Genomic DNA, 72,089 nt, shown 5'->3' on the forward strand with positions numbered 1-72,089 from the left:
TGGGCATGTGTTCTTTGTTCACTATCAATTGTAGCCCTTTGAGCTTCGAGTTAATTGAGATGCTTAAATTTTCTTCGTGCACCTATTTCATATATCATTTTGATTGAAAATTACACGTGACTGGTTTGAATGAGTTGATTAATGGATTGACGGTAGTCTAGAACTTGTTTGAATACTAATCGAGGCGAAATACGGATAATATGTGACATAGGAATTATTTACGCAATCTTTGGAGCCGTTTTGAGCCTTCGAGCCTACCAAATGAAAATGAAATATCCCAGTCTCCCATTTTGAGCCTACTAAAGAATCAAGTGGTGTGTGTCAATGACACACAATAGCCTCCACTTGTATCTATTCTGCAAGCCCACAACAGCTACCTAATGAAGCTTATACATTTATTGTCCTACCTAATTTTGAGAGAAATAAGTTCATGGGTGTTGTAATGATTCAAACACTCATTGAAATGAAAAAGAAAAATTGAAGTGTGCAAAAAAGAGTTGAAAATAGACAAAAAGAAGGAAAAGAGATCAAAGGAATGAATCAAACAAAAGTGGTGAAAAAGGAAAAATTGAAAATGGAGGATATGATTGAGAAGAAAAAAATAAAGTGACGGTGAATGAAATGATAGTGAAAATGATGAAGATTTGATTATTTCTCTCAAATTTTGATTTCCATACCCTTTATTATAGCCGTGACCGTGGCCTAACGTTACAAGCCTACAAGACCTATTAACCTTGTCACATTTATCCAATATACTAGTGGAGAAAAACTGTTCAAGTCAAGCTTATGGATACCTGAGAAATATGGTTAACAGGTATAAACTTTAATCACTTGTCTGCAAGCATCTCATTGTGTGATTTCATCTTTGGAATACTTGTGTTGACTATCTTTCGAGCCAAATAATCACCGATAAAGTCCTATATGATCTGTGAATGTGAAGTTATATTTTAATAAAGTGTGAGTTGAATTGACTTGAGGATTTCTTGATTCTGTAAGGCGAATGGACATTACAACTCTATTTGAGTATTTGATGGGGTAAACGAACATAGACATATCACACACACACGTGACTCTTGGGAAATCGTGAATTACATGAAATTAGATAAGTCGGAAGTCAATATCACTTTTCGTATATCCATGACTATAATATTTTGCGTAATTTTTCTTTGATTATTATCTTTTATCTAATTTTGCTCGGGACTAGCAAAAGTTCAAGTTTGGGAGGTTTTATAAGTGCAAGATTTGCACTTAATTTACATTAAAATCCATTTTGAATTATGCTTGTTCCGAACAGAATTATGCGTTTTTGTTTTGTTTTTGTTGTCATTTCAGGAATGGAGAAAATAATGGGCACGAAACCAAACGGACTAAGAAAACACACGCACAACCGGGAAAGACGGACAAAGAGAGTTCACGAAAACGAAGAACAACGAATCCGGGGACGGAGACGCCACTTCTGATTTGTCATCTCTTCTTCCGCTTCGTTATTTTACTGTGTTGCGATGTCTAAAACGTGTAACATGTCTTGTTTTCGCTTGGATTTCGTGATGAACTAATTTTCTAGTCTAGAGAATGATGTAGCTTTGTTGATACGATGATTTGACACAGTAGTTTATTTGATTGAATTCTGCTCTTGTTTAATTGTGTTATCTGTGTTTATTTCACTGCAATTTACTGGCCATAAACTGTATGTTGTTTGATTAAGTCTATAACTTGGGAGAGGGACTTGGTGGATCATTAGAAACACATCGTTGAATGTTTATAGCGTTCGGAAGGCGTATAACTTTAGCGAGGCTTAGGTAATAACATTGTTTGCATATATCAATGAAACTTAGATTTTAATTAGGAATATTAGAATCGAAGTTTGATTAGTACAGTTTATTCGTCACTTGGGAAAGAGAGAATACAATAATTGAGTGTTCTTAGCCATTAAATAATTGGAATTCAGGAATATAAATTTAACTGGGAATAATTTTATATAAATTTAACTAGGAAGAAAATATTCGTCAATGAAGGCTAAGCCATATCGATAAACAACTGCAAGCCTATTCAAAAGAGCTACATGCAGACCAATGATGACAGAAAGGCTAAACAACATTTTGTTTCCAACACTTATAGAGCATCACACACAAACACCAAGCATTGCATAAACAAAATTTTTCACAACCTTTGTTGAACAAATAGAGTGATCGACCAGTCAGGCTTATCCAATTGTGGGTTCCTAAAGGACAAATCTCATTTGGATCCAAATAGGATTTGGTGCTAGTTAATTTAATTTTGTATGCAAAACAATGAATGAGAGGGGCATAATAATTCAGTTTGGTACTTTTACAGTGGATGTTCAAAGCACATGACTGGTCATGCCAAACTGCTATATGACTTAATCAACTGTGATTGACCCAAGATCACCTTCGGTAACAATACTAAGTGTAAAACTGTGGATAAGAGTAAAATTACTCCTGGAAACATAATAATTAACGATGTATTACTTGTTGAAAATTTGTGTTATAATTTGGTCTGTATTAGTCAACTTTGTGATAGTGGTTACTTAGTTGAATTTTGTGAGAACAACTGCTTAATTAAAAATGCTAATAATTAAAATCTGTTAAACAGAATTAGAAATGATAACACTTATAAAGTTGATTGTAATAGTAATTATCTAATATTACCAACCTGTTTTGCTGCTATTAATATGATATGTAGTGGTTATAACATAAAAGATAGAATCATCTCAATTTTATATATATTAATAATCTGATTAAATTAAACCTAGCTGATGGTTTGACTAGCATAAAATTTATTAAGACTCCTGCGTGTTCAACATGTAAGTTAGGTAAAAACATTTGATCCAGGTTCAAGAATAAAGGTAGCAAACTGAATGATAGATGCTAAGAATTGCTTAATATAGATTTGTTTGGACCTATATCTATAATCAGTTTAAGAGGGATGAGATATACACTTGTAATTGTTGATGATTTTCCTCGATATACTTGAACGAGATTTATTAGTGGTAAAAATCATAGCAGTACCCAACTGATTAAATTTCTTAAGAGTATGCAAAATGAGAAATCAACTTCAGTAGTCAGAATCATAAATGATCGAGGTACTAAGTTCACTAACAAAACTTTGGATGAGTATTTATCAGAACAGAGCATTCTGTATGAGTATTTTGAAGCAAGAATACCTCAACATAATAGAGTTGCTGAAAGAAGGAAAAAGAATCTGACGAAACTACAAAGACAATGTTTGATTATTCTAGTGTTTCATAAAGATTTTGGGCATAAGTAATCAACAACGCATGCTACATACAGAACTGATAAATGATCAACAAAAGGGCTGGTTAAACTCCTTATGAAATATGAAATGAGAGCAAGCCCAACATATCTTATTTTCATGTTTTTGGTTGTAAATGTTACATTCATAATACTGGTAAAACTCATATTTCTGCATTTGATGTCAAATCTGATTTGGAATATTTCTTGGTTATTCAGCAGTTAGTAAGACTTTCCGTGTACTTAATAAGAAAATTTTAAATATGGAAGAAATTGTTCATGTTGTTTTATATGAAATCGAGCTGATCGATGATAAAAATAACCTAGCTGATTTGAGAAATAAGATGAAAGTTATTGATCTAACATATGACAACGAAGAATAAATCAATATAAATAATAGGATTCATCAGTCACCTGAACCAGAGATCTCAGATCAATCAGCTATAAAAAAATGAAGAAAATAGGAACCAGGCATATCTGAACCAAGATGACTTGAATCAAACTGATGACGATCTAGCTGATGAGACTCAAATTGTTAAGAATCTAGCTAATAGGAACATAACTGAGGTGAAACAAACTGATCGTAATCCAATCATTGCTGAAATCAATCCACTTGGACCAAGTTACAAATGGAGTGAGACTCATCCACCCTCACTGCTGACCGGTAATCCTTCCACACCTCTTAGAACTAGACAACAAATGATTAATAAATTCTTGCATGTTGTTTTTATTTCGCAATTGGAAAATAAGAAAATTAATTAACCTTTATTATATAAAAATTAGATTGAAGCTATGAGGGAGGAATTAAATCAGTTTGAGAAAAACAAAGTATGGTACTTTGTACCTAGATCATCACATCAGACAGTCATTGGAATTCGATGAGTTTATAGAAATAGAATTGATGAAATATGTACTGTAATAAGAAACAAAGCAAGAATGGTTGCACAAGATTTCAAACAAGAAGATGAAATTGATTATGATGATACCTTTGCAACAATAGTCAGATTAGAGGCTAGCTATTCAATTTTTTCTTTCTTATCACTACAAGAAAAACGGCCAACGACAACGCACCTACGACAATGGTTTTTTTGAAAAACCATTAATGTATAGTTTTTAACAACGGTTTTAGTTAAACCTGTTGTCGTAGGTGCGTTTTTACAACGGTTTTTACAAAATCGTTGTCTTTTAGGGGGTCAAAAACAACGGTTTTCTAAAAAGAAAACCGTTGTCTTTTAGTGTTTTATAAGGCAAAAGACAACCGTTCTATGAACTGTTGTCTTTTGGCGAGTTTTTTTTCACAATCGACAACGGTTTTGAAAACAGTGGTCGATTAGCGTGTTTTTTTGGACAAACTATAACGGTTTTGGAAAACGGTGTCATATTTAATGTGAGAACCGTAATTTTTGAAATATGTAATTAATAAGTTGTAAGAAAATTTTAGTATGAGATTTTTAATAATTATTAAAGGAAATATACATATGGGAAAATAATTGATTGTTGGAACCTTAATTATCAAGTCAAGGATACCTACAAAAAGGGCATTTATATTTTCAAATTTAGGAGGCATATTTTCGAAATATTGAAGGGATTTTGACAAGATTGGGATATCCTTCACAAATTAAAGAATTAAGGTATAATATTACATAGGAATTTAGAAAATTCCCTTAGATTAAATGCCAATATTTTGTAAGGAGTAGTTGCTTGGTTATTTGGAAGAAAATCATCTCAACTTCGCACCGAAACCGTTGGATCAAGCTACCATATGTTCAAGCCAAATCAAGGGCCATGAGATCAAGAAATCTCACAATATAGGTAGTAGAATTTTCGAATTTTGGGCAAGGATTTGAAGTCAAATATGGAGAGATTTGGAGTAAACTTTGGTATGATTTAAGTTCCATGTTTAGACCCCTCTTCTCCCCTATAAATACCACATCAAAGCCTAGCATTCCCTACACTATATTTTCGAAAAATCCCTTGCTAAAAGTCTCGAAAATTTCAGCAACTTCTCCTAGCCGAAACTCTGCCCGAAAGTCGTCCAAGAATTTAAGCCGAAGTCCCGCCGAGTGAAGAACAAGGAACGATCCACTTCCCGAAGCCGAGCACCTACGTTTTTAGCAAGAAAATATACTGTAAGTGGGCTGTTTTAAAGAATTAATTCCGATTATGCATTCTTCGTTTGTTTTTGAAAATACAGTCGAGTACATGTTCTTTTCTACTCCTTTTCTTGTGTCGAATTGTCATACTGTTTTAAGCACTGTGAGGAGTCGACTGTATATGGGTGGGAATCCCAACCATGACGTACCCTTACGCGGTGGGGGATATTACCGCTATACGGCCTCGCCCCCTTAGAGGAGTAAAAATTAGGGACTGACGTCAGTAAACCATAGAAGGTTAGATAAATCACAGTGGCTGGTAAAGTTTATGCATGTGTTATGAAGTACGTATGAACTCATGATTTATGATTCAAATTTTATGCATGTTGTATTTGTTGTGCTCGATATTCCCCCACTTGCTGAGTATTCCCAAAATACTCACCCCCTTACGACCCTCCCCAGATAAGCCCGAAGAACAGATTGAGGAGGAAGAATCCGAGCAGTTTTGGGGATGGTGAATGCTCGAGAAAGATTTAATATGTTTAAGCTATTTTATTTCAGTCTTACGTTTCCGCATTGTAAACTCAGTCGTTCAGTTATTTCGTTATTGTAAAGACAATTTTATTGAGATTATGATTTATAAACTGGATTCGGTTTAAACTGTGCTACGAAGGCTTGTAGTTTTAAATTGTGTGATTGTAAACGACGCCGGTGTCAACTCCGAGTTTCGGGGCGTGACATTTATGTAACGACCATGGGCTATCCCGATCTTGGGCTCCCTCGGGGGCCTTGTCCCATCTTGGGTTACCACTGGGGCCTTTTCCCTCACGGGCTTTCCCATGCGCCATTACTCATAGAACTCTCCAGCCCAGGAACTGGAGCTTGTGCCTCCCCAGAGTCGAACCCAAGATCTCCTGGACATATAGATACTTGGCACAACTCTGGTACCATTTGAGCTAGTGGTACCAGGATTGCTGCCAAGATCTATATAAGTCCAGGAGGTCTTGGGTTCTAATCCTGGGGAAGGCAAAAGCTCCAGTTCCTGGGCTGGAGAAGTTCTATGAGTAATGGGTAATGGGACAACCGAGAGGGATACAGCCCAATCGGGAACAGCCCATGTGCATTACAAAAATACCAATTGTGATACCCTTGTCCCACATCGAAAAAAACAAAGATTTAAAATGAGTTTATAATGGCTTACAATGGACTTCTATAGCAACTTGGGTTAATCATTTTCGTAAAGCGAGGACGAATACGAAGTAGTTGCTATAGGGGCTCATTGTGCAGTTGGTGTGCTGTCGTTGACCACCAAATTAATTCCTACTCTTTTAAATAAAAACGAGTGTAATGGTGAGCAAGGTCGAATCCACAGGGAACAGTAGATATATTTCTTTTGATAATAAAAATAAAAATGGGGGGATTTGTTTTGATAATTACTAAATAAAATAATCTAAACTAAAATTACCAAGCAAGAAAGAATAATGAATCTAGAATTGAAAATTAATCGACAAGAATAAATTGAAGAAATTAATACGAGAAAAATACTGATTCAAGGGGATTCTACTATTTAATTATCTCACTGTTCATCGGTTAATCAATCATTTATTCATGTTATTCCAAACAATTAACCTTAGAATAATAGGGATAGCCGCTAAAATTCTTGTGTTTTCCTAATTTAATTGACCAAACCCAGCATCCAGCCAAAACTTATTAATAATTAACTGGGCACGATAGCGTTCCATATTAATTAAAAACAGCATTTTAGTTTCGTGAAAACAGTTAATCCTAAAATCTAACAATCGAGATAGCTGCAATTGATAGATCGAGTTTCACCGATTTATTTAGATTAAATATGTTATGATAGCACAACACGCCTAATCTATCGCTACTCATGTACCAATCGTTCATGACAATTACGGATCACTGAATTCATGGTTAGCATTAGAAAATCATACATCAAATTAAATTGTCAGATTAATTGACGTATAACATTCACATAATTAAATCATAAATCAACGAATATTTGGGCAAACAAGAATAATAAATTAAAGTGCAAAACCTCACAGTGATAAAATTAAACAGTAAACTATCCCTTGAATCAGTCTAAGAAAATTAGCCTAACATGGTTTTATTTACAATCTCCATAAAAAATAAATAATAAGTCATAAAGAAAAGGGCAAACTATTTTGTTGAAAAGAAATTCTGGCGCCTCCTTTTTTCCTTCACGTCTGAATGGTGTTGATTGGTGAAAATGGATGTCCCTTTTCTGCCGCCTCCTTTCTCACGTGAATTAGGTTGGAAAGTAAGGGAAATTGGGTCTAGAAAATATCAAAGCCCAAATAATCTAATAATATAAAATCTATCCACTAAGAATAGAGTTTTTTTATGGAAAAACTCTATGTTCTATTTATTCTTTGATATTAAAAATCTCTCATCTCACTAAACAGCCAAGGAATTGTTACAAGGCGTGATCACGCCTTGTCCAAAAACGTCTTCTGAATTTTTCTGCTCCACTTCTTTCACCAAGATCATATCGGCAACTTTAATTGTGATGCAAAATCGCCCTTTTTAGCCCAGATTTATCGCGAGAGCAGAAAACTTCTTCCTACAATAAAATCACACAAAAAAATGTCAATTAAGCACGTTGGAAGTGATAACAACGAGAGATATGACAACGAAAAAATGCAACTCTTATGAACCTATCAAATCTCCCACAACTAAATCATGCTTGTCCTCAAGCATAAAAGAGTTCAATTCATTATCTCAACTCATTATCCTCTTTCTGCTTCATTCACTTGTCCGCAAAATATTTTTTCATGCACCAAAGCAATTTAGTTGTTAAGCATCTAACTACCAACATCATGAGCAATTACTTCCATCCGAATGTGTAGAAATAAAAAATGTATAGAGTCCAAACACTCCTCACAGGATTCGCTCATTTCACTCGTAGGTGTATAGGTATGTATCAAAGAGCTCTCATGTCCAAACACTGAAAATTTTTACCATAAGCTTGCAAATATATCACATCCTCTACCAAATGAATGGATTAAAGTGCACAAACAAGGGCTGTAAATGGGTTGTACCATGGCTATAGGTCAGGTAGGAAATAAGGCACAATGGGTTTACGGAATTGAAGAAATCATACGCACTTTTCACAAAGACAATTGCATCCAAATAATAGCATGCATATTCAATCTCATTATAGAATCCAAGAGCATTTATTATTTTCATTTTTTTTCTTTGCTCTTTGTTTTTTCGCCCCTTTTTTTTTCTTTTCATTCCGCCTTTTCATTTTTTTTCTTTTTTTCTTTTTGACAATGAATCCGAGCATTAATCACTCGATCACAACAGTTTGCACTTTCTTGGCTCAAAGCGATGCTAAATGCGAAAAAATTTGTATGATTCTCCAATTCAGGGTTCAAATAGAGGAATAACCAACAAAAGAGATTTAGCATGGCTTGTAATGTGGTTATTTTCCAACAAATAGGCTCAGGCTCGAACTTGGCTCACTAGGGGTAATTGAATCAGGGTAGGCTCAAAAGAACGGCACTGATGATGCGAAAGAAAACAGTTAGAACCTAATGCCCTTTACTTTGTTTATGCACCTAATCCATCACAAGGTATCAACAAAGACATGTATAACAATGCAAGTTCTAGAAAAATCAACAATGTATGACTAACACACAATCAAAAAAAAAAAAATTGGAGCATGATGTGATGATTTGCTCATAGGCCCAAAGCTCACGAAAAAAAAGGTATGTGTGTTAGACCCCATATACTTGTCATTCAACATATCATCAAGAGCAACTACCCATAAATGTAGCAGGAAGAATGCAAAATCAGTTGCTCACAAAGGAAAAATCAGTTTTTCATTCATAGACTCGCATTAGAGGCATTCAAGATTCAAACGAGAGAGATAACGAATAAACACTAAATACTTTAAGGAACAAACAAATTCACTCTACCATTTTTTTTTATTAAATTTTTTGTTTTTGTTTTTGTTTTTTTTATAAATATGAAAAAAATGAGGAAAGAAAAAAAAAATAAAATAAATAAATAGAAATTGAAACGAGAAATAAGGCTAAATACCCTCCCACACCTATATGTGGCAATGTCCTCAATGACACAAAAATTAGATGCACAACATAGACAGTAAAAGCAAGCAAGGGAAGTGAGAGAACTCCCCTGAAAATTGTTGAGCATCATATAGCAAGGTGTCCTAGTGCTCCGGTGGAGGGAATGGTGGGTCGAAACCCATGTGTTTGTAAAATGCTAGCTGGTTTTGTTCCATACGGTGCAAACGCTGGGTGATCTCATCGAGCTCCACGTCAAATCGTCTGCGGGGGGTGCGGTCGAAGTGGGTGGTGGCTCACGTGAATCCAAAGGCTCCGACGAGTCATCTGATTCATAGTGGGTGTGGCTGGAACCTGCCTCTGCAGTACCTGGTGGACAAAAGGTGAAACCTCCATGGAATTTTTCTATTAGTCCCATATTTTCTAAACAACGCAGATCCAAAGGCTCCATAGAACAAGCTACATGAAGGTTATTATTATTGATATCTATCAAATTCAAGTTAACAGCAAGGGCAGTGATCAAAGACCCAAGAATCAAATGACGTTTGTGCGCAACCACACTAACAAATTGTGAAACTAACCAGTAGCCGAGGTTCACTTTAATTCGGTTTTGCATACACCACAGGAAAAAGAACTCAGCTTTCGTCAACACACCCACAGAAAATTTACGACCCGAAAAAGTAAACGCCAAGAATCGATGAATATATTTCCATGCCGGATTATGTAGATGATAATCTTTGGATTTACTTGGGGCGTAGTCGGTTTGCGTGGAACAAGCCCGATAGAAAACAATGGGATTAAATTGAACGTGGAAATCACATGCACTAGTCAAATATTCATCCGTGTGTGCAAAGTCCTCGGTGATAAAACCGAAAGCAAAATTAAGTTCAGTAATCAAGAAGTGAAAAGTGCGACCCATCAATCGAAAGCGGATTACCCCTGGGCTGGAAAGCGTGAAGTTGTCCGGTTTTTTGAATTCGAATGTTGCATAAAACTCACGCACAAGTTCAATATAGGCAGGGCAAGTGATAGCAACGAGAGATATGACAACAAAAAAATGCAACTCTTATGAACCTATCAAATCTCCCACAACTAAATCATGCTTGTCCTCAAGCATAAAAGAGTTCAATTCATTATCTCAACTCATTATCCTCTTTCTGCTTCATTCACTTGTCCGCAAAATATTTTTCATGCACCAAAGCAATTTAGTTGTTAAGCATCTAACTACCAACATCATGAGCAATTACTTCCATCCGAATGTGTAGAAATAAAAAATGTATAGAGTCCAAACACTCCTCACAGGATTCGCTCATTTCACTCGTAGGTGTATAGGTATGTATCAAAGAGCTCTCATGTCCAAACACTGAAAATTTTTACCATAAGCTTGCAAATATATCACATCCTCTACCAAATGAATGGATTAAAGTGCACAAACAAGGGCTGTAAATGGGTTGTACCGTGGCTATAGGTCAGGTAGGAAATAAGGCACAATGGGTTTACGGAATTGAAGAAATCATACGCACTTTTCACAAAGACAATTGCATCCAAATAATAGCATGCATATTCAATCTCATTATAGAGTCCAAGAGCATTTATTATTTTCATTTTTTTTCTTTGCTCTTTGTTTTTTCGCCCCTTTTTTTTATATTAAAATTTTCGTGTCTTTTTCGTTTTTTTATTTTTATTTTTTTATTAAAAAATTGATAATAATAAAAAAAAACGGGGCAGAAGATGTGTTGAAACAGGGCGTGATCACGCCTTGTCGAAATACATCTTCTGTATTTTGCACCTAAAAAAATGATAACAATACTAAAAAGGGGCAGAAGATGTGTTCAAACAGGGCGTGAGCAGGGTCGAATCCACAGGGAACAGTAGATATATTTCTTTTGATAATAAAAATAAAAATGGGGGGATTTGTTTTGATAATTACTAAATAAAATAAACTAAACTAAAATTACCAAGCAAGAAAGAATAATGAATCTAGAATTGAAAATTAATCGACAAGAATAAATTGAAGAAATTAATACGAGAAAAATACTGATTCAAGGGGATTCTACTATTTAATTATCTCACTGTTCATCGGTTAATCAATCATTTATTCATGTTATTCCAAACAATTAACCTTAGAATAATAGGGATAGCCGCTAAAATTCTTGTGTTTTCCTAATTTAATTGACCAAACCCAGCATCCAGCCAAAACTTATTAATAATTAACTGGGCACGATAGCGTTCCATATTAATTAAAAACAGCATTTTAGTTTCGTGAAAACAGTTAATCCTAAAATCTAACAATCGAGATAGCTGCAACTGATAGATCGAGTTTCACCGATTTATTTAGATTAAATATGTTATGATAGCACAACACGCCTAATCTATCGCTACTCATGTACCAATCGTTCATGACAATTACGGATCACTGAATTCATGGTTAGCATTAGAAAATCATACATCAAATTAAATTTTCAGATTAATTGACGTATAACATTCACATAATTAAATCATAAATCAACGAATATTTGGGCAAACAAGAATAATAAATTAAAGTGCAAAACCTCACAGTGATAAAATTAAACAGTAAACTATCCCTTGAATCAGTCTAAGAAAATTAGCCTAACATGGTTTTATTTACAATCTCCATAAAAAATAAAAAAAATTGGGTTGCCTCCCAAAAGCGCAATTTTTTTAATGTCGTTATGCTCGACATTCTTCGTCCCATCAACTTTCAGAATATCGGGGTTTTTCCAACTCGATTTCTAGTACTTGGGACGCGCTGTCATCTTCATGTAACACCTTCAATCGATGTCCATTCACTTTGAATGTTTTATCACTATCCAAACTCTTGATTTCCACTGCACCATAAGGGAACACATGAGTAACAACAAAAGGACCAATCCATTGAGAACGAAGCTTACATGGTATAAGTTTCAGCCGAGAATTGTACAGTAGTACTTTTTGACCAACGCTAAATTGCTTTCGCAAAATCGCGTTGTCATGGAACAACTTCGTTTTCTCCTTGTAGATTCTCAAATTCTCATATGCCTCCAATCTTATCTCTTCTAACTCTTGTAGTTGCAGTTTTCTCGATGCACTCGCCTCTTCCAATTTCATATTGCAGTTTTTAACTGCCCAATATGCCCTATGTTCAATCTCCACGGGTAAATGACATGATTTCCCAAAAACTAACGTGTAGGGAGACATCCCTATTGGTGTTTTATATGCAGTACGATAAGCCCAAAGTGCATCATATAAACGGAGACTCCAATCTTTCCTTCCCGGATTGACTGTTTTTGATAGGATGGACTTGATCTTTCGATTAGAAACTTCGGCTTGTCCATTTGTTTGTGGATGATAGGCTGTGGCAACTTTATGATGCACCCCATATTTTTTCAACAACGCTTCAATTGTTCGATTGCAAAAATGGGTTCCTTGATCACTGATTAGTGCCCTTGGAATACCAAACCTGCTGAAAATGTTAGATTTGATAAAACCTGCAACAACCTTGGAATCGTTAGTCCTATTGGGTTTCGCTTCCACCCACTTCGAAACATAATCAACTGCCAACAATATGTAAAGATAACCTCCTGATGAAGGGAATGGTCCCATGAAATCCATGCCCCAAATATCAAAAATATCACATACAAGAATTGGGTTTTGGGGCATTTCATTTCTATGGGACAAAGATCCCGTTCTTTGACATTGTTCACAGTTTTTACAAAACAAATAGGCATCCTTAAAAAGTGTTTCCCAATATAAACCACAATCCAAAATTTTCCTAGCAGTCCGTTTCGGTCCAAAATGGCCACCACATGCATAATTATGACAGAAAGTCAAGATCGACTTATGTTCAATTTCAGGTACACACCTCCTAATAACTTGATCAGCACAAAATTTCCATAAATGAGGTTCATCCCACACATAATACTTTGTCTCACAGCGAATTTTCACTTTACGAGATTTGCTAAGATCATTAGGTAAAATTCCGGTAACCAAATAATTAACTATGTCTGCATACCAGGGATTCATACCTTTCACTTGAAATAACTGCTCATCAGGAAAAAATTCGGAAACAGGCAAAACATTATCTTCGTTCACCAACCTACTCAGATGATCAGCTACTGGATTCTCAATTCCCTTCCGATCCTTGATCTCGATGTCGAATTCTTGGAGTAAGAGTATCCACCGTATCAACCGCGGTTTTGACTCCTTTTTTGTCAACAGATATTTCAATGTTGCATGATCAGAAAACACAATTACTTTAGAGCCTAGCAAATATGATCGAAATTTTTCTAAAGCAAAAACAATTGCTAAAAGCTCCTTTTCCGTAGTGGTGTAATTGCATTGCGCAGAGTCCAATGTTCTTGAAGCATAGTATATGACATGACTCTTCTTATCAACTTTCTGGCCTAGAACAGTCCCCACAGCATAATTACTCGCATCACACATGATTTCAAAGGGCAAATTCCAGTCAGGTGGTTGGATAATAGGAGCTATGGTCAACATGTTTTTTAGCTTGTTAAAAGCCTCCTTGCAATCTTCTCCAAACTCGAAAGGTACATCTTTTTGGAGCAACTTGAACATCGGTAGAGCTATCTTTGAGAAATCCTTAATAAACCTGCGGTAAAAACCTGCATGTCCAAGAAAACCTCGAATTCCCTTAACGTTAGTGGGGTAGGGTAAATTTGTGATTAAATCAACCTTTGCTTTATCAACCTCAATACCCCTAGAAGAAACCACATGTCCTAACACAATGCCTTCGGTCACCATAAAATGACATTTTTCATAATTCAAAACCAGATTGGTTTCCATGCACCTTTTCAAAATCTTGGACAAGTGACTCAAACAATTGTCAAATGAATCCCCATAGACAGTGAAATCATCCATAAATACCTCAATACAGTTCTCAATATACTCTGAAAAAATACTAAGCATGCACTTTGAAACGTACCTGGAGCATTACAAAGTCCAAAAGGCATACGTCTGTAGGCAAATGTTCCAAAGGGGCATGTAAAAGTTGTCTTCTCCTGATCCTCCTGAGCAATGACTATCTGGTAATAACTTGAAAATCCATCAAGAAAACAAAAATAAGTTTTTCCAGCTAGTCTTTCCAGTGTTTGATCAATAAATGGCAAAGGAAAATGATCCTTTCTAGTAGCTAAATTAAGCTTTCGAAAGTCAATAACCATACGCCAACCATTTTGCACTCTTGTCGGTACCAACTCATCATTTTGATTTCTTACCACAGTGATACCTGTTTTCTTTGGTACGACATGGATCGGACTCACCCATTTACTATCCGAAATAGGATAGATTATGCCTTCATTTAAAAGCTTGAGAATCTCTTTCATTACCACTTCTTTCATTACCGGATTCAGTTTTCTTTGGAATTCTCTTACCGATTTGGCATCATCCTCTAAACGAATTCTATGCATGCAGATGGAAGGGTTTATGCCTTTGATGTCAGCCAGTGTCCAGCCAATTGCGGTCTTATGTTCTCTGAGAATTGTGGTTAATCTCTCTTCTTGCTCTTCAGTTAACCTTTTCGAGATGATCACAGGCAAAGTTTCATTGTCTCCCAAATAGATATACTTCAAATGATCTGGCAAATCTTTCAATTCCAATTTGGGTGCCTGCAAAACAGAGGGTAGCAATTTCTTGTGAGGGATCAATATTTCAGTTTCTAAATTTGGAACCACAGTTTGTGATTCCTCATCAGTTTCCGAAATTTCCCAAGCTTCAGCTATCTCTCCTTCGACCTCCAACTGTGCCTGCATGTGAAAATTGTCAATCTCATATGTCTCCTCAAAACATTCCTGCACAATTGAATCAACAATATCAATTGAACAAATAGAGTGGTTTTCATTTGGGTATTTCATAGCATCAAAAATACTAAATTTCACAATCTCCCCGTCGAATTCGACGGAAAGAGTACCCTCTTCCACATCAATTTTGGTTCTAGCTGTTTTCATGAAAGGTCTCCCCAATAGAATCGGGGCTGAAATCGCAGTGGAGTCTTCTTCCATTCGCAGTATGTAGAAATCCGCAGGAAATATCAATTCTTTAACCTGCACCAGAACATCCTCAACAACTCCTTCAGGGTAAGCATTAGATCGGTCAGCTAATTGAATCACCACTCTAGTTTCTTTTAAAGGACCCAAATTCAGAGCACAATATATTGAATAGGGCATGACATTAATGGATGCGCCTAAATCTAGCATAGCACGCTCAATTTTCATATTTCCAATAACACAAGGCATTGTAAACATACCTGGATCCTTGCATTTGTTTGGCAATGACTTCTTAATAACCGCGGATACACTTTCCCCCACGCTTACTTTTTCATCACTTTTAAACCTCCTCTTGTTAGTGCACAAATCTTTTAAAAATTTAGCATACCTTGGAATTTGTTTGATGGCATCTATAAGAGGGATATTGATCTCCACCTTTCTAAAGGTTTCCAACACTTCTTTCTCATAGTCCATTTTTTTTTTTATTTTTCCAACCTGGAAGGAAACGGAGGAACAACCGCATTAGAAATAGTAGATGAGAAAGGCTTAGAATTTACCTTTGGTTCTTTCTCAGATTCTCCTTCGATCTCTTCATTTGTGCTCTTTTCTTCAGTATTTTTTGTTGAAGTGTTCTTTTGGTCGATCTCCTTCCCACTCCTTAATACCATGGCACTTGCTTTTTCTTTTGGATTAACCACCGTTTGCGACGGTAATTTTCCAGAATTCTGGGCTTCCAACTTGCTGACTGATGTAGCGATCTGCGTGATCTGGGTTCCTAGATTCTGAATGCTGGCCCTCATTTCCTGTTGAAATTTTTGAGTATTTTCAGCTAAGGCCTTTACAATTTCGTCTAGAGACATACCTGAGTTGGATGTTTGTTCGGGTGCATGTTGTTTGTTCCAATTTTGCTGTGGATATCCTTGTTGGCCTCCTTGATTCTTATAGCTGAAATTTGGGTGGTCCCTCCATCCTGGATTGTAGCTATTAGAAAATGGATCGTATCGACGCTGGGGCTGCCCAGGAAAACCACCAATTGCATTGGCTTGTTGCGTTGTTTCTTCTTGTAGTGAAGGACACATATCTGTAGGATGTCCCACCATAGCACATACACCACAAGCTTTTACCTATTGCACCTGTCCTGCAACCAACTTTTCCAAAAGAGAGGTCAAAGAATCTAATTTTTGGTCGATAGGAGTAACACTTACCTCATTGACTTGTCGTGGAGGGTTGTCTTGCCTAGTACTGAACTGTTGTGCATTGGCAGCCATGTTGGAGATTAAAGCTCGTGCCTCTTGAGGTGTTTTGTTCACCAATGCACCACCACTTGCAGCATCAATCATGTTCCTATCAAAGAGTGAAAGTCCCTCATAAAAATATTGCACTAATAGCTGTTCTGGAATCTGGTGTTGTGGACAACTGGCACACAACTGCTTGAATCTCTCCCAATATTCATACAAAGTTTCCTCATGCAGTTGTCTAATCCCACAAATGTCTTTTCTAATATTTGCTGCTCGTGAAGCGGGAAAGAACTTCTCCAAAAACTGTTGTTTCATATTTTCCCAAGTTGTTATGGACCCAGAAGGTAAATAGTAGAGCCAATCCTTAGCCTTGTCGGCTAGAGAGAATGGAAAAGCTCGCAGTGAAATTTGTTCCTCTGTGATCCCTTGCGGTTTCATGGCTGTGCAAACAATATGAAACTCTTTAAGATGTTTATGGGGATCTTCACCTGCAAGACCACGAAAAGTAGGCAATAAATGAATCAAGCCAGATTTTAATTCAAAAGTAGCATCAGCAGTAGGGAATTGAATGCATAATGGTTGTTGAATAACATTAGGATTAGCTAACTCCCTGAGTGTTCTTTGAGCTTGTCCTGCCATTTCTTCTTGGTCACTTTCACTTCTTTCAATCTCAAGATCAATGTCAGATTCTTTTTCTGTATCGTCTGAGTCCAATGATACGTCCAAATAAGGAGATGATGATGATTGCTTTTCACGTCTTAATCTTGCTTCTTTTCTCAACCTCTTAGCTGTCTTCTCGATTTCTGGATTGTATTCGAGTTCACCTGTACGAGAAGAACGAGGCATAAAAAAAATTGAAAATAATCAAAAGAAATTAACCTTACACCGTTCCCCGGCAACGGCGCCAAAATTTGGTGTGCTGTCGTTGACCACCAAATTAATTCCTACTCTTTTAAATAAAAACGAGTGTAATGGTGAGCAGGGTCGAATCCACAGGGAACAGTAGATATATTTCTTTTGATAATAAAAATAAAAATGGGGGGATTTGTTTTGATAATTACTAAATAAAATAATCTAAACTAAAATTACCAAACAAGAAAGAATAATGAATCTAGAATTGAAAATTAATCGACAAGAATAAATTGAAGAAATTAATACGAGAAAAATACTGATTCAAGGGGATTCTACTATTTAATTATCTCACTGTTCATCGGTTAATCAATCATTTATTCATGTTATTCCAAACAATTAACCTTAGAATAATAGGGATAGCCGCTAAAATTCTTGTGTTTTCCTAATTTAATTGACCAAACCTAGCATCCAGCCAAAACTTATTAATAATTAACTGGGCACGATAGCGTTCCATATTAATTAAAAACAACATTTTAGTTTCGTGAAAACAGTTAATCCTAAAATCTAACAATCGAGATAGCTGCAATTGATAGATCGAGTTTCACCGATTTATTTAGATTAAATATGTTATGATAGCACAACACGCCTAATCTATCGCTACTCATGTACCAATCGTTCATGACAATTACGGATCACTGAATTCATGGTTAGCATTAGAAAATCATACATCAAATTAAATTGTCAGATTAATTGACGTATAACATTCACATAATTAAATCATAAATCAACGAATATTTGGGCAAACAAGAATAATAAATTAAAGTGCAAAACCTCACAGTGATAAAATTAAACAGTAAACTATCCCTTGAATCAGTCTAAGAAAATTAGCCTAACATGGTTTTATTTACAATCTCCATAAAAAATAAATAATAAGTCATAAAGAAAAGGGCAAACTATTTTGTTGAAAAGAAATTCTGGCGCCTCCTTTTTTCCTTCACGTCTGAATGGTGTTGATTGGTGAAAATGAATGTCCCTTTTCTGCCGCCTCCTTTCTCACGTGAATTAGGTTGGAAAGTAAGGGAAATTGGGTCTAGAAAATATCAAAGCCCAAATAATCTAATAATATAAAATCTATCCACTAAGAATAGAGTTTTTTTTATGGAAAAACTCTATGTTCTATTTATTCTTTGATATTAAAAATCTCTCATCTCACTAAACAGCCAAGGAATTGTTACAAGGCGTGATCACGCCTTGTCCAAAAACGTCTTCTGAATTTTTCTGCTCCACTTCTTCCACCAAGATCATATCGGCAACTTTAATTGTGATGCAAAATCGCCCTTTTTAGCCCAGATTTATCGCGAGAGCAGAAAACTTCTTCCTACAATAAAATCACACAAAAAAGTGTCAATTAAGCACGTTGGAAGTGATAACAACGAGAGATATGACAACAAAAAAATGCAACTCTTATGAACCTATCAGCAGTCACGTAGTCGCGTGCCCGGGCTCGGGGCGTGACAGAATGGTATCAGAGCCGGTCACCGGAATGGAACACCGGGAAATAAGTGCTATGCGGGGCAAAGTGCTACGTGCATGGGAGCCACCTCTTGAACCTGCGGGGCAAAGTGCTACATGACGTGAGCCACCTCTTGAACCTGTAGGAGCCACCTCTAGATTCTCGGTGCTGGTGGATCAAGGGGTCAGGGCGTGACGAGGACGTCGCGTTCTGAAGGAGGGGTGATTGTGATACCCTTGTCCCACATCGAAAAAAACAAAGATTTAAAATGAGTTTATAATGGCTTACAATGGACTTCTATAGCAACTTGGGTTAATCATTTTCGTAAAGCGAGGACGAATACGAAGTAGTTGCTTTAGGGGCTCATTGTGCAGTCACGTAGTCGCGTGCCCGGGCTCGGGGCGTGACATTTAACGACGGATTTTCTAAAACCGTCGCTAACTTTAGCGAGGGTTTTATGAAAATCGTCGCTAATATCAAATTAGCGACGGTTTTAGACAAATCGTCGCTAATTATTGCGACGGTTTTAGATCAACCGTTGCTAATGCTAGAGACGGTTTTAAGGAAATTCGTCGCGTTTTTAAAATTAGTGACTGTTTTACAACACCCGTCGCTAAACATGCGACGATTTTTTAAAACTGCCGCTACATTTAGCGAAATTTTGTCTAAAACCGTCGTTACATTTGGCGACGTTTTTATCAAATCAGACGCTTGTTTAAATTTAGCGACTGTTTAACCAAAACAGTCGCAAACGTTCTATAAATAACTCCATTTTCGGTCCATTTTCCTCCACAACACTTAAATTTTTCTCTCTTACACAATCTTATCCCTTCACACAACACTTAAAATTTTTCTCACTACTTCATAACACTTAAAATATTTCTCTCTTGTACAATTTTATCACTTCACACAACACTTAAAATTTTTCTCACTACTTCATAACACTTAAAATTTATCTCTCTTACACGATTTTACTACTTTACAACACTTAAATTTTTTCTCTTTTACACGATTTTAGTTTCGAGTTTTAGTTTCTTTTAGATTTATTAAATTATTAAAAGAATTTTTATTTTATTTTTCGAAACAAATTAACGACGGAAATCAGTTTTAAAAAGACTGTCGCTAATTAGCGACGGTATTGAATAGAATCGTTGCTAATGTTATTAGCGATGGTTTTCAAAAACTATCGCAAATTCTACCTACCACGATAAAATCCGTTGTCATATGCCGTTTTTGTTGTAGTGTATGCTTCTTATAAAAACATTAAAGTGTTTCAAACAAATGTGAATAATGCATTTATGAATGAGATGTTACAAGATCAAGTATATTTGGAACAATCTCTAGGTTTTGTTAATCATATATTACCTGATCATGTGTTTAAATTAAACAAAGCCTTGTATGGTTTAAAATAAACACTACATGCCTAGTGTGATTCTCTATCTCAAATTTTACTTGATCATGACTTCGCAATTGGTTCAGTGGATTAAACTTTATTCACTTTTGTTAAAAATAATCATACATTGTTAGTCCATATTTATGTTGATGACATTATCTTTGGATCCACAAGCTCAAAACTCTATGACAAGCTTCTTAATAAACTGATGTAGGATAAATTCAAAATGATCATGATGTATGAACTGAATTTATTTCTCGGATTGCAAGTCAAGTAGTTAGATACTAGAATCTTTGTCTATCAGACAAAGTAAACCAAAGAATTACTGAAGGAATTCAGAATGAAGTCATGTTCAACAACAACAACCCGCATGTGCTCATCATTTAAGTTTGATAAATATGAAGGAGGAATATCAATTGAGGTAACATTGAATCGCAATTTAATAGCTTCTCTACTATACATAACTGCCAGTCGGCCCGATATTATGTTTGCAATTTTTATGTGTGCTCGTTTTTAGTCTGATACAAAACAATCTCATTACTCAACTGCCAAAAGAATTCTTAAATAACTTAAAGGAACAAAAAATATTATATTTTGTTATGCTAAGGACTCATCATTTAATCTAGTTGGATACTCTGATGCATAATATGTAGGTTGTAAGCTTGACAGGAAGAGTACCAACATATATATTATGTCAGTTTATTGGAGACCAGCTGAGTTCTTGGTTCAGTAGGAAGCAAACATCAATTGTCATTTCAACTGCAAAAGCTGACCACCTACCTGTTAGGAGCTGCTGTTTCCAACTGTTGTGGGTTCAACAACAACTAAAAAACTATGTAATTGATGTCAAGGAATCACCAATCTTCTGCGATAATACAAGTGCAATATATAACTATCACATAAAATCTAGTTTTTTTACTCTCGACTAAGCATATTGGGTGTCAGAGAGATTTTTCGACACCGTCCAACGTATTTGTTTCACCATAACATCCTCAATCATGCCCTTCAAAATTCCTATATGAATTATTGACTATTGAACAGTGGCCTGGTGATTTCTTCGGTATTTAGCTATAGACTTGCCAGACAAAGGTGATAATTCATCATTTGAAACAACTTTTAACTCATTAAACAATGAAATATTACCTTTAAAATAAATAAAGATTAATTAATCAATTAATTATTAATTAGTTGCAACCAATGAGCAACTCCCATATATGCATCGAATTCCATAGATTTGGACCATATTAAAGTGAGGAAAAAACCAAGAAAAGGAAGACCACCTTGATAATTACATCAACTTTGTGGGACATTATATTCAAAATCATTAATATTTTATACAATTACAATCAAATTTTAAGAATTTTAATAGATCAGTGGAAGTGATTTAATACCACATTGGAAAAACTTGTGTGAGACGGTCTCACGGGTCGTATTTTGTGAAACGAATCTCTTATTTGAGTCATACATGAAAAAATATTAATTTTTATGTTAAGAGTATTACTTTTTATTGTGAATATCTGTAGGGCTGTCTCACAGATAAAGATTCGTGAGATCGTTTCACAAGAGATCCTCTCTGTGAAATTAGTATGAAAATCCACTTTCTTGAAATAAATATTCTAAAGTTGTATAGGAGAACGTGACGCATATTTGACTATATTTTGAAGCAAAGTTTTCTATTCATGTGATAGTCATGTCAAGATATTATAATTTCTCGGTAAAAGTCATGTCCTATTATCACGTGAAAATTTTCAAAATTCGAAAATATGTAGCTTGTTGGGTTACTATTAATTTCTATGTAAAATATAATTTAGTTGGTTTTTTTGAGAAGTAATATTTTAATTGGTTTTTATAGTGAAGAAAATATTAATTAAAAGGAAGACCAACATTTGTGGTACTATAACTTGCACATTTTTGTCATGTTATTAACCAATTTCACGGTCTTTGTCCACTAAATCATTTTTTTTTTACAAGTTTGGTTTTTTTCACAGAGATGCTGATGTGACGTCGAAAAATACTGATATGACATCATAAAATAGTGATGTAACATATTATATTGTTGACCATCCAATATCAAGTCAGCACTCCGATGAAAAATGAATAAAATTTTGCATTTTAGTGGACTAAAAGAATTGACTAATGAAAAGAACGAAAGTAAAAAAATATGCAAGTTACATGACAAAAAACGTCATTTTGTCTTATTAGAAATAATGTTTGAATAGGGAAACTTGAAATTGAGATTAAATGAAATCTTGAGGAAGAAAAGAAAAAAACAAAGCAAAAACATATTGTTTGCTTTTCAGATGTCTGAGGCTTTATTTGAAAATAAATTTTTAAATATAAAACCAAATATCCCTTTATTATGGAATTTATGCATTATAATACTAATTTACAAAGTTCACATTAAATTATACACCTTTTGACAAGTTTAAATTGTGCATTACATATTTTTCTTGACAAATTTTAATTTAATGTATAATATAATAAAATTTTATTTTTAAAAATATATATTGGCTAAATTTTAAGCTATAAATTAAATTTGAAATGCTTTTGTATCATGCAAAATAGACCAAAGATGGACGACTTACTACCCACACAACTCTTGTCGAGGACAAAAGGCCATGCAAATGATTTGTTCACATGGCCTGAGACATCATTGAGTCCTCTGTCACATAGAATATCATAATTATACAATACAATATGCATAAAACCCTAAAAAATTTCAAAATAAAACAAATAAATAAATCTTCCAACAATAGAAATGATTATGTTACACTTCTCGAAGAATATCTTCAAAAAAATCTCACAATTCAAACTTATTTATAGTACAAACAGGTGAGGATAGAGAGCTTATTCAAGAAAACTAGACTACAAATATATTGCTAGGGTTTTGATCAGGTTTAGATCTTTTCTTGGTTTCTTGGAATGAAACTCTTCGGCCGGTTTCGCAAGATTATAATGCGGTTCATCTTCCCGGTCCATTCCAGAAGCGGGTCTCCGGCGGCAGCATCAGGGGCGGCCGTGGCGGTGGCGGTTCCGAGGAGGAGTTCTTGTGACAGCAGGACTTCGTGCAGTAACAGCTTGTCTAATCTCTACTCGTCGGATTCACACTACAATGAGGCGATTGCGGATTGCATCGAGTTTTTTAACAAGTCATCTTATGATATGGTGTAGTATTTAGTGACTGAAATTAAATCAGATGAGATAATATAATATTGTATGATTAATTAAAATTATTTTTTTCATTTATGTTGCAAGTTCTTCAAAAATATTTTATCGGCTAATAATTTTTTTGGTAATCGATCTGCCTAGCACACGGGATATATGATGCATCATGCGTATCGATTTATAGGCATAAATATAATACGGAAACTATTATATCTATACACGCGTTACGTGTTTGTATAATTGATTATTTTAAGATTTGTGATTTTGTAAATAGTTTTTAGGTAAAGTAGATAAGATATGATAATCATGAGGACATTATAAATTTACTAAAAATAGGTTTTGAAGATTTTTTATTCAATGAATAAACATGAATTTTCCAATTTGAGTTGGGTAATTCTAAAAAAAAAATTAATTGGTATCAAAAAGTCGGACCATTTGAAGATCACAAATTTTATATATAGTATAGATATGGCATTGCTGAATTATATAAAAAATGCAAAAAATAAAAAAAAAAATCAATTTCCTTGCATATTATATACTCCATCAACCATCAATTATTATAAATTTTCAAGCCGTTGCAACTCCTGAGCTTCCCCTCTTCTTCGAAAAAATCCCTCCAAAAAATGGTATCAATTGCTTCATTACCTTCCTCCTGATAGAAGGTTGCCTTTGCAACACAGTCTCGGCGCTAGTCGATGGCTCGACATGAATGACTCGAGCCATCGACGGGGGGTTTGCGAATGTCACGTATTTCTTCTTTTGGTACTCGATCTTCTGAGCACCATTGCTTGTATCCGTTTTCAAGTGCTCGACTGGTTCATTCGATTCCTCGACGAACTTGAGGTCTTCCTCGACTTCAAGGTCTAACGCGCGTGCATCGGTTACATGTGTCTTTAGTTGGTTGAGCTCCCTTTTGGTTTGTTCAAGTTCTTGTTGCAAAGAAGAGAGGTATTTGGCCATTTGCATGCTTTCTTCACGTGCCCTTACTAGGCTTTGTCTTGTGATTTCTAGCTCGGTTTCGCGGTCGTATTCGTCTGCTCCGTCTTGCATCTGGTTCACACATAATTATAGTTATGATTTAAAATCTGTATATACATACATATACGTTATATGTATATATAATACAGATTTAAAAATTTGAACCCTTGAAAGAGTTGAAAATTAAGTCACGAGTTGTAGGTTTATGCTCTCATAATAAGTGATTCTTGGAATCTGTCTTTATAAAAAAAAAGTGGGGAGTCTCTAATATATACAAGAAGAAAAGTATAAACTAAAATTATTCCGATTTGTTAGGACAAATCTGAGAAAGAAACATATGAAGAAGAGGAATCGAGTAGTGACAATATTATTCGACCCAAGAAATAAAAATTCTTAATTTTTTTTATATATAAATGGTTTTGAAAAAGTTTATTCTTGCCTTAGGGGGTTTCTCTTGAAGGAATTTAATGTTTTAATAATGATACAATATAGTAGACTTAATATTCTTACACTCATCGCTCATTTTTGTCGAAATTTCTTGATCTTCAGGCCTAACTTTCTTCATATATTTGTCTACATGTATGTGTGTGTGTGTATATATATATATGAGTAGATATCTTGTGAGACGGTATCACGAATCTTTATCTGTGAGACGGGTCAACTCTACCAATATTCACAATAAAAACAACACTCTTAGCATAAAAAGTAATATTTTTTCATGGATGACCCAAATAAAAGATCCGTCTCACAGAATACGACCCGAGAGACCGTCTCACATAAGTTTTTGCCTATATATATATATATGTATGTGTGTGTGTTTATATATATATATAAACATCTTTATACCGAAATAAGTTCCATGACAATTTTTACTTTTTTACTACAACTTAAATTAAATTAATAAAATTGATATTCATGACTAGCAATGATTCAAGCAACGAAATACACCAAATAATTGCTACACACAATAAAAAATCTGACCCACAAAACCTTGTTCTTATTTTTAGTTGCAGAAGACAAATAAAAATAAATTCATACTAATTTTTTCCTTAATTTCTTATATACATAGTTTTTACTTATCTTCAGATTCAACAAAAGTGCATATATGTATACAAGATTATTCGAAATTCTAATATTAAGTAAATGCAAATTATAGGAATATTGGGGTGTCACCTCTTTGAGCTTATAATTAGCATAGACCTCTCCGGCGAGAACCCGCTCTCCGAACAGCATCACGGCCTCTTTGACCGATCGGAAGGGAGAACTTGTGTCGATCTCCGCCTTATTCGCCGTTGGCATCTCATGAAAACCTTCCATCCTCTCAGACGAACAAAAATTATCACTATTCGAAGCGTCGAGAATTTATCCGAAAGACTAAAAAAAGACTATTAGATCTTAATGAGCATTTGCATATTTTGTATGGTTTTGTGTTTAATAATGTATGTGATTGTGTTATTATGAAGGAGGGGTGTGATTATTTTTGTTTAGAGAAGGTTCGTTTCTTGGCTTCTACTTCACTGAAATTCTGTTGCTCATACTTTATTTTCATAGGGATTTCAAAAAGTTACTATTACTATATACATGTTTTGACACAACAATTATTAATTAGGTAAATCGTTACTCACGATTCAATTTTATGAGACGTATCTCTTATTTGATTCACTCATGAAAAAATATTACTTTTATGTCAAAAACAGTACTTATGATTAAAAGCATAAACAATGTTAACACGTGTCACGGAAGTCTTGCATAAGAAAAAGTAGGTATTTTTAGGTTTTCGAAATTGTATCGGTTTTGGTACAATACGGTTGAAATTGACGAACAATATAGTCTATTTTTGTGCTATTTCTTGAAAATGTAGAAGAATTAAATAATTTTTTAAAAAAAAATGAACCACCAAGACACAATTAAATCTCACTGTCTCAGACATAATTTTTTTGAGAAAATCACGTAGTTTTTAGTTGAATTTTAGAATTGGGTATTTAAAATTAATTTTAATTTATTATAGTAGATATTGATATTACATGTACAAAAACTATAAAAAATTATAGAAATAATTGTCCAATATAGCTCTTTTTGCAAAACAATAAAATATTTTATAATACAGGGGCCAATAACATTTTTAGCAAATTTAAAAAAACTAGGTGTCAATGAAAATATCGATCTAATAATAAGCATGTATTAGCGATTCGAAATATTTTATTGAATAATTAACATACAAAAAGATATTGTTAAGATATTTTAATTTAATGAGGATGAAGGTTTTTTGCATCTTATAAGAGTAATTTTATTTATCAAAAGTTATATCATTAACCTACGAGTAATTACTCTTGACACCTCATATATGAATAAAATATTATTAGAATAATTTAATAATTAATATTCAAATGTCCATGCATAGTGTTATGCTAATATACATTAGAGGTGTTAAAATATGACCAGACCTGCGAAAGTGATACGGTTTGATCCGAAAAAAATTAGGTTTGTCTTGGAGGTTTGACTGGGTTGATCCGAAAATTTTAAATTTTTAATAAAAATTTATTAATATATATTGTTTACATTCTTATATATTATATGTCTGGAAAAAAAAAGTTATTATATATTTATATAATAAATTTTCATTATTTAATATTTATTTTATAAATTTTTATTTTTTCATAAAATTATTTATTAAATTTAGTAAATATATTTTAAATTTGCTACAGTTATAATTTAAATCATATATAAGGAGGTTTTGTTAATATACGTTTAAATTAAAATATTATTATTATTTTTAAAAGTTTATTTAATTATTGTTAAAAAAAATCAAAATCAGATTGAATCGGGTTCAGGCGAGTTAGTCAGGCTCGGTTCCCGACATGAAACCACCTGAACCACCCAAATTGACACCTTTAATATATAGTTCCATCAATATCATAATATCAGATAAAACCATGAAAGAAGTTACTTAATGTAAATTTTTTAAAAATTTGTGTTTGGTTGAATTTTAGTTGAATTTCAAAATGAGCTAGGTCCGCTAGGCCAATCCAACCCGGCATTATAAAAAAAAGTGGATTGTGTTAAGGTTTTAGCAACCCATTTGTAAGTTAGTCAAAATGGGGTAGACTCTCACATCCCACGCCCGAGGCTGGTGACACCGGTGCTAATCTTGAGTTTCACAAGTCAAGTTCGACATGTCTCGGAAATCAAAACGTAAATCCAAATTAATAATATTGCATTTAACTAAAACAAATTATCTGATACAACATTGATTATTGTTTTAGAACAACAGAATGTAAAAGTATAAATCTTTTCTAATACGTAACAGACATAAACCGTAATTTAAACTAGATAACATCATCAGGTCTATTATTCTTCACCATGCCCAAAACTGAGTCTGTTCATCATCCTTTAACTGTCTAGACCGTTCAAAACTAATTACTCTAAAACAAATAAAGGAAATGGTCAAAGCTCATAAAGATAAGATCGATCAAGCTTCCACAAGTTCGAGCCGAAACGACTAAACTTATGTACTGGCTTGTCCAATTGTTTTTCTGACTTGACACATTTAAGTCTTGTTAGACATAAATTCTTGTCATTATTATTTGTTCTCCCTAAATTTATGCATCAAAATAAGTCAACTAAACCAATAATATTGCGGAAGTGAGAAAAATAAGTGTCCATTAGTGACTTGATAAAGATATCTTTAGCTTCTTGATCTGTCGAGATGTATTCCAACTGGATATCCTTCTTCACGACAAGATCTCATATAAAATAATGTTTAATGTAAATATGTTTAGTTTGAGAGCGCATGACCTAATTTGATGTGATGTCAATGACACTGATGTTGTCACAAAATATAGGAAACTAGGAGGACTGGATATCATAGTGTGTGAGCTTATGTTGAATCCAAAGTAAATGAGCACAACAACTTCTAGCTGCCAAATATTATGCCTCTGCGATAGATGTAGCAATTGAAGTTTGATTCTTACTAAACCAATAAATTACCCTATATCCAAGAAATTGGTATGATCTACTTGTATTATTCTTTTCAATCTTGTAACCTGCATGATCTATATTTGAATATCCAATGAGGATAAAACTTTAGCCTTTGGGATACCGGATCATATTATAGTGCCTTTAAGATATTTGAGAATTCTTTTAGCTGCAATGCAATGAGACTGCTTCCAGATTTCTTGAAATCTTGCACAAAGCAAACTAAAAACATGATATCCGGTCGGATAACGATTAGATATAGCAATGACCTAATCAAGCCTCAATATATTCTTACCTCAACCAACGTTCTCTCTTTTTCTTTGTATAATTTGATTGATGAACTCATAAGGATAGAACCTATTGCATATAGTTGCTAAGAGAAAAGCAATTCCTTTATATATTTGGTTTGGTTGATAAAAATGTCTTTCTCCAACTGCTTGAATTGCAACCCAAGAAAGAAAGCTAACTTTCCATCATGCTTATCTCAAATTTATCATATATGAGCTTGAAAAACCTCTCACAAAGCTTGAGATTTGTGGAACCAAAAATAAATTCGCCAACATATATTTGAACAAGTAAAGTGCGATCTCATTTAGTCAATTTAAAGAGAATATTATATGTGATTCCAATGATAAAATCATGAGCAATCAAGAATTTGGACAAGGTGTCATATCAAACTCGGGGAGCTTGTTTCAATATGTATAAGACTTTGTCTATTTTGTACACAAAATTAGAACATGTGTGATTTATAAATCCAGGAGGTTGCTCAACATAAGCTTTTTCTTATAAGAAAATATTTTAAAAATAAATTTAACATCCATTTGATATAACTTAAAATCTTTAAAGACAACAAATTAAAGAAAAATTATAATAGCCTCCATTCTAGCAACATGAGTAAATGATTCATCAAATTCTATGTCATCTTCCTATTTATAACCTTGATCTACTATTCTGTATTTATTTCTTACAACTAGGTCACTCTCATCCAGTTTGTTTTTAAATACATATCTAGTACCAATAACATGTTGATTATCTGGTCAGGAACAAAATATCATACTTTATTGCTCTCAAACTAGTTAAATTATTTTTGCATAACATCAATCCAACCAACGTCAGTTAAGGCCTTGTATACTTTCTTAGGTTCTTGTTAAGAAATGCATGCAACATCCAGAACTAACTCATCAAGCATTCTAGTTCTAAGAGCAGCGGCAGGGTTACCAATGACCATATCGGGTGAATGTTCTCTATTCCACAGGTAACAAGGTCCAAGGAGATATGTATCTTGCAGTTGAGTGGGTTGATCATCAGCATCATCAGAAAATTTTTTCTTATGGATCATTTTCAATCACCGGTTCTCTTTCTTGATGATCCAGTTTGGTAGAAAAATATTCTTGTATAGTTGGACCGAATTTAGGTATGGCTTCATCATTCATCCTTATAACAATCTCATTCACTATCATCGTCAAGATTGGTGCCATCCAATATATTGCTCAAATCATGAACATTGTTATATTTTTAAGCTGGAAAAACCGAAGCTTCATAAAAAATAACATGAATGATTTCTTCAATGGTGAGTAACTTATAATTGAACACTATATAAGTTTATAAGTTTTACTAACCGACGAATAACTAAGAAATATGTGAGAACCCGAATTTCCAGCATTTCAGCAGCAATGCAAAATTTCCAACAGAGGCTAATATTTCAGAAGCTGGTATTTTTCAAGCAAATTAGAATCTAGCAGCAGACAACAAGTAAAATCCAGCAATAGAAGAGCGAGATTTCAGCAGATAGTTACTGATGCAGCTTATGACTTGTAACTGAAGCATTTAACATGGAATAAAGGTTGTTGATGGCAGATTATGGTCATTAATTGGGAGGCTAGCAGTCAGAAATTTGCCTATAATAACACCCTCAAACCTCTGGATTGTTGTTACACAAATCTTGAGATTATCACTTGAATTTTTGAGCTAAGAGAGTGCTTATTTTCGAGCAGTAGAAACCAGTAGCAAGAACAAACAGATTCCAGACTTCAACCGAAATTTTATAGCAAATTACTGTAAGTGAGCTTATGTATAAATATCTTGAAATCAGTTTGATTATTCCTGTTTTTTGTATTTCTGATATCTGATTTTTGAAGCATTGAAACCTAGTGAACTAATTGTAAGAATATATATTTTGAACATTTCTGAATTCTGATTTATGATTCTGGCCTCATCCCTTACATGAGAGAATATATAGGGGACTGATATCAGTTAGCATTAAAATCACAAACGTGCTCAGTGCTTACTTACTTGCATTTCTATTCTGAATACCGATTCCTGTTTTGAAAATAAGAAGTTTTCTATATATTTTTTGTATTATTGTTTCTATTGAAAATAATTTCGAAAACTGGGAGTTATTCCCACCCCCGCTTATTGAGTGACGATCATATGACTCACCAACCAAAACCATCTCAGAGAAGAACGATGAATAAATATTAGAAGAAGAAGAAGAGCAGATCCAGTTTTGGGGCTGGTGAAGAAGATTGCAATTTCTCAGTTCTAATTCTAGTTTATGTTATTTCCGCTGCATCTGCTAAGATACTGTTATGTCTGGTTTTACATTTCCGCAGTAAAACATTTGTCATTACGTTTGTATCAGACGTTGAAATATTCAGTATTTATAAATAGAAAGACTGGTTTCTGAATTTTGTACTTCTGGGGCTTGTTGTTTTCGAATGTAAATTTGAGAGCAACGCCGGTGTCAACCAACCTCGTCCCTGGGGCGTGACAAAATAAATCGATATCAGATTAGCATCAAAAAAGGGTTAAGTGAGTTTTATCATTGTTGTGGATGATGCACTTGTAGCCAAATACTTTAAATTATGAAATATTCACTTTTGTATCATTCCAGATCTCATAAGGAGTCTTATTGAGCTTTTTGTTATCATTGATCTATTCAAAGTATAGCAAGTTGTATTAACCGTTTTTGTCAGATTTTTTTTAGAAACACTGGAATCTGTAATTATAGTTCTAGCTGATTCTTTTAAGGTCGGGTTCCTCCTTTCAGCAACACTATTTTGCTGAGATAGCCTTGTAGCATAGAACTCATCTTTGATTCATTGGTCATCTAGATAGGATGAGATGATTTTACTTGTAAATTAAATGCCCATGTTACTATTTATCATATCTATCATAATAATTTCTCATTTTTAACTGTTTTAAAATATTGACAAAGTGGAAATTGGTCTGGTCTTTGGATAGTAGAAAGATCACCCAAGTACACATGGAGTAATCATCCACTATCACTAGAGTATCTCATTCCCCATAATATTTTTACCGATATAGGACCAATATGTCTATTTGCAGTAAATCCAATAATTTTGTGGAGGAGTTACACCCACGGTTTTTAAAATAGATCTCACTTGCTTGCCTAGAAAGCATGCAATGCAAATTTTATTTTTTAAAATCAATTTTGAGAAAACTAGTCACCAACTCTTGCTTGCTCAATCTGGAAATATATTTGAAATTTAAGTGATTTAGCTGTTAATGTCATAACCAATGCTTATTACCATGCATAAAAATAAAATATGTAGGAGTAAAAATTTTTTGTCAAACCAAACTTTGTAGATGTTTCGTTTTCTTAGTCGGTTAGCATGATGTCATCATTGATAGAATTTATAGTGCATGTGTGTTTGTGAAATTCAACAGAATAATCATTATCACACAATTGGCTAATTTTAATCTGGTTGTATAAAATATTTTCAACTAGGGAAACATCTTTAGTTAATGAATTTGTCATAGACAATCTTACTATTACCCACAGTCTTACTCTTCGAACTATCTCTGAAGGTGATTTTTTGTCTCTTGTACTCAATGACTTTATCTATATTTTGTACCTATAGTCATTGAAATAATATTTTTGGTATCCACATCTAGTTGGGTCCTGATTGGATTAACCTTTTCGGAACCAAATTATCATAATATGCCTACCAGTGTATGTGTGTTGGAAAAGTGTGCAGATGTGCATAAACATGTGTGGTGCTATGATGTGTTTTTGATATCACATAATGTTGTTTCGCCTGGTCATTCTTATTGTACATTATATATCTCTTTTTAATTTTCTTGCAGTTATAGTGATGGTTTGATATCCCTTTTACAGAGTTATGTCTGGCTGGCCAAGACCTTCTGCTAGATCGGCTTGAATTGGACAAGTAACCCTGTCTAGCCGGACCTTGTCTTTTTTTAACCAAATCATGTCGGGCTTAGAACTCTCCAATTTGATGTATCCAGTCCCTTATACTTAGCCTTGTTCTCATAAAATACAATTTGGTTTGTTTGAATTTCCATCTCATCATGTTCATATATCGTGATGGACTAGACAAAATTTATCATTATAGATTTGCCTCTGTCCAGACATGATTGAATACTTACTTCTGACGAGCTGCAGTCGTGGTTGTCATAGCTCAGCCCCATTTTGCTACCAGCCAGCTACTACAACTCAATGCATACTTTCCAAATAAGTAGAAGACTTGTTCCAGGAGTTGACCAACTTGATCAACTTTTGATATTCATTCAAAGTTTTGTGGAATGTTCTTTTAATATTATCATTTTCTATTGCTATCAGATTTAGTTTAAACCTAATACAATCAAGTTGCTTTCACTGCATTCAGTTGAGTCACTTAACTTATATTTAAGGTTTTTCTTCTCTTTCTTAAGTTCCTCAAATGACTGCGAGAGTCTTTTATAATAATTTACTCATTAGAACAAACGTCAAATACCTCATCATTTTGTTTCCCGTTCTGCATCAACCATTAGGCATTGAACTGGTTCTTCATCACTTTTACTTTATGAGGTCTCTAAACTAGATGCTTACGAGTCTTTGTCTGCCCATTTATTTTTTGTTTCCTCGGCAATAAGAAACTTCTGATCACTTTTTTCTTGAATGAATTCTTTTCATCCCTATATATTTTCTTCTCATGAGGCTTTTTCTCATAGTTAAAACATACTTGACCATCATCTGATTAGCCTTTTTTTGATAAGGTTTAACAATTTTAGATTGATTTTTCACAAAAATTTATTAAACTTCTTGACCAACAATGACATACACTCATTGCTAATCTGTTTTGCATATTTATTGCATATGGGGCTCCTCGGTGACTGGTGGGGCAACAACTACTGTGGCAAGAGCTTTGGTTGACTGGGATGTAGACTTCTTCAAACCGGATACCCAACTCAAACTCAAACTCATACAGCTCAAGCTTGTTGAGGACTTTTGATTCCATTATGGTCATTGTCTTTACGTCCCACTCTTTGGGAAGAGCTTCCATTACCTTCAAAGCAAGCTCACAATTGATATAGTCTTTATAAAGAGCGGAAAGTTAAATAAAAATCTACAAAAAGCTCATCAAACTCATTTAGGTTTCTCCCATTTCATCTTGACGTTGTCGAACTTCTGCATGACAACAGTGATTTGTTCTCTTTGGTATGGTCATTTCCTTTGCATAACTAGGTCAATTTCTCCCAGATATCCTTTGCGGTTGAAACTTCTTTATTATTCTAAAAATGTTCTCGTCTACCATCCGACATATAATATACTTGTCCACATTGTCTAGATTGAACTTCTTCTTGTCCTAGCTCATCCATTCAAACTGGTGCTTCTCCACCATCTGACCTTCATCTTCAGTTATAGAAATTGCGGTTTTATCTTTGAGGATCTACGTGGGTCGATCTGTGATGACATAACACATGTCATCATCCCGGGCAGAGAAATGTGCCCACATACGGATTTTTCAGTCATCATAATCTTTTTTTGGGAACATTGGAATCTTGTTAAAAGAAGTCATAATTATATTTATATCAAGGTCAAGAAAAACCCGCTATGTACCACTTGTTAATATAGGGTTGAGTTTTGAGGGGGCAAATAAACTCTTGAAATTATTTTCGAAATATTTGAGCTTGAAATGGTTCTCAAATAGAACTCAACAGTTGTTAACTATAAAAGTCATTTTCTCCACCTGATGACCCTCAATAGAGTCGGTAAACGGATCAAAATACATGTTAATACGCAGAGCCTCTACGTTGTCCCTTGTGAAAGAACTAATGTTGTACAACTATAACCGCGGAATATTCCACTCGGTAAATGATAACCACTTGGACAATCCGATCGAGGGTTGTTCAGTGCATCATCAAATGATCACCTATCTATATAAATAGACATCTATATGCTCTTACAAATGAAACATGGTATTTACATCATAGATGTTCTTAAGCTCAAACGACCTATATCATTATTTTAGGCCACTCGTTCGATTAGAACCTACTTAGAATACATGGTATACTTCCTAATGAGTTTCATTATCTTACATTGATATCAAAATCTCATGATACTTTTTGCATATTCAATAACTTTATTTATACAACTTGAATGAGTATACAAATAAATAAATATAATAATTAGATAAAACAGTAACATATTATTAAAATAAAGATTTTTTTGCATAAGAGTCGATAAAGCTCAAGCACAAATTGGTTCGTTGGACGCCTTACTCAAAGAAAAAGGACATTTAAATCAACTTTGGGCAAATAAAGAGAAAAAAATAGAGACTGAGAAAATTTCAGTTTTGATTTAGGTATTTAACGACAATTCACACTTAAATTTTACTATAATTACATAATAAAATATGTGATTATGTTATAATAATTTTTTTCTATCTAATTCATATTATAAATTTTCTTTTTTTATTACTTTTAGGCGTGGTGTATAAGGTAAATAATTTTAATTACATAAGTAGGAAGATGAGTCGAGTAGATTTTTTTAGAACTTTGATCAACTATTATTTTTTTTTTTAAGAAAATGACATCTTTAAATGTATTTTATTATTTTTTTAAAAAATAAGTTCACCAAAATTATTTTATAAATTTCATAGTCGAGTAGTTTTGGACATACAGTTTTTGGACTTGTGTCAATAAATCACATGAGTAGTTTTCATCCGTATCCAAGTGGTTCGGTCCAGTAAAACTTTCAAATGAAATGTATTTCAAGTTTAATGGTCTAATTATTACAACGACCACATATGAAGCATGATTCTCTCAGAAAATGTAAGAGCAAGCAATAGAAGACAGCAAAGATGTCAACAATATGGAGAGAAGATTGACTGCATTGTTGTCCAGTATACTTAAACCAGATATTTTCTTTACAGTCGGCCCCGGTTTTCCAACGACCTGAAAGCCATGAGAATCAAAGGATCACATTTATGTTTCAAGAAACAAGTGATATAATCAGAGGCAGAGCGAGGGAGGGGCGTGGGCGTGGGCAGGACGTTTCCTATCTCCTCCATTGAAAAGGATTTGAGTAATATTCGTGTCAAAATTTTTTTTCGAAAATTCAAGTTTTTGCCCCCCATTGTTCCAAATCCTGGATCCGGTCCTAGATCTGACGATATGTTAGGATATCAAGAATCCTAAAAACATGGATAAAGACTAAATCCTATCACACGTGGGCTGAAAACTAGACCACAAAGTTTTGAAGTTAAAGTGTTCCAGGTCATCACTTGTTGATCAGACAATTCCTAGTTATCATTATTCTTTTGAAAATTAAATTTCAGCAACAAAGTTTCAAACTAACCTTGTTGCGAACCGTGCAAAAGCCGCTGTATTGGAGAGTTGCTCCCAATAATGAATCTATAACACTTCCACACAACCCAAACAGAGCTGAAACAGGAATTAAAAATAGCTGCTTCAATGCGACCTCAAAAGTGCAGTTGGCAGTTACTAATCCTAAGAGAACGAACGTTACTCCAATCACAGCGCCCCCAACTGCAGCAGCCATGAGTCCTGCTTTTGTTACACCTCCATTTGTACCCTTTCGAACAGGCTGGTTAAAGTGACTTAAGGTTAAGGGGCTAATAGAGAAAAGAAATGAATAGAATTTGAAAAAAACATATAACAATACGAGGAAACGTGAGAAATTCTACTAAAAAGCAAGACTTTAAAAAATGAGACTAGAGAAGCATTTAACGGCCGACATTATAGCAGGCAGCAGAGATTAACCAAAATAAATGCAAATTATGAAATAGATATTACACTGATAACCATTGTTAAATCAGTGTACAATCAACCTTGAAGGTTGTGATTAATCGTGGCTGCTCATCACTAAGAACCCCAAGTTCTGAAGACCAAGTGTCTCCATTACAGCAACAATAATGACCAATAATTCCACCAGCTAGAGAGGTCAAGAGAGGTGATTCTTTTGAATCTAGACAATAGTCATGTGTGCCCACCGACTTCCAAGTGATTAAAATTAAAAGCGTTGCAATGCCACTATTAGACAGAACCTGAATCCTGTAAAGGAAAATTACCAACTGCTAAAAGGTTTCAATGTCATGCTTTAGGCACAAAAATGCTGAGTATATCATATGGTTCTAATCAAATACATCATAAGTACAATATAATATTTGAAGGAAGGGGAAAAGAACTCCTAGGAAACAAAGTGTACAATACTTTTTCAATCAAAGAACTCCTAGGAAACAAAGTGCACAAAACTTTTTCAATCAATCAATTTGACAAACATAAAAGCTCCATATCACATACCTAAACTTCTTGCTGAAATATTCATCAGGTTAGAAAATCAAGTTGGATAGAAGAAATTATATGATATTGCTTAATCGTTGTCTGTTTATGATAACTGAACACTAAAGGGAAACAAACATTCAGAAAACAGACATTGAGAGATGGAAAAAGTATCCAAGATTATCTTTCTAATGAATAGTAATGAATATAGTAGTCCTTCATCTCGTATTCAGGACTAGGATCAGAACAAAGCCCATTGTGCTATGTACTTATTTTCCAGTGAAAATTGTAATTCCCATAGTGCAATTGCAAGGAAAATTTCCTTCAATATATGCCACAAAGTTAATGAAAATACACACAAACATGTTTTACAGGCATTTCCTGTTTTACTTTCCGATGGCATTGATAATTAATGGGAAAAGTGTGAAAATTATATTGGTCTAGTAATTTAGTTGTTTTTCAAAGCAAATGCTTATGCACTCAAATCCATATTAGAAGAATACTTTGTCCATATTAGAACATCTCGCTTGTGCATTCAAATCCATTTTAGAAGAATATCTTGTCCATCTTAGAACATCTCACGACATGATATAGAATTCATTCAAATAGGTTTAAGTCTATTCTATAAAGTCACTGCACACATGCACAAAAGCGACGATAATTTTGTTAAGGTATGAGCATTTGCACATGTATACCCACATATTCTCTTGTTTGCATTCATAGAAAGAGATTATGATACCAATTGCGCTGACCACCCTCCTTGAAGTCGGCATCAACCTTCCGCTTTCTATCCTCTCCAAGTTTTGTTAACTTCGAAGAAGTGAAAAAGAAGGCAAACAAAATGGCTGCGAACCTATAATACATTTCAACAGAACAAGAAAATTTTCCACGCATGTAAGTCTGTAATAGTGAAAGAATGTGCAGAATTCCAACACAGTAAATATTGTTAACAATGCAAATGGATGAAGATGAATTGCGAGCTTTTCGAGCCACCTGAACACAGAAAACTGATCGAACTAAAGATAGTTCGACTACATTTAAGCCAAATTTATTATCTATAATGTTATACGATTGCTCGCGAGGGTTTCATGAACAAAATTTTGTCTTACTATTACATATTAATTTAAAATTATGATTATAAAATAAATATTTATCAATTGCTGAATCGATACATGAACTCGACCTTCCTTTTTTCTTCCAAATATCATTATGTTGCCATGAACTAAGAATCAAAATGATACAACCCTCCCATTCTCTCTCAGTTACCTGATCTGTTGATGGTCATCACTCACCATGACACATGAGCCACCATATCTTACAGCCTACACAGAGTCTTGTCTCTGTCCACATCCAGGATCTTCTTAAATCATAAAGATCCCAAATATAACTTGAAGGGGAGTTGATTTGACTGGGAATCTTATGAAATCTGTGACACCCTAAAAACAAAGGTGCTTAAATGCATTTTTTATTAGTATAAATTTTATTATTTTCACTTTTTAAATTTTATCACATTATTTTTCGGTATAAATTTTATTTGTCTAAAGTGTCTAGAAATACATTAAAATGCATCACAATACACTTAAAAATTCATCAAGCACTATAAGGTTCTCATTTCAAAATCAAATACCCAAAATATAATAAAATATAATAAATAATATAATTAAACTCAACATATATGTTAAGTAATTAATTACAATAATTATTGAGTTCAATATAAGATAATTAGGTTCAATAATTAGATACACGAATATAATAATATTAAGTTTGGATAAACATGAGATTTTTTTTCATTTAATAAATAAATAAATAAATAAAAATAATAATAATAAATAATAAGAACAAGATAAACATGGAATCGGCTATATATATGATGCACTCCATCCTTTCAATTCAAAACTAACCAAATCAAAGAGAGAGAGAGAGAAACGAGAGGAGGGAGAAGAAGGAAAGGGAAAAAAAGGAAAAAAATAAGAAGAAAATCTATATCCTTTTCCGAAAAATCCCGATAAATCACCAATTATTCACCTCATATCATAAAACAATATAGCATTGGAGGTGAGGCAAGAGGATCGACCGAAGACAAGAAAATCAAATAAAGATATTCCGTGAAACGACGTCGGTATACCGTATTTAAGCTAGGTACTTTTCGCTTATTTTTCTTATAGCTACACACCAAACTAGAGGTCGACTTTAATAACAAAGTTGTACCTCTTGTTGCATAGATGAAGTACATAGCGTCCGTCATCCCAAAATATTGCTGGAACTGAGATTTCCGGAATGCCGGAGTACCTCAGTTAACCATATGACGATATTTAATTCTGGTATTGATCGGCTAGGAATTTGACAAATCTTTCAACTAAAGAATTAACGATCATAAAAAGTTACATACCCTGAAAAAAATCCGGCCGCGCGTGGCTGCACAGTATGCGCGTGTATCACACGCGCCGCCGGAACGGCGAATTTCCGGCGGCCGAACGTTCCTGAGGTTATTTCCGACTTTTTGGCCAACTTTCGTAATGTTTGGATATACCTTCTAATTAATATGAATTTTTGAAATTTAATTAAAATCAACCGGATTGAATTTTGAACAAAAAATAATCTGGAAATGATCAGCTAGTTACTTAAAAACTCTAACACATAAATATCATTCATAATATATTTTTAGGACCTGCTCCAGGAACTCGGAGTATTAATCAAGCCTAAACTGTAAGTTAACAGGTGAGGAAATTACTATTCATTCTTCTATTTATTTAATGTTCAAATATCATCCACTGTTCATTTCAATTACTGATATATTTTCTTGCATATTTATGAATGGATTGATATATCATGAATGAATGAATGAATGGAGTCATGCACAACGGATTTCGGTCCGGAAATTGAGTCCACTGGACACGTGGCTTCGGCCCGGAAAATGAGTCCAATGAACAACGGGTCAAAAGTCCCGGGTATATGGTTCATCTGAACAACGCGCACCGAATATTTCGGTCCGGAGAATGGTTCACCCGGCTCGCAAAAAGTGCTCGATTAGAGCCACTAATGTTATTTTATGGAATTTTCATTTATCTATTATTTCATTGCATATCATTCATAATATCTAAATTTTTATTCCTATTATTTCATGTATAATTATGATGAAGTGTTATTTAAAAGCCATATACTGATTTAAACTCACTAAGTCCTCAAAGACTTAACCCTCTGTTTCTTTTCGTCTATTGTAATTTCAAGACACAGGAACCCCCGAATTGGAACAAGAGGAAAATAACTGAAGCTGAAATAAGAGCATTTGAATGTTGAGATGATCTGTTTATAAATGAATGTTAAACTACCGTTGTAACATAATTGTACATATGAATGTTAGACTTCCGCTGTAAAATAATTGTACATATTTGAAATAAGAATGTAAATATTTGTAGATAATCCTTAAATTATTATAAAAATATATTCAAATTTTTATCTACAATATCTTTCTAATAATAATAATGGTAAAAATAAAAATAGAAGTTCAATAAAGAAAGATTGAAGGTAAATGTGGCACCTAGTAAGGGAATAATTATGAATTCTTAAACCGGGCGCCACAGAGGTGGTATCAGAGCCTAGGTTTCTTAGGAGCCTAGGTTTCTTAGAGCCTAGAGTCTAGAGACAGGAGCCTTAAGTTTATTATAATGTCATACATTAATTTTTATATTTTCCTCATAATTGAAATGCCCCTTTTCAGGATGACTCAGTTTGTTTGTTCTGTTTGTATTTTGCTTAGGTATTGTAAATATTTGAAACATGTCTTGTTTATAAATAAAACTGACTGTTTACCCTCTAACATAACTATGTACATTCATTACAAGATATGTTCATATTTTATATTTATGTGTTTAGAATGACGTCTTCACAAAATAGTACTCAAGCCAGAATCAGACAAGACATCCCCCCCTCAAGATGACCACAACTCGGCAACGGGTGGAAATTCCAGAAACGCTCAACACGATCCCCCCAAGAACAAAACATACAAAATATGTTTGAAATAATGCATCAATTTGTGCAGTTTTGTCAGCAAAATCAACAACGACATCAATGATCAAGCTCAAGAACATCACCTTGAGGCGAATGATAGAGCTCTTGAGAGATTTTTGAGATTCAAACCGCCAAAGTTTGAAGGAAAACCAGATGCTTGTCAAGCAGAATCTTGGCTAAGCAAAATCAACAAAATATTCTCTATTCTCAATTATCCTGAAGAACAAAAGGTGAATTTTTCCACTTACTTATTTGAAGAAGCAGCTCATAACTGGTGGCGTACAGTGGAACATAGGTGGACAAAGAATCACACCCCAAAAACGTGGGAAAATTTTCTGCAAGAGTTCGAAGGTAAATATATAACTCAAGTTATATTAAATACCCGAGAACGTGAATTTATGGATTTAGTCCAAGGTGACATGACCTGTAGCTCAATATGAGGCAGGAATTCCACCGTCTTATACATTATGCACTACACTACATGGAAGATGAGGTAAGGAAAATGAAAAAATTTGTTCAAGGGTTAAAGCTCGATATTCGTTGGGCAACACTGTCCACAGAAGTTACCAGTTATGTTTCTGCTGTTAATCAAGCCCTACGAGTGGAAGAAGACATCAAGACACTTCTTAAAAAAGAGGAAGAAGAAAAGAAAATTGGGAAGTCCAACCTTTTTGAGGATAACCGGAAAAGAAAATTTGAAAAGAGAACACAACCAGTCAAGCAAGGAGAAGCTGTTAAAGGAAAAGTTCCAAGAAACAACAATAAAAAGTGTGGATATTGTGGATTACCAAATCATGAAGAAGAAAAGTGCTGGAGAAAAGGTGGGAAATGTCTTATTTGCGGAAGTGAGCAACACCGTATTCAAGATTGTCCAAAAAGAACGCAAAAGACTCAACCCACAACAAAGCCAAAAATACCTGCTCGAGCCTATGCCCTCTTAGGAAACCAAGAGGAGGAAGTTGACGCCACTGCAGTCGTAGAAGGTACTGTTACCATATTATCCAGTTCTGCAAAAACTTTATTTGATCCAGGAGCTACTCATTCTTTTATCTCAAAAGTTTTTGTGCATAAATTACCACTGTTACCGGAGCAGCTACCATATAGCTTCGAAATTAACTCACCTTTAGGGACAACAATAATTACTGACATCATTTACAGAAACTGTCCCTTAAACTTCCAAGAAAAAGAATATCTAGCAGATTTGATTGAATTACCAATCAAGAACTATGATATTATTCTTGGAATGGACTGGTTATTTAGACACCAAGCCCAGCTCAATTGCTACACAAAAGAAGTTTATCTTCAAACTTCTCATCCAATCATTCCAAAGCTAACCATACCATGGGAATAGTATCAACCGTAGAAGCTAGAGCTATACTAAAAGACAACGGACAAGGATTTCTAGCTTATTTGATAAATAAGCCAAAAGATCAACTCAAGATCTCAGAAATCTCAGTTGTACAAGAATTTCCAGAGGTTTTTCCTGAAGAGATCAATACTTTACCTCCTCAGAGAGACGTAGAGTTTTCCATTGATCTAATACCTGGAGCACAACCCAGATCTAAAACTCCATACAGAATGGCACCTTCAGAGTTAAAAGAATTAAAACTTCAATTACAAGAGCTCATGGACAAGAAGTACGTCCGACCTAGTACCTCGCCATGGGGTGCTCCTGTATTATTTGTCAAAAAGAAAGATGGAACTCTAAGGATGTGCATTGATTATCGAGAACTTAACAACGTTACCATCAAAAAACAAATATCCTCTCCCCATATCGAAGAATTGTTTGATGTTTTACAAGGATCTCAAGTATATTCAAAACTTGATTTGCGGCAAGGATATTACCAATTGAGGATTAAGGAGGATGACATATCCAAAACGGCTTTTAATACTCGTTATGGACACTACGAGTTTGTGGTAATGCCATTCGGATTAACCAACGCTCCTGCAGCTTTCATGGATATGATGCATCGAATATTTCAACCATTCTTGGACAAATTCGTTGTCATATTCATAGATGACATTTTGATATTTTCAAGAAGTCATGAGGAACATGCTCAACATCTACGATTGATTCTCAAAACTTTGAAAGAGCATCAATTGTATGCCAAATTCAGTAAGTGTGAATTTTGGCTAGAAAAAGTGTCATTTCTTGATCACTTTATCTCTAAGAAAGGACTGGAAGTAGATCCTGCAAAAATAGAAGCCATATCTCGTTGGAAACAACCAATCAACATCACAGAAATTAGAAGTTTTCTCGGCTTAGCAGGATACTACCGAAGATTCATTAAAGATTTTGCGAAAATTGCTGTTCCCCTGACACAGCTAACTCGCAAAGACAACCCTTTCTTATGGAATGATGAGTGTGAGAAAAGTTTTTGCAAATTAAAAGAAATGCTTACCAGTGCACCTGTATTAGCTTTACCAGAAGGAACAGAAGGATTTGTGGTTTACACAGATGCCTCAAAAGAAGGCTTTGGATGTGTACTGATGCAAAACGATAAAGTTATTGCATATGCATCTAGAAAATTAAAGAATCACGAGTTAAATTATCCCACTCATGATCTGGAATTAGGAGCAATAGTGTTTGCATTAGCAAAATGGAGACACTACTTGTACGGTTCCACTTTTGATATTTATACAGACCACAAAAGCCTGAAGTATTTATTTACTCAAAAAGAGCTGAACATGAGGCAAAGAAGATGGATTGAATTTTTGGAAGACTACGATTGTTCCATTCTTTATCAATCAGGTAAAGCTAATGTAGTGGCTGATGCTTTAAGTAGAAAGATTAGTATGGCTTGTTTGGGAATGAAAGAAGAAAGAGAATGCGTACACATCCATTCTCGTGGGCACTTGGCCGGATTGAGAATTGAACCTGAATTTCATACCAGAATTAAGCAAAATCAAGAATTGGACCAAGAAGTTTCAAAACTCCGTACTGATACCAATTTCGTCACCAATTCACAAGGAATACTATGCTATCATGACCGTATTTGTGTGCCTAGCTCAATGAAAAAGGAATTAATGGAAAAATCACATCAGTCTCGGATCAGCATTCATCCAGGAGGATCTAAGATGTACCAAGAGATTAAAAAACACTTCTGGTGGAAAGGAATGAAACGAGATATTGCAGATTTCATTTCACAATGCCTATCTTGTCAAATGATAAAGGCTGAACATCAAAGACCAGCCGGTCTTTTGCAACCACTTCCTATACCAGAATGGAAATGGGATCAAATAACTATGGACTTTGTGATCGGATTACCCCAGCTCCAGGAGGTTTTAATAGTATATGGGTAATCGTTGATCGCTTGACCAAGTCAGCACATTTCATACCCATAAGTCACAAATATGGGGTAGAAAAACTGGCTGAACTCTATCAGAAGGAAATTATACGGTTACATGGTATTCCCACTACCATAGTATCTGATAGAGATCCGAAGTTTACATCAAGATTATGGAAAAAACTTCAGGAATGCCTTGGTACAAATTAAATTTTAGCACAGCAGCACATCCGCAAACCGATGGTCAGTCTGAACGAACCATTCAAATATTGGAAGACATGCTTCGCGCATGTGTGCTGGATTTTGGGGCAAATTGGGTAAAACATTTGCCTCTAGTTGAATTTTCATACAACAATAGTTATCAATCCTCAATAAAAATGGCGCCATATGAAGCATTATATGGAAGAAAATGTCGCTCTCCTCTTAACTGGGATATGGATGAATGGAGAGGCACAAAGAATGGACAAGAACGAGCAATCAGGCCTGACATTATACAAGAAGCTATCGACAAAATACAACTTATCAGGCAACGAATACAAACAGCTCAAAGTCGACAGAAGAGTTATGCAGATAAGAGGCGGAAAGATTTGAAATTTGAAGTCGGAGAGTACGTATTACTAAAAGTATCACCAAGAAAAGGAATCAAGCGTACTGGAAAGAAGGGAAAGTTGCATCCTCGATTTGTAGGACCCTTTGAAGTGATAGAACGAATAGGCACCTGTGGCTTATCGTCTATCTCTACCCGAAAATATCTCTGGTATACATAACGTATTCCACGTATCACAATTAAGGAAATGCAAAGTAGACTCAGCCCAATTGATTGACCACCAACAGATAGATCTTGAAGAAAATCTAACATATGAAGAACAACCTGTGAAGATTTTGGACCAAAGAATAAAGGAACTTCGTGGTCGACCAATTCAGTTGGTAAAAGTCTTATGGAAAAACCACAACATTGAAGAAGCAACGTGGGAAACAGAGAAAGATATGAGATATCAATATCCTCATTTATTCCAATAAGTCTTAAATCTGGGGACCAGATTTCTAAAATTGGGGGATATTGTGACACCCTAAAAACAAAGGTGCTTAAATGCATTTTTTATTAGTATAAATTTTATTATTTTCACTTTTTAAATTTTATCACATTATTTTGCGGTATAAATTTTATTTGTCTAAAGTGTCTAGAAATACATTAAAATACATCACAATACACTTAAAAATTCATCAAGCACTATAAGGTTCTCATTTCAAAATCAAATACCCAAAATATAATAAAATATAATAAAATAATATAATTAAACTCAACATATATGTTAAGTAATTAATTACAATAATTATTGAGTTCAATATAAAATAATTAGGTTCAATAATTAGATACACGAATATAATAATATTAAGTTTGGATAAACATGAGATTTTTTTCATTTAATAAATAAATAAATAAATAAATAAAATAATAATAATAAATAATAAGAACAAGATAAACATGGAATCGGCTATATATATGATGCACTCCATCCTTTCAATTCAAAACTAACCAAATCAAAGAGAGAGAGAGAAACGAGAGGAGGGAGAAGAAGGAAAGGGAAAAAGAGGAAAAAAATAAGAAGAAAATCTATATCCTTTTCCGAAAAATCCCGATAAATCACCAATTATTCACCTCATATCATAAAACAATATAGCATTGGAGGTGAGGCAAGAGGATCGACCGAAGATAAGAAAATCAAATAAAGATATTCCGTGAAACGACGTCGGTATACCGTATTCAAGCTAGGTACTTTTCGCTTATTTTTCTTATAGCTACACACCAAACTAGAGGTCGACTTTAATAACAAAGTTGTACCTCTTGTTGCATAGATGAAGTACATAGCGTCCGTCATCCCAAAATATTGCTGGAACTGAGATTTCCGGAATGCCAGAGTACCTCAGTTAACCATATGACGATATTTAATTCTGGTATTGATCGGCTAGGAATTTGACAAATCTTTCAACTAAAGAATTAACGATCATAAAAAGTTACATACCCTGAAAAAAATCCGGCCGCGCGTGGCCGCCAGACGGCCAGCCACGCGCCGGCACAGTATGCGCGTGTATCACACGCGCCGCCGGAACGGCGAATTTCCGGCGGCCGAACGTTCCTGAGGTTATTTCCCACTTTTTGGCCAACTTTCGTAATGTTTGGATATACCTTCTAATTAATATGAATTTTTGAAATTTAATTAAAATCAACCGGATTGAATTTTGAACAAAAAATAATCTGGAAATGATCAGCTAGTTACTTAAAAACTCTAACACATAAATATCATTCATAATATATTTTTAGGACCTGCTCCAGGAACTCGGAGTATTAATCAAGCCTAAACTGTAAGTTAACAGGTGACGAAATTACTATTCATTCTTCTATTAAAGCCCTTGCATTTGGCCTGGAAATTTCAATAGCATTTATTTAATGTTCAAATATCATCCACTGTTCATTTCAATTACTGATATATTTTCTTGCATATTTATGAATGGATTGATATATCATGAATGAATGAATGAATGGAGTCATGCACAACGGATTTCGGTCCGGAAATTGAGTCCACTGGACAACGTGGCTTCGGCCCGGAAAATGAGTCCAATGAACAACGGGTCAAAAGTCCCGGGTATATGGTTCATCTGAACAACGCGCACCGAATATTTCGGTCCGGAGAATGGTTCACCCGGCTCGCAAAAAGTGCTCGATTAGAGCCACTAATGTTATTTATGGAATTTTCATTTATCTATTATTTCATTGCATATCATTCATAATATCTAAATTTTTATTCCTATTATTTCATGTATAATTATGATGAAGTGTTATTTAAAAGCCATATACTGATTTAAACTCACTAAGTCCTCAAAGACTTAACCCTCTGTTTCTTTTCGTCTATTGTAATTTCAAGACACAGGAACCCCCGAATTGGAACAAGAGGAAAATAACCGAAGCTGAAATAAGAGCATTTGAATGTTGAGATGATCTGTTTATAAATGAATGTTAAACTATCGTTGTAACATAATTGTACATATGAATGTTAGACTTCCGCTGTAAAATAATTGTACATATTTGAAATAAGAATGTAAATATTTGTAGATAATCCTTAAATTATTATAAAAATATATTCAAATTTTTATCTACAATATCTTTCTAATAATAATAATGGTAAAAATAAAAATAGAAGTTCAATAAAGAAAGATTGAAGGTAAATGTGGCACCTAGTAAGGGAATAATTATGAATTCTTAAACCGGGCGCCACAAAATCTCTACATATTACTAGAGCGAAAATGCAAAAGCAACTTAGGTTTGATTAATTTGGCTGCTGAAAAAATCAAAAGTAAAATGTTTACAAATTGGGACGGTCACATGCTCAAATCTTTTCCAGAATTCAGATTTTGGCATTAAAAGTTGACTGGGTTACTCTGATTCTAGAATTCCGTGTTCCTTTTCAGGTGCGTATTTCAGATTCTGGTCATTTATATTGGTTGAGTTCTCTAAATAAATAACTGATTCCAATAAATCTGTAATAGCAGGAGCGAGAGTGAATATTGCGTTGTTGCCATTTGTTTTGAATAAATCAGTTCTTGAATTTTACAGGAGCCCGAGTTCAACAACTCAAGCCAAGCCATCAATGAATCTGAGCAAGTAGAGCTCAATAAATTGCGTTGGTTTAAACTAGAGATCAAGCTCAATTCCTAAATTTTGGCTGATATGAAGCTTTGGACTCGATGGGCCTCTAAACATAGTACATAAAATATGTTATCTTGCATAGGACAAGATGTACCTGTAATTGACCGTAATATGAATAGTCATGACAACAACCGCAGAAATAGCTCCAGAAAGGTCAAGGGACTTCTTTCTAAATGATCTAGCAGCAACTAAAACCGAAACCATTGCTGCAACCATTGGTCGGACCAAATTTGTTTCCATGATCACCTGTTCACGAGTCCAACTAAAAAATAAGGGTTCTAAGTTAAAGCGGATCATTCTGAATCAGTCAAGTGAATTTCATGCAGCCATCACTTTTTAGTCAGCAATATTAGTGAAAATGAACGAATATTACAGTAATGATATCAGTACGCATTTCACCCATGAACAGTAAATGTCATCTCAGATTTCAATTTTGATAGAGTGGAATTCATGTTCATTTCAGCTGTTTGGAATGCATGCAAATGCCAAAAAACTATTTTGTTATCAGAGTAGATGTTCGACAGGCTATCACCAAACTTCACTGGTTCACTCAAGCTATAGCATTCCAGATAAATCTCTCAAGCATATTTAGATAGGTTCAAGTTCAACCATTAGATATATGACTGGATCCTCTCCCTCAAAGAATATGTATTTTCTCTCTTTTTTTTAATTGCCATCGAAGATGATATGACATGTATATTACCAAAATCATAAATCATTCAGTCAACCAACAGAAACGTCAATGCCTCCAATGCAAAGGAGTCTTCACACGGGATGGAAATTACAGATCCCAAATTTAAATCACCTGACAGACATAATGATCAAAGATTATGAAAGCTGATTAACCAATCAGCTCTCAGGGCTTGTGGCTCGTAATGCATTCACATTCTTTGCACAAAACTAAAGACTGGGAAGGATGAAACATGGAATACAAAAAGAAATCATTGATTTTCCGACTCAATAATGACAAATGACTCGTGTAAGAAGGAAAAACTAGTCTTGCATTTCCCGAAAAGGCGAAAATGTGTGGCAGGAAGTAAGATGAAATGACAGTGAAATTTTGGCCTGGAATGGAAATGGGAATGGAGAATGGGGTTTGGAAAAAATATCCAAACATTGCCAAAGCTCTCCCAAGTCCCACACACTCTACCTCTTTAATTGAAAGTCACATCAAGATTATTCGTAGTGATGGTCAATTGTGTAATTCTTAAGCACAAACCAACCAAATAACATAACTGAACCACCTTTCATCATTGCAATATAACATTTTTCACATAAAAGAATGAGTTTGAAAACAAATTAAACACCACAAAACTCAAGAAAGGGAACACCCTGAACTCTTTTAGTGGACTCATCATTCATCCAAATATTAACTCATCTTTAACAACAGCTATTGCATCAACAGAGGACCCAAACCCAAATTTCACACCATCAAATCTCATATAACCATGGCTTCTTCAGTTTATATTTCACATTGCAGGAGATTAAATATCAAACAGAATATAAAAGAAAATCATACAGGTAAATTGTTTATAATCGAGTGTTGTACCTCAAAATATTCCCAGAAATTGCAATCCGAGCATCCAACTCAGCTTCTCCTGATTTGAACTGTAATCGAAATTCTCCTCTTCTGGTAGTAAACGTCGCTGAGGATTTTGTCCAATTTCTTTAAGATGGTTTTCTGGGTTCGTTTCATAGAATAATGGAAACAGATCTCATCGTGATTCAGGTCAAATAAAAGATTAGTCTTTATGAAAAATTATTTGTGTGACGAAAAGTTTTGGTATATATTTTTTTTTTTGATTGTTGAACAATTTATATCTTTGTGACCTAAACTTATGGATAAAATGATATGATCCAACATTTTGTTGAATTTTACGTCATGATATCTGTAGCTTGTCAATTCAGATGAATGGGATAGGTTCAAGTTAGGTTGACACTTGATAGTATAAAAAAAGAGTGAGTTTCATGTGAGAACGTTCACGGATCATAATCTGTGAGACGAATCCATCCTACTCATATTCACAATAAAAAGTAGGCAAAAACTTGTATGAGACGGTCTCACGGGTCGAATTTGTGAGATGGATCTCTTATTTGGGTCATCCATGAAAAAATATTATTTTTTATGCCTGAATTATTACTTTTTATTGTGAATATGGGTAGGGTTGACCCGTCTCACAGATTAGTATCCGTGAGATGGTCTCACATTAGACTCACTCTAAAAAGTAATACTTTTAGCATAAAAGGTAATATTTTTTTATGGATGACCCACATAAGAGATTTGTCTCACAAATACAACCCGTGAGACCGTCTCACATAAGTTTTTGTCATTAAAAAATTGTTCAATCCATGGTTCGCTATCGCGGTCGCGGAGATCGGAACGGATGCTACCGTTCCAGTTACAATGAAATTTCGCGGAACGATCGTGAAATGGGTATTTAAAAAAAATTATAAATATATAAAAATTAAAAATTTTAGAAAATATTTAGAAATATAAAATTAAAATAAATATTTTTTAAATAGATTATTTGATGTAAATAAGAAATTTAAATATTTATAAAATTTTACTAACAATTTATTGAACACAATTTATATTGTCATTATATTTAAAATATTTCCAACTATATCAAATATTAAATATACTATTAAAAATTATTTGTATTTAATTAATTAAAACTTTAAAATATTTTCGATTAGATATATATAAGTTTGCACAAATTTGAATCAATTTAGAGTGATGGACTAATAATAATCATCAAATCTTATATAAAGTGATGTTACAAATTATTTAGCATCAATTAAAATAGAAATATTATATTCAATGTATCTATAGGAAAGATACGTGCTTTAGGTCCAACAACGCATAATTGCATGTGCTACTATTTGGAGCATCATGCAATTGTGAAATGTCCAAAAAGCCAAACAATGCATGTGCTCAAAATGGCATTATTTGTACTACAAAGCAAAGAGCACCTACAATTGTATTATTTGTACTAGAAAACAAAGATACGTGCATTATTAAAACCTTCGCTGATTCGAATTTGCGACGGTTTTATGAAAAATCGTCGCTCAATTTAGCGACGGTTTTTATTAAACCGTCGCCGATTTTACTTTGGCAACGGTTTTATTCAAACCGTCGCTAAATATAGCGACGGTTTTATTAAACCCGTCGCCGATGTTAAATCGGCGACGGTTGAATAAAAACTATCGCTACATACATAAAACCGTCGTTACTCGTCGCTAGTAGCGACGGTAAAATAAAACCGTCGCGAATTGTGTTCCGGTTTATATGCCCGTTTTCGGTATATGAAACGCCGATACAAGCCATCAACCTACACACCTCGGAACATCGTCAAGGTGGCTGCCTTTCCGGTTCCGGAACGCCCGTTTTGGCCGTTCCATTCCCGTTTCGGCGAATCATGAATCCAAACCTGAAATAACTCGAAAACTATCAACCCGAACTCATACCCAGTTGACTCAACTCAACCAGCTCAAATGAACTCACCCGATTTTTTTTATTTTCAAAAATAATTAAATAAAAATTCAAAAAAATAAAATAATATTTTAATTCAAACACGTAACAATAAAATCAACTTTATATATGATATAAATTTAAAAATATAATGGTAGAAGATTGAAATTATATTTACTAAATCGAAAAAACAATTGTTTAAAAAAATGTACAAATAATATTAAATGAAAAAATATATGATATAAATGTACAATAATTTTTTTTGAAATATACGATATACAAAAATATAGACAATATTTATTATTATATATAATTTATAAAAAAATAAAATAAAATTTTCAACCAAACCATGCTCGAACCCGATTACTTTTTCGAGTCAGATATCGGATCTAACCGATTTGACCCAAACCAAAAACCTTCCAACCCAAACCTGGTTTTTGGTTCGAATTGGGTCAGGTTCGATTTTAACACCTCTATATATCTGTGAGTTACGTTGATACGTCAGATCGGATTAGCATTACATGAAAATTGTCGTACATATCTATCTTTCAACACAAAAACCTTGGCTTACAGATTCCGTGTGGGTTATTATTTAAAAAATAAAATAAAATGAAATCCCTAAGACTCAACTTAGTGAAATTTTAAATGATAATACATTAATATCTAAACCATTTTTAAAATTTTAATTAGTTCATATTAACTTTAAGAGGATATTAATGCATATCTTAATTGTGGTATACTTTTATCTACTTGGCAGCCGTAGTACTCTAGCAGTAGTGTACTAAGATAAAATTAATTTCAGCCCACAATAAATTTTTATTTAAAATTTAAAACAAAAAAAATTTGGAGTTAGTGTATCAAATAGGTAATTAATTAGTTACGCCTAATTAGTAAGAGTTGTCAACTTGTTTATTAACAATTAAAAGCAGGTAACAAGCTTGTGTTAGGTGTATGTGTGTATATAATAAATATCATATGTTAGCAGAATGAGTCCCGTCTTTTTAGTGGTACCCAGGCCGTTCGGTATACCGATTTTTTTTAATAATAACATATACCGTATCGAAATTTTTCGATACCGAAAAGTGAATACAGATACAGTACCAAAATTTCGGTATACCGTCATGTCGGTATACCGAAATTTCGGTATGATATAAATTACATATCATTCTTACTAAAAAAAAATTCGGTATACCGCAATTTCGATACGGTATCGGTATAATACCGTCTATACCCATTTTTTTAAAAAAAATTGTTAATCTCATCACAATCAGAACAAAATAATTTTATTATAATACTTTTTCGGTATTTCGGTATATACCGAATTACCGAACATTTCAAAAACATATATCGTACCGAAATTTTCGGTACACCGTTAGTATCGGTATATGCGGTATATTTCAGTATGGTATGCATGATATATCGAAATTTCAGTATTTTTCTCGGCCTTAATTTTAAGTAGTGGAACGAGCTAACCAATTTAACTTAGACCATGTGTAATTTGATAGGTTGGGACGGACCGACCTGCAACCCACGACTAGACGAACCCACTTTACTATTTTGGCTGGCCGAAAAATTATCAAGTTAACTTATCTATTTAACATGAAGAGACAACTAGCCCAATGGGTTAGACCCATTGCAAAGAAGCCATCTATTTTATTAAATTAATTTAGTAGGATGTGATCGTGAAACATCATAAATAAAGATACATAAAGAAGCTAATCTATGCTAGCTAAAATACAATAGTATAGCTCATGTATTTTTATGACGTTGTGGTCGCATAAATCTCTCTCAATAAAAAACGTGTATAAATTCGCCTTAAAACAAAAAACTTCATTCTCATTATAATTAAATAAAAATACAATGGTGTAACAAACAATTTAACTCGATTGTCGCAATACGATAATTTTGAGGCAAAAACTTGTGTGAGACGGTCTCACGGGTCGTATTTGTGAGACGGATCTCTAATTTGAGTTATCTATAAAAAAAATACTATTTTTTATGCTAAGAGTATTACTTTTTATTGTGAATATGGGTATGGTTGACCCGTCTCACAGATTAGGATCCGTGAGACGGTCTCACATGAGACCTACTCTAATTTTGAACTCATACCTTCCAATTTTATTTTATTTTTTGAAAGGATACCTTCCAACTTTTAAGGTTTTTATATTTCAAAATTATAATTAAAACAATAATTGTGAATAATAAATTATTGATGTATATTGGAAACAAAGATTTCTCAAAATTCTAGTATCAGTTCAATTAATTATGATGAGTTTGAAATTGGGAAAATAATTCCGAGCGCGACTTAAAACGATAAAACATGATAAATAAGAGTGTTAATAAATGATTATTTTATAATAAATTTAATTTTCGATTATTTTGATCTAATTACTGACGTGACATCTAACAAATCAGCAATTTTCGATGTCATGTTAATATTTTTTCAATGTTATTTGAGTATTTTCCGATGTCATATCAGCAATTTAACAAAAATAACCGAAAAATAAAACTCAGTGTATTAAAACCAAACTTTGAAAAACCTTCTGAATGTCATATCGAGTTCCATTAAAACTCAATGGGATTCATTTAATCGGTTTGCCTCGGAAACTTATCAGCTAATCAGTTTGTAAAAAAGATTAAAATTGTTAAAAAATTATAAAATTTCGTAAAGAAATTATGATTAAGCTAAGAAAATAATTTACACGCTGATAGGATCAATTGAAGGATAATCATTGAGCTACAATAGCTCGGTTCTTGAAATATTAAATACCGATTAATTAAATCAAATTTGGGTTTCAAACTAAGTGGAAGACACTCAAAATAATCATTCGAAGAAACCGAATAAACATTTTGGTAAAAAATTTAAAAGATATGTAAGTTGAATGTATATAAAATATTTGGTATGTAATATTTTGGTATTTGAAATACATATAAAATGCTTCGAAAATTCATCTTAAAAACAGTAGCAATAATAAGTAAATGCGATAATTAAATAGACACGAATTTGTTTATGGATGTTCAGAGATTAACAACTCATATTTCATATATTCTTCCCCTTTGGAAGAATTTATTAGAAGACTTTGATTTATACAACACTTTGTACAAACTCATTTCAACTTATTATTTATCTCTTGCTTAATTGAAAATCCTATCACACTCTCGATTGTAGACAACAACCTCACAATTCACATAATATTTAACATATCTTAAGCCAAGACTACAAACATAATATTTAATATATTTGTGTGAAGACTCACTCATTTAATTTTGAAGCTCAACTCTTATATATGTGTTAGTGATTGTGTGTAAAGATTTTTACAGTGTGTATATATCAAATGTATCATCACATTTGGGCTTACTCTTATTCTAGCTAATTTTTTCATATATGCTACTTATGCTTTGAATCCCCTTCAAAGCTTTTATACGATTTTCAAGATGTTGTATTTATATGCTCCAAGAATAATATATATGTTAGACATACGAATATGACCCTTTGGTGAGAATTAGTACTATTTCTGATATTGAAACGGTCATTTCCACCTCGTTGGCCATTTTTCTCGAGCCTAACTGATTTTGAGATCCGCTGCCAGTTGGGCTCATCAGCTAGACTGGTCATTTAGTTGTGCTCGTCAGCTAAACTGAACCAAATTGATGAGGTATGCTGAAATCAACCAGAACTAGTAGTTTCATCACCATTTATCAGCATTTTAAAGTCTGATTCAGACTTTAACTTGTGAAGTTGCTTAGATCATCATCTTAGCTGTGTAACACATACTGAATCATTTCATATGGATACCCGAGCTGATCAGAGTGGCAAACATACCGCAACTGCTCATGCCAAACTGTCATAAGTTTGCCTAGATAACTTCCGATTTGGTTCAACAGACGTGAAATACGACTTGTCTAAAATTGAGTTTTCTATTCATTAGTTTTAACGTCTGGTCATTTGCATCACCGAGCTGTGAGATATCATAGAAAAGTTTCAACTTGCCAGATTTTTAGTTTAGTTAAATTCAAGATTCAGCTTCCATATTGAGTTTGCAACTTAACATTTGAGTAAATATGTTAGAAATATAATCATAAATTTTGTCATCATCAAAATCAAGATTGCTATGCAATTTTATTAGAGTCAATTAATTATAATAGAAAATGAGTAAAAAATTTCTTTACAATGAGCCCAAAATTTGTCAACTATAATTATAATACTAAAAATATTATATAATAAAGTCTCGTCTAAACACATCACAACATAAAATAAGCCCACACATGACTGAAATCAACTACATATAGAGAACTCATATCATCGGGACATGCCCGATATATATATATATATATATATATATATATATATAAATTATATATATATATTAACCTCAACTCAGTGTGACTCCCTCCAGAAGTACCCTCTCTGATATCCTAATAACCTGAAGTACCTGTCATTATCTATACACAAAGACAACAACAGCCCCTGAGCAAACGCTCCGTATGGAACAACCATAATATATACAACATGTATCTATACAATGTTATATGATATGCAATGCATGCATATCGTGGAGATATCAGTTCAAATGCACATCCACTGAGCAAGTATCGGAGCCAATCGAATCGCTATCAAATCAATGCTCGAGCTGGCACACCAGCCACAGTCAAGTATAAGGTAATATCCGTATGATAGCTTGGAAAAGCGCCATCAAATCTCAAATCTAACCAATCAATCATAGGGGCTACGAATGAATATGTTTTGAAGGACCACATAATGTCAAACATAGCTTCGTGCTCAAAACCACAAAATCAAAATCCAATGATATAAAGGTATCCAAGGATCATAGCTCAATGTGCATATCATGTATCGATGTATGTATGTATAAATGATGTGTGTTAACAAAATATTTATTTTATACATCGATCTACCAATCATGAATGTCATTTCGAATTAGACCAATGAAATTTTGTCTGCTAGATTTCGAATAAATAAAGTGCTTCTGAATAGATCTCATCTTTTAATAATTTTCATTTTTCTTTGTTGATTAAAAACTTTATCCTTGAATAAAAAAAAGGCTTTTTAGACGAATATCACATAGATATCTCAACCTATCATTTTCGATTACGAAAAAGAATTAGCGATTGTATTTCATAATAAGAATTCTATCTTTCTAAATAAAGATAGGTATGGCGGCGGTCGCTGCCGAATCTTCTACTGGTACATTATGTCATATCAACTCAACAAATAAGGCATATAGACACATATTTTCAGTCAAATCAATCAACCATACATCATATGACACATATACCTGTCTTATGTTACTCGGTCGCAACATACCTCAATTCTTCGTTTCCAGTTCAATGTAGCTTTAGGATTTAAGTACAGAAAATTTATCCACATAATCAAAATATTTATTTCAATCAATAAGTTCATTTAAATGCAACACTAATAGCATATTTGAATGTATCAATTCGTTCTATGCTGTTCAGTTTAACCCTTACATTATTAGGATAATTATATCATATTATAAATCCTAATAACTTATTATTATACAATCATTTACAATCAAAATTTCAAGTTCCACAATTGTTTTGAAACTTTGAAAATTCATATAAAATTGAAATAATAATATAATTCAATTTCAACTTTGAGTTTCTTTTCCGTTATTCTATTGCTTATATTGATCTCGAATTTAAATACATGCTACTCCAGCAATTCAATAAATAAAAGTTCTGAATCGAAAAGAAAATTACCTCAAAATAGCGCTCTCAACACGAGGATTCCGAATATATAATTTGTTTTGAGTTTCGACAACGTTTCGAGGTTGATTCGGACGATAAAACGTGGATTCTTACGTTTAATTCTTTGAAAAAGGAGACAAAGAATGAATATTTCTATCAAAAATGTCCTTATCACTCTTAAATCGTGTGCAGGTGAGGCGGTGTGCACAGGGCGTGTGGGGACCCGGACGCTAATCATCTTCTTAATCGTCATTGAGACTAATTATCAGTTAAGATAAACAGGGTCTAAATTTTTTTTTTTTTTAAATGTAATTGCGGAAGGTAGTGGAATCAATCTATTATACAAACCAGTATAATAAATACAATTCTGTATAATATACATCTAGTTTAACTAGGTTCAACTACTACAGTCAAGTAATGAAACCTATCTACATCTAAGTCCGGAATCACCACTCTAATCTTGATCTCTCTTCTTTTTCTGGACCCCGATCCTGTCCCACCTGGTGTCATGCACACATACAAAACAAGACAACAGCCGGATAACTCCGGTGAGATATAAATATCCCAGTATAAACAATGTAATCATGCAAGCATATAAAACATATATAAAAGCATGAATTATATCTTATCACATGTAGCATAATCAACAACATGTATCAGTACAAGTCTGTAAATAAAACATGAATCGTAATCTACGAAACATAATTACTACGGATCTGTAAGTCAACCTCTAGTCTCACTATCTAAGACTTGACTCATCTCTCATTCTAATCTAGGGATCCCGATCTAATTTAGACTTCGGTATGCTGTATCGAGTGTCTACATTAAACGTCGATCTACATTTAAGCGCGTCGATACACCGTAAGTCTAGAGTCTTATCGGTTCTGAGAAAGACTCGGCTGTTCTGCCCTAGCTAGGCTGTCTGCCCTAGACTCAATCTATGGCTCTGCTATTAATCAATAGACTTAAAACATATCAATCTGATATTATGCAAATATCTATGCAATAACATACAGTATGTGATTTAGGGAAACTCAAGTCAAACCTAACTCGAGTTGTGCAATCCCGAATCAACATTAATTTATACCTTTGTCTTCCCGGTCTGACGAAGACGAAGTCTTGTATTCTGATATGTCCATACCCGATCTGGCAATGACAATCACATAAATACGATATCAGTATATATCTTGATTCAAAATCTGTTCTGATCGATACTCAACTCGGTACCTAATCTGATCAATATCTGAACTAGATACAATTCAATCCATGTCATCGATATCACAATACAATCTGAATCATATCTGAATCTAATTAATCTAAATCAATACTGAATCTGATTAATCTAAATCAAGTGATGTTTCGACGGCATAATAACACAGTCTGGATAACCCCGTCAATCTCAACATCACAGATATAATACCAGAATTCATAATCAATATCAGTACAATTCATAATCTCAATATCTGTACAGTCAAAATCAATATCAACACAACTCTGATATTAAATCTCAATCAATTTCACTCTGAAATTCATAACAATTGCATAATCAGTCTATTCTTAAATCTGACTTCGATTATACAATCTCTACTGTAGCAGAAACACTATATTTGGTTTCTATTCAATTCAGACAATATCATAATTTCAAATCATGTCTAAACGTAACAGAACTTACGTCCAGTTGTAGCCTGCGTTGATAGGAACACAGTACCGAAGTCGGATTCAAAATCTGACGGACGGATTTCTCACAAAAGGCGTAAGGATTTTTCACTCTTTTTCAGAAACCTTTCTCGATTCTTTATCCTCGTTTCTGAAGGATTTTTCGAAGTATACATATATATATATATATACATATACGATGCATGCAAGAAGGCAAGTGTCTCATCTCGCCTATTCCACGTCTCGCGCTCGGGCGGTAAGAAAATACCGCTCGAGCGCGGCACTTTCTGTCCGATGCTTAGCTTATTAACCATTGGCGCTCGGGCGGTAACTTTCTACCGCTCGGGCGCCACAAGTTCTGTCTGAATTTCTTCTTGTGATGCATTGGCGCTCGGGCGGTGCTTTTCTACCGCTCGGGCGCCACATATTCTGTCCGAACTCTTGGCTCATAGTGCGACGACGCCCGGCTTCTTCATTCAAGTTCGTATAACCTTAATCATGTTAACTAATCACGTCTGATTTCAGTAATTAATTCTCGAGCATTACAGGGCGCCAGAATTAGCGTAGCTACGCACCCTGTTCTGTCCGGAAGGTGTTTTACATAGCTTCGCGCACGAGTATGCGCGGTATTCTGTCAAAAATGCTATTTGAGCTTTCGAATTAGCACAAGTGGTCAACATGAAAGTTGTATATCTATATCTTGGATTTCATTTGCCACCAACCTCACTCCATTTGAATATCGGACGTGAGAGTTATATTCATTCTTCCGAAATGTGTCAGTGTAGGTACTTCAATGCACATGATACACTTCGGGATGAATTTGCCTCTATTTCCAAATGGATTTAGACAAAACTCAAAACTTGAAAGTTTAAGTACTATGTATTATCTTTCTAATGAAATTGGTTTCATTTCATTTGCACTAACACTCAGATAATTATGCTGAAAACCATAACATGTATCACTTTTTTATTATGGTTCAGCATACCATTCAAATACAAATCAATTACTACTACAATATTTCATTATCACAACATATTTTCTCACTTTCATTGTCACTTATATATTTCATACACTTAATAACATGACAATTTCATGAATTATCGAAAATCAAATTATGATTTACGATAATACGATACCAGACCCTTACAATTTCTAAACCCAAACACATGCATTATACGAATAATAACAGATAATTCATGAGCGTCATCATTAATAATTTAATAATAACAAGGTAATATTTAGGTTTACGCTATGCTACAATATCAGAAAAATCCAATAACTGGAGAACTATTACCAAATGTACATGTCTCACATAAAATTTACATGAGACATATACATATTACAAATTCCAACTATACAAATACACATATTATTTCATCTGATATCGTAGCATATATAGATTTATTGACAATATATATATTGATTTCATGGGCACTTCTTTCGGCCATCGTGAGTCGTCATGTTGGCATAGCAGGGGCAAACGTCTTGGTTGCCGGAGGTGCCGGGAGGCACGCAATCGCACCGAGCGCAGCAAGTCCCACAAGCCCTGTGGCATATCTTCTGCCTTGATGCTAATTGACACCTCCTAGTACATTCTTTGCTACAATCTGTGTTTGAGAGATAGTGCGTAAATTGTGAATTTGTTAGTTTCTATTGATCAAATTAATTAAGGTGAACACTTCCAATCATCTTTTGTGCTAAAAGAGAAAAATCCTAAGAAAAAATCTACGTATAAGATATTTTTATGCTACGATTTACAGATTCGTTTTATTGAAATTTTCGAGTTTAGTTGTAATCGAACTGGGTAATCTATCACATATAAATTAAACGTAAGAGAAAAGATATGGTGTAATGATCTTGGCAAGTGATTATAACCTATTTTTGCTTCAAGATCAGCAGTCGCTCCGAGCCCTTTGATGCTAACCTGGAAATAATGAAAACAAATCAAACTTTTTCATGCTAGTAATTTAATAAGAAACTAAGATAGAAATAAAGTAATAATTAATTAAGTGAAAAGTGCAAAAGTACCCATAGTTATTATTATCATTATACATAAAATATAGACATACATGAAATTTTAAGATTTTTTTTCATATATTCGACGCGATATCAATAACGATGATGTTCACTAGAATTTTATTTTCAAAAAGTTATGATTATCCATACGTGTTTTGTGATAATTACAATTATCGCTCACGTAAAAAAATCGAAAAGCAAAATACCTAAATTAAAAGTATGTTTACAATCTCGTGTTTTCAAAAATTTAGCCACATTATATTTAGCTGATTTGCTGAGGATTACGATTACCGTTCACGTGAAAAATCGAAAAGCCAAACACCTGAATCAAAAGTATGTTTACAATCTCGTGTTTTCAAAAATCAAAGCACATTATATTCATCTGATTTTTTAAAGGTTACAATTATCGCTCACGTGAAAAATCGAAAAGCAAAACACCTAAATTAAAAGTTTTTTTTTTTTTACAATCTCGTGTTTTCGAAAATCAGGATAGTTATTTCATCTGATTTGCTGAGTTTTACGCTTGATTTTTAAAAATACGGGATTTTAAGATATCATTAATTCATGTAAGGGGTTATACCACCTAAATTTTTTTCTAAATTAATTCTAAAATTCTGACCATGACACCTCGTGTGTGTGTGTATATATATATATGTATGTATGTATGCATGGATATATGTATGCATGCATCGCGTACGAATTATGATCGAACGAATTAATACGATAAAATACTATATTTAAAAAAAAAATGGATACCGTTTCAAGGGCTTGAATCATGTGAAGAAAGAAGAATCCAGCGAGGAGGAAAGCTAGGACTGGTTTACAGATCATTTTTTGAGACTAAAATATTGAATTTTTGTGAATTTCGACATGTAGTAGAGAGAAAATAGAGTGGTATTTATAGAGTAAGATAGGATAGAATCGTCTCGAATTAAACTTCCTTTTTTTACATAAAATTTGAAGTTTTTATTTGCCTTCCCAAACCAGGTTTTGCGTAAAATTATTGGGTTTACGAGTAAGGAATTGTATATGTATATAAAAAGAAAAAAAAAAATTGTGAAATTTTAAAATATAAGTTTAGTCCATGTTTGTTCATTTTTCAATATAGGTGTGGAAATGAGAAGGAAAGAAAAATGGGACACGCATTTCCATATAAATTCGAGCACATATACAAAGTTTCTCGATTTTAATTGAATCTTGATAAATTTAATATGACAAAATTATAATTTTCGTCATGTATGGTATGTGCATCATTTTGTAATTTTGAGTTTCAATGTTGTCGAAATTCGTTTTAGTTATGTATATTTTAGTTTTTGGCAATTTCCGTCATTTTTCATCGGAATGTTGATGTGATATTATATACATGAACGTCGTGTTTATGCAAAAAAAAAAAAAACAAAAAGGTTAAAGTCGCATCTAAATTTCTAGTTTGTAATTATTGGTGGCCATTATCAAGATTTGATATAGATACATTTGCATTGCAATAGGAAAGCTATGTGTAGATATGCCCACTATATGTTATTTACATCTGTGTACAAGTCTTCATGCCTCCATAGCTATTCTTAATTTAGTAAGCATTGTCTGGTTTCATATTTGAAGTTTTTGCTCTAACCCTTTCATGTAATATATCATAAAATAGTACATGCATGTGTATAATCGTCCCTGTTTGGTGAGCAATCGACAAATATAGCTTAGGTTGCTATACATTTTAGTTAAAGATTATAATTGTACCGTTATCACCGATTATATGTATATTTTAGTAAATTTGCAAAAACTTGATCTTACCATTTATATCAAAGCGAAGACCGTGCGCATGTTCGATTTTCATTGATGGAATATGAGTGTAATTGTAGGAAATTGTTGGGAGGCATAATAATTGCCCTTAATGGCGATCGACATATGACTCATAAGGGGTTGCCTTGTTTAAAATACTAAAGTTATATCATTCTCACTAACTATATTATTTTCGTAAAACAACAAGCTTTTGATCCTACAAAGTATTTGGTTTTTTAATACACACATAGTGTGACACACACACACACACACACACATATATATATATAACAAAACCCTAATCTAGCGTACACTGATGTTTAAATCCATTTTAGGGTTGAGTTTCATCACAACAACAGCTGGAAGCATGGACTCGACTTTATGTTCCAATCACAAGATTGGGAAACTATCTAGTTTCTTCGAAAGGGACGAAGCCAGAAGTTTTTATCGAAACGATAAATTAAATCACACTACGAATAAAATTCGCAATAATCACAAGTAGTTAATCTCGTTAAAAATATAATGAATATATAGGGTGAGTAACCATAAATATATGAAAAACGAAGTTGATGTTAATAAATTTCATTTTTATAATTTGGTCTAAATTAATTAAGTGTGATGAATGGTTTTTCCTTTTTATTGGTATCATGTTATAAGATGGAATGGGGATTGAGCTTCGGAAATTATGATTCATGCAATACTGCTAGGAAAGAGATCGAATCATGACATTTATTTGAGTAGTTCTACTGTTTAAAAGATTTGAGTTAAATAATATTGACCGACTATAGCTTTGATAAAACGAAAAACATTCGTTCGTACAATAAATAAACTTTTTATTTTCCAGACAATTGACATTACTATTTTATATGACATGAAAATATAGAGAATTACACCAAAATTTTTAAAAAAAATACATGACATTATCAAAATAATTCCGTTTATACAAGTTTGCCTTTAGGAAGATGATAAATTTGATTACTTCAAAAGATTAGATTTATATTCGTCCTTGCTTAAGGATTAAGGAATATAATGTTCATTCGCACACGATACATAGTAAAAACAATTAATGTTTTCATTAAATACTTTTAATGACGGGAAATTTCCCGTCATGGACCGTCGTTATTGCCCTCGTAGGTAAAGGTAATTAATGAGGGGAATGATGTCCCGTCACTAAAGGTAGCGACGGATTTCTAATCCGTCGCCAAATTAGCGACAGTTTTATAATCCGTCGCTAATTTTAGCGACGATTACCTTTGAAGACCGTCGCTAATTTTCGCAACGGTTTTGTTTATGTTATCCGTCGCTAATTTGTTTCGTAAAATAAAAAATAATAATTTTATTAATTTAATAAATCTAATAAAACAAAAAATAGAAACTAAAATTTTGTAAAAAAGAAAAATTTTAAGTATTGTTAAGTAGTAAAATTATGTAAAAGTAAAAAATTTTAAGTGTTATTAAGTGGTGAAAAAAAATTAAAGTGATATGGTAAAATTGTGTAATAGAGAAAAATTTTAAGTGTTTTGTGAAGAGGTAAATTTGTGTGAGAAAGAAAATTTTTAAGTGTTGTGAAGTGTTGTAGAGGAAGATGGCGGAATTTATAGAATGGTGCGACGGTTTTTGATTAAACCGTCGCTAGTAGCAACGGTTTGACAAATACTGTCGCAAATTTAAAAAACGTCGCTCATTTTAGCGATGGTTATTATTCGACTGTCGCTAATTTAAATTTTGCGACAGATTAAAGTCAAACCGTCGCTATATTTAGTGACAGATTTGAAAAACCGTCGCTATATTTAGCGACCGCTTGAAAAACCGTCGCTATATTTGCGACGGTGTTAATGTACCGTCGCTAATGTTTATAGATGCGACGGTTTTGATAACACCGTCGCTAAATATAGCGACGGTGATTAATCCGTCGCTATATTTAGCGATTTTTTTATTAAAAAAACTCTTGTAATGACCACTTTTGTGTACCCTCATTATTTTTTTGTCATTATTGATCAAATTTCTTGTAGTGTATTTTTTTGTTAAATCGAGATATTATACTAAAATTTAAAAATATTTTTATAATAATTTTCTTTATGTTATGAATGATATGATTATTTAATTTAAAAGTTCAAATATAGATAAGATTAAAAAAAAAGTATTTCATCATGATATATATGGTAGATAGATAGGTTGCAAAATTTACTAAAATAGCTTTAATGAAATTTTTATTACACAAAAAATATAATGTTTTTTAATTTAAGAAAAAAAAACTATTTTTGATTTATAAAAAACTAGATCATGGCACCAAAGTTTGTTACTCAAGTTGTCTAAAACTCAATAATATAATATAGATGTATTTATATAACATCAATAATCTATACTTAATGTGTTTTTCGTAAAAGAAAAGATTATGAAGAAAAGATAAATAATATGATTAATAAAAATTGAGGACAAATATTTTATTAACCCTCATAATAAATATCAACGTTGTTGGGAAATAATAATTGTCCGTGTTGGGATAGCGAATTAGCGAACGAGACATGACGCTAAGAATGTTGTACCGTTAAAAAAGATTTTGAATTGCATAGTTTTTGATAAAGCAACGGACATTGAGTACCTAAAGTTGGTATCGGAGTTTAAGTTGTTGATTGATTCCCATGAGTTGCAGTGTGGAGCAATTACTGGGAGTATATATGATTCTTAGAAAACAATATTTGTCTCTTACTGGATCGCAAATAACTCATTATGTTTTGGTTGTTGTTTATGATTTAAAAGATTTGACTTACATCATAACTTTCAATTATAGTGTTTGGTAAAACGACAAATGTTTCATCCTGTAATTCTAATAATTTTATCGTGATATTAGATCATGGTGGCTAGCTATCTAAGTGCATGGAAAAACTTTGTTTTCAGATGGTTAAATATTTCTTCATAGTATAATTCTTATTTTTCTTGAACTTGTACTAAATTTAAAAGGGATTTTGCTTTTTATTCAAGTCTATACAAAGTGATTTTCTTCATCTAGATCAAGTTAATAAAAAAAAAAAAAAAAGTCTATACAAAGTGATAGAAGCTTATATTAGGAACTAAAATGTGAAATCACATTGACCTCTTATTTGTGTACAGTCTATATCATCTTAGGCCAATCATGTACTTGATAGTTATCCATCATCAAACCTTACCTAATTTTACTTTCTTTTTTTCAATTTTTTATTTTAATTTTATGTGTTTTTTTTTTTAATTTTGAATTCAACTTTAAAAATTGGTAAAAACTTGTTTGAGACGGTCTCATGAGTCGTATTTTGTAAGACATATATCTTACTTGGGTCATCCATGCAAAAATATTATTTTTTATGCTAAGAATATTACTTTTTATTATAAATATTGATAGGGTTGATCTGTCTCACAGATAAAGATTCATGAGACCGTCTCACAAGAGACCTACTCTTAAAAATTATGTATGTCAGGAAATATGTGCATCAGCTTAATTTTTAAAAAAATGATTTTTTTAGATCCGATTTTTTTAGATCAAGAAAGTAAAATACAGATATTAATTTAAAAGATGACAATATATAATATTCAAGTATATGTAATATAATCAAGGCACAAGGCTAAATATTCTAATTTAAAAAATCTCTTACATGTCTTGCGGTTTTGGCAGCAAAAATATTGAATATGTCTGTTTAATCAAGATATTTAGCTATTATGTTTTCAAGTGATAGTATATATGATCCATCCATCCATCCATCCTTTTTTTTTGTGTGATATAGTTAATAGAAATTAAGTTCAAATCGAAAATATATGTCAATTTTTGACATTTTTTTTTATAAATAGGATTTGTATTGATATCGATTTGAAATCCAGTTGCATATAATATTTCATTCGTCTCAAATATATAAGTTTATTTTTCACACAAATTAAGAAAGTTGTTGGAAAAGTAAAATTTACAAACAAATTTTCTACTTTATCAATATCTAATTTGTAGGAACTATCGTTTACCGTTTTATCAAAAACTATAGCTAGTTGTAACAGTGTAGTTCAAATATTTTAAACCGTACAATATCTCAACGTTTTGATTGTTATAACCAGCTGAAACTCTCTCAATAATTGCACTCCTTGCAATCAATGAGAATCGAAATGTGACATTATCTCTGATAACCAATTTTAGGATCACACGTTTGCCCTTTATCAAAAGTTGTAGCAGGTGGTAATTACGCAACTCAAATATTTTAAATCGCATATTATGTTTCGATCGTCCTAACCAGTAAAGACAATTATAGTACCCAATGTAATTAGTTCAAAAAATAGTTGCACGTTTTCCGAGATTTAGTTAATATGAGTATATTAGTGAAAAAAAATGCTACTTAATTAGAAACTAAATTATATATTTGAGAGAATCGAAAAAAGAAAGTCTCTTCGTATGGGAAATTTAAAATGAAAGAGGGAAAAAATCTCCTTGAAAAATTATTAAAATTGATAGTGTGGAAAAGGTTACATAACTAAATTTGATAAAATACATGTTTAAAAGAATAAAAATAACTATGTCGCCCAATTTTTACAATATTAAAATTGAATTTGCCCTAATTATTAATTTACCAATTTTTACAATATTAAAATTGAATTTGCCCTAATTATTAATTTAATAAATTATTATAATTAAAAAATTTATTTCTCTTTCCATAGTTTCAGTTTAATAAATCCAAAAGAATATTTTGTTAATAAAAATAACATAAATTAGCCTACAGAAAATTAAAACCTAATAAAATATTTGTTAAAAAAATATATTTCTTTATTATTTCGTGTATCAAATACAAAAATCCCATCGACAGCTTTCCACAATAAAGTTTTTGTCTTCTTCTCACCCGAAAAAATCGATTGAAACCCGAATATATATATATCATTACTTGAGCTTATTCCAAATCCCATGTTCAATGTTTATCCGGAGAAAAAGACATTCCAACTTCATTTATTCAATTTAGATTAGGTTATGTTAGGATCAAGTTATAGTCTTTAGCCAATCCATAATTTTATTTCCTTATATTCGTAGAATCATATAGTGCACCTACTCGGGTGTTAATGGGTCGAACTGTTAGGCCTATGACAGAAAGGTGCTTGTTTATTTGATGATATTGTCTCATATACTTTAGAGATAGTTTTATTATTTCCATACTGTCGGCCCTATCCACAACAGATACATTATTACTCGTTAAGATCTGATGTTACTATTGTATATTCCACCTAGCCAACTAGATCAAGCGGTATAACGCCAGCAGCTTGATGCATCAAACTTCCTAGAATGTCATTTATCGACGATCAAACAGCGTCAATGTACCGAGGGTACAAATCTTGTTCACATAATGAAAATTGAAAATTTTGAAGATCAAATTTTCACCGATCCATTTTTGGCAGCTGCCCGTTTTGTGAACCTCTCCACAAAAATATGCAGTTTCACTCTCCTCACTTAATTAGCAATTAATTTAATTTCCACAACTTATATTACATGAAATTACCTTATAAACTCCTTTATAAGTAATTTGTTTGATCTCCATCAAACTTAAGTCGCCTAATTCAGCTCCTTGAACTTGACTATCGCAAAAGGAACACAAAACCCGATATTTGTCTGAACCTCGATAGTTCATCTATATATCTAGTCGTGGATTCACAACTTCATGTGATTCAGAATAACATTTATACTTATTCGGACTTACCCTAATTAACCATATTTCAACAACACCTTAATCAAGAATGTTATAACTGAAATCTGATTGAACCCATCGGATCATGATAAGAGAGTCTAGTAGCACCGCTCCATAATCCTATAGGGATCAGTGATAGTCTCTGCAAGAACATTGGTTAGCATACAGGATCCCCTACACGATCTGCTTCATGTGGACGCTTAGAGTCTGGCAACTCGATGAGATTTAGTTCTATCAATCCTTTGAATAAGTCATTTACTTCTTCGTCAGGAATGAAAACCTCGCCTTTCTCCTTTAGAGACTTTGGAGGACCATTTATTCTTTGAGAAGATTCGGCTTGAGCTTACTTTACTTTAAAAGGGCTTGGCTAGAAGTTTTTTTTTTTTGGTCTCATGTTCCCATCTGAGGTAGCACCTGAAGTTCTAGGTTCCACCACACAGGCTTGTTTTGTCTGTGTCTTCTCAGGAGTTCTATCCTTCTTTATCAGTCACTTTATCAACGAACTTAGATCGTCGGGCGATATGACTAAGATAGTTATAAATCTCATATATTGTGATCGAATATGCAATTATTGGTATATCGAGAGTTTCAAATGAATTCGACAACGATGTGATATATCTTTGAATGATAATACTGATGTGATATGTGAAAATGAAGAAACACCTTTCCAAAATGCACGTCTTACTCTAACGATTGCACAATTAACTCATCAGATCATATAAGATATCCACACTCGTGGGTGAGCAATGAATCCTCGACTACAATACATTGGCTTCTACGTATTTCGAAACTACACCCAACCTCGCCATTGATGATCCTCGATAGAGTAGGTAAACAGATTAAAATGTATGTCAGTACGTATAGCTTATATGTTGTATTGGGTCTAAGGACTAATGATGTAAAATAATAGTCGCAGACTATTTCACTTGATAAATAATAACTACTTAGATAGTCGGATGGAAGGTTGTTCAGTGTCTCATCAAATAATCACTCATATGTATGAATGGACATCTCAATACCCTTACCAATGAAACATTGCGTTTATATCACAGATGCTAGTATCAAGCTCAAGTGATCTTTATACTTATTTTAGGTGGCTGATTCGAATAGAAACATATTTAGAATATATAGTACACTTCCTAGTGAATTTCATAATTTTACATTGGAAGACATATCTTAGGATTGATTGGGTGAGTGAAAGTGTTTAGAAGGGGGTTAAAAAAACACTTTACGATTTTCAAATGTTTTCGATGGGGTGAATCAGTTTAGTGATAAACTGAATTCGATAATCTTGTTGACAATATCAATAAGTTAACTTAAAGTACGGAAATAAACTGAAAGATATATTGAATACTTGAGAAATAAAAAACACAAAGATTTATGGATGTTCGGAGACTTCAAATACTCCTACGTCACTCTTTCTATCTCAAGGATAAGATATTAACTAAAAAACTTTGATTAATTACAGATGGTGTAATAATTCACTTCAGTTTGGTCTTAAACACTGCCAAAATGAAACTATTAGTATCTTCACAATTTTATCAGTTACGTAACTGATATATTTTTCTAAGCATAACTGATCTAAAAAGATCGAATATAGTAACAATAAGTGCTTGTGCTAGTGCTTGAAATATAGCCTGAAAGCTATGAATATATCTGATAAAGCGTGAGATTTTTGTAACTGAGATTGATTTGCTTGTTCTTGTTCTTGCTAACTCGGTAACTGTCATTCTTAACTATCACTCATTTCTTCTTAGCTGCTCTTCTCGATTATTTATAGGCTTTGTTCTCAACGGTAATATTGAATGCGTTTAAATGTCATATATCTGTTGATTTTTCCTGAATAGACATGTCATCATTCTTCTGACAATCGTACATTGTGGCATTCTGATATGCGATGGCTCCAACTACAAGTTGCAGTCTACTCTTGTACAAATTGTCAATTGTTGGCTACGCTTTTTAACTGATGACGTTTCAAGCTGATTTATCAGTTGACTCTATGGCCGATTCGATGAACTGACTGTGTAACTGATCAGTCTTAACTAATAGTTCAGTTCACTACACAGCTTCAGTTAGCTTTAATCAGTTCAGTTGTCTTCTGAAGGATTGTGTGCTGTTGCCTTTGAAGGCATTTCAAACACAATATTCTCCAATGAGCTGCAATAGCTCGTGTTCTAAGAATGTTAACACAGATGAATTAAATCGAGTTTGGTTAAAAACTAAGCGGAAGAAACTCGAAATAATCCTTCGTGAAGAAAATTGTTAAATTAGAAAACATTTTAACTTATGTAAACTGAATAACTGAAAAATAGGGGATCAGTTGTCGCATATATCAGTTCAGTTATGACAAGAACTGAACTGACGGGTGCTCTAACTGTTCAAGTCAATTTGAAAACAACAGTTAATAAGTTAAATACACAAGATATATTTATGGATGTTCGGAGACTTCAACTGCTCCTACATCAACCCTTCTCCAACCTCGGGTAAGATCCACTAGAAAACTTTGATTTATACAAATACTTGTACAAACACACTCAGCTTAGGACTTACACTATTGCCTCAACTGAACTCCTAGCTTAGACTGAAGGCAGCACCTTTCAGCTAACACTTCTTTAACGTCTGTGTGTCAAAGACTATATACACAAGTTTAACGTCTTTGTGCAAGACTGTATTTGGGTGGAGGCAGTGAGTGTCTGTGTGTGTGTGTGGGAACTGAACAAAGAATACACCGGAAAGGTGTTCCCACACACTAAGGGAAATATGCTTCTAATCCAAGCTGATAACATGTTGAAGTGTCCCTCTGGGCTGATTGCTTCTTGTAAGCTAATATGCAATATGCAAGCCCTTTTTTTTGTATCTTCACACACTCTGTCTTATTGGTCTTCACTGATCTTCTATTTATAGGCGAGAAACAGATCGTACAGTGAGACTCAATTATTGTATTTGTTGCATCTTGAATTCGTTTCTTGGACTCTATGTCTCGAATTTTCGACTGCCTTTTTGAAAAGTCTGTCTTTAATGCTTTTGTACCTTTGTGTATAGTTGGAATCCACTGAATGAGTTTCTCTTCATCTACAACTGAAAGATTCTTAACTAACGTTCCGGACTAGCCAGCTGAACTGATATTCAGTTGGGCTGGTGAAATCAGTTGACTCGTCAGTTGAACTGATTTCGCTCTCGTTCAGTTGAACTGATCAGCCGGGTTTCTTCATCAGTTGAACACGCCTTTGGCTAGCTGGGCTTCTGAGGTTCTCCTGCTGAACTACCTATCAACTGGACAATCAGCTGAACTAGTCAATTGACGTATCAGTTCGCCTGATTCAGTTTGTGCGATCAGTTGGGTTTATGTTGGAACATTTCATGTTCGCAATCTTGATTTTGATGTTAACAAAACCTTTTATTTTATTTCTAATGTATTTAACTAAGTGCGCAGAAACTGAAACTGATCAGGCTTCGAACTGATCAGTTACCAATATTAAATTGAAGCTATCGAGACACAAACTGAAAGTGACAACTGATTGATCGAACTGAACCAGTACAACTGAAGTATCAAGATCAGTTCAACTGATTGTCTAGTTTATAGGCGGTTCAACAGAAGATCTTCAGAAGCCCGACTAGCTGATGAAGTGTTCAATTGATGAAGAGCCAAACTGAGC

The 72,089-nt window shown here is 33.5% G+C and overlaps 3 protein-coding genes and 1 non-coding gene across 6 annotated transcripts; 2 read left to right on the forward strand and 2 right to left on the reverse strand.

The window, feature by feature from the left end:
• Positions 1-16,840: 16,840 nt before the first annotated feature.
• LOC140820379 (small nucleolar RNA R71) lies at positions 16,841-16,948 on the forward strand. The gene has a single exon (XR_012115454.1). It is a non-coding gene; the product is annotated as a small nucleolar RNA R71 (small nucleolar RNA).
• A 6,339-nt stretch (positions 16,949-23,287) lies between these two features.
• LOC140819034 (uncharacterized) lies at positions 23,288-23,610 on the forward strand. Its single transcript, XM_073179039.1, has one exon. The coding sequence runs from the start codon at positions 23,362-23,364 to the stop codon at positions 23,608-23,610; it is 249 nt and encodes an 82-aa protein (XP_073035140.1). The 5' UTR covers positions 23,288-23,361.
• Positions 23,611-24,068: 458 nt separating this feature from the next.
• On the reverse strand, positions 24,069-26,036 carry LOC140819852 (WEB family protein At1g75720). The gene is made up of 2 exons (XM_073180091.1): positions 25,756-26,036; positions 24,069-24,654 (listed from the first exon to the last, which is right to left on the reverse strand). The coding sequence occupies exons 1-2, from the start codon at positions 25,897-25,899 to the stop codon at positions 24,172-24,174; spliced, it is 627 nt and encodes a 208-aa protein (XP_073036192.1). The 5' UTR covers positions 25,900-26,036; the 3' UTR covers positions 24,069-24,171.
• A 9,497-nt stretch (positions 26,037-35,533) lies between these two features.
• On the reverse strand, positions 35,534-49,922 carry LOC140819559 (protein PGR). 3 transcript variants are annotated; one of them, XM_073179694.1, is made up of 7 exons: positions 49,658-49,922; positions 48,812-48,913; positions 48,203-48,354; positions 37,847-37,960; positions 36,657-36,879; positions 36,164-36,412; positions 35,534-35,760 (listed from the first exon to the last, which is right to left on the reverse strand). In XM_073179694.1, the coding sequence occupies exons 2-7, from the start codon at positions 48,818-48,820 to the stop codon at positions 35,629-35,631; spliced, it is 879 nt and encodes a 292-aa protein (XP_073035795.1). In that variant the 5' UTR covers positions 48,821-48,913; positions 49,658-49,922; the 3' UTR covers positions 35,534-35,628. The 3 variants fall into 3 exon arrangements, with proteins under 3 accessions (XP_073035795.1, XP_073035798.1, XP_073035796.1); XM_073179697.1 differs by lacking the exon at positions 48,812-48,913; XM_073179695.1 differs by lacking the exon at positions 48,812-48,913 and having other exon boundaries at positions 48,203-48,370.
• Between the last annotated feature and the right edge of the window lie 22,167 nt (positions 49,923-72,089).

The sequence above is a fragment of the Primulina eburnea genome, chromosome 18, assembly GCF_022965805.1.
Source record: "Primulina eburnea isolate SZY01 chromosome 18, ASM2296580v1, whole genome shotgun sequence".
NCBI lineage: Eukaryota > Viridiplantae > Streptophyta > Magnoliopsida > Lamiales > Gesneriaceae > Primulina > Primulina eburnea.

Coding starts and splice junctions, on each gene's coding strand:
- LOC140819034 (XM_073179039.1), top strand. CDS start 23,362: ATGAAACTCTTCGGCCGGTTTCGCAAGATTATAATGCGGTTCATCTTC.
- LOC140819852 (XM_073180091.1), bottom strand. CDS start 25,899: ATGGAAGGTTTTCATGAGATGCCAACGGCGAATAAGGCGGAGATCGAC. Junction 24,655..25,755: donor CTAATTATAAGCTCAAAGAG/GTGACACCCCAA, acceptor TGTGTGAACCAG/ATGCAAGACGGAGCAGACGA.
- LOC140819559 (XM_073179694.1), bottom strand. Junction 36,413..36,656: donor GATTAATCACAACCTTCAAG/GTTGATTGTACA, acceptor CACTTTAACCAG/CCTGTTCGAAAGGGTACAAA. Junction 35,761..36,163: donor TTTGCACGGTTCGCAACAAG/GTTAGTTTGAAA, acceptor CATGGCTTTCAG/GTCGTTGGAAAACCGGGGCC.